This window comes from Dendropsophus ebraccatus, chromosome 4 (genome assembly GCF_027789765.1).
Source record: "Dendropsophus ebraccatus isolate aDenEbr1 chromosome 4, aDenEbr1.pat, whole genome shotgun sequence".
Taxonomy (NCBI): Eukaryota; Metazoa; Chordata; class Amphibia; order Anura; family Hylidae; genus Dendropsophus; species Dendropsophus ebraccatus.
In genome coordinates this window covers 36224433-36292249 of record NC_091457.1, presented here as the reverse complement: position 1 = coordinate 36292249, position 67817 = coordinate 36224433, and the positions used below count along the sequence as shown (strand labels likewise).

The 67817-nt window shown below is 43.4% G+C and overlaps 2 protein-coding genes across 2 annotated transcripts; both read left to right on the top strand.

Annotated features, from left to right (window-relative positions):
* Positions 1-9418: 9418 nt before the first annotated feature.
* Positions 9419-50930, top strand: POLA2 (DNA polymerase alpha 2, accessory subunit). The gene is made up of 19 exons (XM_069965552.1): positions 9419-9660; positions 9748-9890; positions 12457-12578; positions 17379-17464; positions 21398-21455; positions 22696-22805; positions 24514-24710; positions 25412-25500; positions 26727-26882; positions 26991-27053; positions 29458-29500; positions 45000-45124; positions 45220-45258; positions 46020-46093; positions 46336-46444; positions 47570-47676; positions 47821-47883; positions 49136-49262; positions 49585-50930. The coding sequence occupies exons 2-19, from the start codon at positions 9809-9811 to the stop codon at positions 49735-49737; spliced, it is 1803 nt and encodes a 600-aa protein (XP_069821653.1). The 5' UTR covers positions 9419-9660; positions 9748-9808; the 3' UTR covers positions 49738-50930.
* Positions 50931-51450: 520 nt separating this feature from the next.
* CDC42EP2 (CDC42 effector protein 2) lies at positions 51451-57364 on the top strand. Its single transcript, XM_069965551.1, has 3 exons — positions 51451-51621; positions 56153-56223; positions 56345-57364. Exon 3 carries the CDS (start codon positions 56418-56420, stop codon positions 56955-56957), a length of 540 nt encoding a protein of 179 aa, XP_069821652.1. The 5' UTR covers positions 51451-51621; positions 56153-56223; positions 56345-56417; the 3' UTR covers positions 56958-57364.
* The last annotated feature ends 10453 nt before the right edge of the window (positions 57365-67817 follow it).

Sequence of the window (67817 nt, the reverse complement as noted above, 5' to 3'; positions counted from 1 at the left end):
TTTAAAGTTGTATTTGTGGCATTCCGAGAGTCTTTTTTTCCCCTCCTTGTGGTTCAGGTCAACAAGTTTTTGTGGGACAGGTCAACTTTTTTAATAGAACCTTTTCGGGTACATATAAATTACTTGATGGGGTGCGGAAGAAAAAAAAAAAAGCCCTTTCGATGCTGTCTGTGTCCATTCACCAAGTGGTTAAAGTGAAGTCTTCAATTTTGTTATGATTGCATTTACCCCATATTTGTGAGATATTTAAAAAAACAAACAAAAAATATTTTTTTTTTCACAAAAAAATTTCTAAGCATTTTTTTTAACTTTATGTGCCTTGATTTTTCTTCAGCCCATTTGATGACTACATAATGCAATCATTTCATTACTCTTTAAATTTGTATATTTAAGTGGAATGTGAGTAATGCAAACTAGTGTATTCCAGATAACTCTTTGGAACCTATTAAATGGGATGATTATCGTCCGAATACATTGTTATATCGTTCGAATTTAAACAATAATCGTTCTGTGTAATTGCAGGCAACGAAAAATTGTTCGTATGTTGTTGATTTAGATCTGAACCTAAAATTATCATTAATCGTTCGCTATAATTCTACATTCGTTCGCTCCAGTTCCGCATTTGTTCACTAATCGTTCAGTGTAATTGCACATTGTCCATTGTTTTCCTGGGATCAGAAGAAGTAATCGATCATAGTAACGATAGCAATAGTGATCGTAGTAACAATCGTAACTAACGACTATCGTTCTGTGTAATATGGTGAACAATTTTAGGTTAAAGGGGAACTCCGGAAAAACTTGTTTTCTATTAAAAGTTAAATATATGTGTCTATACAATGTATTACCGTATTTGTGTGGTTCTGCCACACTGGTAGCTGATAGAAATCCAGGAAGTGAAAAAAATGGCCCGTGTGCCAATCCACATTGTCTCCTACTCCTTCTGCTATCCCCTCTTAGGGGCGTGATGTCACAGGAGGCGTGGCTGGATCCCCCAATCCCCTGAGTGATTCCCGATCTCTGACCGGCCAGAAGCAGATGTTGCACTGATTTCTCTAATTGTGCAGAAGTTTGCAGTGAAGTTAGGGCTGTGTTCACACATGTTGGAGTGTCATTGCAGTACTGCAGCGTATTCAAAAAAAATGATGCAGTAACACAAGTAAATTATGTTAAACGGCAGAGAGGATCAGAGCCTTATTGTGGGGCTCAACTTCAAAGATAACAGATGCTTGATAATAATATGTGCGTGGAAATGAAAAGAAAAAAAAATTCAAAAAGTTCTTTACTTTTTTCCAATATCAGCGTTACAGGTAGAGAATACAGCGTGCTGTGTGGTGTTACAGGTAGAGGATACCGCGTGCTGTGTGGTGTTACAGGTAGAGAATACAGTGTGCTGTGTGGTGTTACAGGTAGAGAATACAGCGTGCTGTGTGGTGTTACAGGTAGAGAATACAGCGTGCTGTGTGGTGTTACAGGTAGAGAATACAGCGTGCTGTGTGGTGGTACAGGTAGAGAATACAGCGTGCTGTGTGGTGTTACAGGTAGAGAATACAGCGTGCTGTGTGGTGTTACAGGTAGAGAATACAGCGTGCTGTGTTGTGTTACAGATAGAGAATACAGCACGCTGTGTGGTGTTCCAGGTAGAGAATACAGCGTGCTGTGGGGTGTTACAGGTAGAGAATACAGCGTGCTGTGTGGTGTTGCAAGTAAAGAATACAGTGTGCTGTGGGGTGTTACAGGCAGAGAATACAGTGTGCTGTGTGGTGTTACAGGTAGAGAATACACTGTGTTGTGTGGTGTTACAGGTAGAGAATACAGCGTGCTTTGTGGTGTTACAGGTAGAGAATACAGAGTGCTGTGTGGTGTTACAGGTAGAGAATACAGCGTGCTGTGTGTTGTTACAGGTAGAGAATACAGCGTGCTGTGTGGTGTTACAGGTAGAGAATACAGCGTGCTGTGTGGTGTTACAGGTAGAGAATACAGCGTGCTGTGTGGTGTTACAGGTAGAGAATACAGTGTCCTGTGTGGTGTTACAGGTAGAGAATACAGCGTGCTGTGTGATGTTACAGGTAGAGAATACAGCATGCTGTGTGGTGTTACAGGTAGAGAATACAGCGTGCTGTGTGGTGTTACAGGTAGAGAATACAGCGTGCTGTGTGGTGTTACAGGTAGAGAATACAGCGTGCTGTGTGGTGTTACAGGTAGAGAATACAGCGTGCTGTGTGGGGTTACAGGTAGAGAATACAGCGTGCTGTGTGGTGTTACAGGTAGAGAATACAGCGTGCTGTGTGGTGTTACAGATAGAGAATACAGCACGCTGTGTGGTGTTCCAGGTAGAGAATACAGCGTGCTGTGGGGTGTTACAGGTAGTGAATACAGTGTGCTGTGTGGTGTTACAGGTAGAGAATACACCGTGCTGTGTGGTGTTACAGGTAGAGAATACAGCGTGCTGTGTGGTGTTACGGGTAGACAATACAGCGTGCTGTGTGGTGTTACAGGTAGAGAATACAGCGTGCTGTGGTGTTACAGGTAGAGAATACAGCGTGCTGTGAGGTGTTACGGATAGAGAATACAGCGTGCTGTGTGGTGTTACAGGTAGAGAATACAGCGTGCTGTGTGGTGTTACAGGTAGAGAATACAGCGTGCTGTGTGGTGTTACAGGTAGAGAATACAGCACGCTGTGTGGTGTTCCAGGTAGAGAATACAGCGTGCTGTGGGGTGTTACAGGTAGAGAATACAGCGTGCTGTGTGGTGTTGCAAGTAAAGAATACAGTGTGCTGTGTGGTGTTACAGGCAGAGAATACAGTGTGCTGTGTGGTGTTACAGGTAGAGAATACACTGTGTTGTGTGGTGTTACAGGTAGAGAATACAGCGTGCTTTGTGGTGTTACAGGTAGAGAATACAGTGTCCTGTGTGGTGTTACAGGTAGAGAGTACAGCATGCTGTGTGGTGTTACAGGTAGAGAATACAGTGTCCTGTGTGGTGTTACAGGTAGAGAATACAGCGTGCTGTGTGGTGTTACAGGTAGAGAGTACAGCATGCTGTGTGGTGTTACAGGTAGAGAATACAGTGTCCTGTGTGGTGTTACAGGTAGAGAATACAGGGTGCTGTGTGATGTTACAGGTAGAGAATACAGTGTGCTGTGTGGTGTTACAGGTAGAGAGTACAGCATGCTGTGTGGTGTTACAGGTAGAGAATACAGCGTGCTGTGTGGTGTTACAGGTAGAGAATACAGCGTGCTGTGTGGTGTTACAGGTAGAGAATACAGCGTGCTGTGTGGTGTTACGGGTAGACAATACAGCGTGCTGTGTGGTGTTACAGGTAGAGAATACAGCGTGCTGTGTGGTGTTACATGTAGAGAATACAGTGTGCTGTGGTGTTACAGGTAGAGAATACAGCGTGCTGTGTGGTGTTACAGGTAGAGAATACAGCGTGCTGTGTGCTGTTACAGGTAGATAGTACAGTGTGCTGTGTGGTGTTACAGGTAGAGAATACAGTGGGCTGTGGGGTGTTAATGGTAGAGAATACAGTGTGCTGTGTGGTGTTACAGGTAGAGAATACAGTGTGCTGTGTGGTGTTACAGGTAGACAATACAGTGTGCTGTGTGGTGTTACAGGTAGAGAATGCAGCGTGCTGTGTGGATGGGACCACAATGAAATCATAAATTACTGCAAATAATTTAGTAACACAATGAAACTGCAATGTGTGAACACAGCCTAGATGTTCTGCAACAGCTTTGGGTGGGGAATAGGCAGGGTGGAGGACTGTGATGAACAGCTGAGGGAAAGCAGTGCATTCTGGAACCTGTAGTACTGTGTATAACTGATAAACCAGGAAGTGCAGAAACACAAAACAGAACAAAACCCCCCCAAAACAAATGGATTTTTGGTAGTTTCAAAAATGGAATAGATAGGTAAGGCTATATGCTTCTGCAGAAGTTTAATTTTTTTAACCTGTACCAGGAGTTCCCCTTTAATGATAAACAATCTCGTTTGCAATAGTTTATTGTTAGTCGTAAATCGTTAAAAATCGCTATGTGTAATAGGACCCTTTATTAGTGTTAAGCGGACCTGTGAAACTATTCGGGTTCGGCAACATTCTCCAAACTCAAACACTTAAAGAGAAACTCCAGGTAGAGGTAAAAAAATGAACCTTCTGCAGAAGCAAATAGCATTACTTACCTACTATCCCAGTTTTGAAACTACCAAAACCCCCCTTTTTTTTTAGAGGGTTTTGTTCTGTATTGTGTGGCTGTACTTCCTGGTTTATCAGTTGTACACAGTACTACAGGTTCCAGAATGCAATGCTTTCCCTCAGCTGTTCATCACAGTCCCCCACCCTGCCCAAATCTGTTGCAGAATATCTAGTCTGTGTTCACACATTGCAGCTTCTTTTTGTTACTGAATTATTTGCAGTACTTTATCATTTCATTGTGTTTCCACCCATAAAGCACACTGTTACTACCTAGAACGCCAATATTGGAAACGTAAAGTACAGAACTTTTTGAATTTAAAGGAGAAGTCCGGCCAAAATTAATTTTTGATATGTTGTTACTTATGAAAAGTTATACAAATTTCTAATGTACATTAATTATGGGAAAAGCACATATAGAGCTATTTCCCTTAATTTAGTAGATCAGGAAGTGTTAGAAATATCTCTGAAGAAGTGACGTCACGACCCAGGGTGTAATTCCTATGGAGTGTCCAGCAGGGGGCGCTCTCTATATAGAAGTCTATGGGACTTTATTGTTTCTATGGGTTTCTATGTAATGTAATGTAGTGTACAGTGCTTTATTGAATGAATACATCTATGGAATACTTTGGGGAGCAAGTGTCCTTGCTCCCCAAAGTATTGCATAAATGTATTCATTCAATACATTCAATACACAGTAAGCCCGCCGATCCGCCGCATTTCCGCCGAATTTCCGCCGCATTCCCGCCGATCCGCCGCATTCCCGCCGATCCGGACCATATACATTGAACTACAGCTCCCATCATCTGCTTCTAGTATGAACAGGTGATGGGAGCTGTAGTTGGGTAAGGGATATCACATGCCGCCGGGCGCAGGGGGGAGCCGCTCAGTACACAGGAGCGCTCCCCCCTCCTCCTCCTCCTTCCGTGATAACTTCCGCCTATACCAATGCTGAGTCCCTGCCTGGCCGCCGCTCTCCGCTCTCCCCCCCATACATACCGGCTCCCGATGCATCCTGGTGTCCGCGCTGATGCCGGGAGCCGGTATATGTGAGCGGAGAGCGGCGGCCAGGCAGGGACTGAGCATTGGTATAGGCGGAAGTTATCACGGAAGGAGGAGGAGGAGGGGGGAGCGCTCCTGTGTACTGAGCGGCTCCCCCCTGCGCCCGGCGGCATGTCATATCCATTACCCAGATACAGCTCCCATCACCTGTTCATACTATAAGCAGATGATGGGAGCTGTAGTTCAATGTATATGGTCCGGATCGGCGGGAATGCGGCGGATCAGCGTGTGGCGGATCGGCGGGAATGCGGCGGAAATTCGGCGGAAATGCGGCTGATCGGCGGGCTTACTGTGTATTGAATGTATTGAATGAATACATTTATGCAATACTTTGGGGAGCAAGGACACTTGCTCCCCAAAGTATTCCATAGATGTATTCATTCAATAAAGCACTGTACACTACACTACATTACATTACATAGAAACCCATAGAAACAATAAAGTCCCATAGACTTCTATATAGAGAGCGCCCCCTGCTGGACACTCCATAGGAATTACACCCTGGGTCGTGACGTCACTTCTTCAGAGATATTTCTAACACTTCCTGATCTAATAAATTAAGGGAAATAGCAGTATATGTGCATTTCCCATAATTAATGTACATTAGAAATTTGTATAACTTTTCATAAGTAACAACATATCAAAAATTAATTTTGGCCGGACTTCTCCTTTAATTTAAAAAAAAAATTATTTTCATCTCGACGCACATATTATGATAGAGCACCTTTTATCTTTGAAGTTGAGCCCCACAATAAGGACTTTATCCGATATTATCTTACATGGGATATACTGTTTATGCCTCGCTTTTTGTCCAGGTGGGATTGGCAGTTCCGGCTCTAAGGGTGGTATTACACGAAGCGATTTTTTTCAATTAACGATTAACGATAAACGATCTCCAACGATCGCAATAGCGGTTGCCTAATAATCGTTCGTTTTACTACACGGAAAGATTATCGGTTATATTGGAGCAACAAAATTCAAGAACACTCCCCTTTCAATTTGCGAATGAACAGGGAAAGGCTAACGACATCTTATTCAAACGAACGATGTGCGAACGATGTGTAAAAGACAAACGATAAAAATAGATCCAAAACCTATTAAACGACCAACGACCAATCGTTCGTCGTTTAATCGTTGTCTACTATTACACTTAAAGATAATCGTTCAAATACGACCGATTGAACGATTATTCGAACGATAATCGCTTCGTGTAATACCACCCTAAGGGTCCATTTACACGGAAAGATTATCTGACAGATTATCTGCCAAAGATTTGAAGTCAAAGCCAGGAATGGATTTGAAAAGGAGAAGAAATCTCAGGCTTTCCTTTATGACCTGATCTCTGTTTATAGTCTGTTTCTGGCTTTGGCTTCAAATCTTTGGCAGATAATCTGTCAGATAATCTTTCTGTGTAACTGGACCCTAATGCTACGTTTACACCGAACGATTATCGGGTGAATTTTCGCGATAACGATCGAATTCGAACGACAATCGTACGTGTAAACGCGGAGATACATTGTTCATTTTGATCTTTTAACATGTTCTTAAATCGTCGTTCGCAAAAAATTCGCCGATCGTTCCGTGTAAACAGTCGTTTACTGATTTTACCTATGTGTGAGATAGGCTTAAGCGATCACAAAACGAATTTTTCTGTACGATATATCGTTCCATCTAAACGCTGATCGTTATAAAAAAAAAATCGTTACTTTGAAACCGTTAATCGTATGATCGGGCCAATAATCACCTCGTGTAAACGTAGCATAAGGCTATGTTCACACTACGGACCCCAAGACTATGTTCACACTACAGAATGATCTTTGCAGAGACCGGCCGTTCCGTGACCCGGCCAGGTCACAGAATAGCCGGTCTCTTATGCAGTGTGCACATAGCCTAATACTCTCTGCCGTTTAGCATCATTTAATTGTGTTACTGCATCATTTTTGTGAAGACGCTGCAGTACTGCAATAACACTCAAACATGTGTAAACATAGCCCTAATTTCACTGCAGACTTTTGCACGGTGAAGTTGCTGGACCTGCTTCTGAGCGGTCAGAAATGGTGAATCAATCAGGGGATTAGGGGAGCCAGCCAAGCCTCCTGTGACATCATAACCTGCCCTCTGTCTGCGTCATCAGCCTGTGCTCAGCAAACACACACAAGGTGATACAGAATCATGGAATATTTGTCTCCTAAGGTGGGAGAGCAGAAAAAGATATGATAATATCAGATATGATAATACATTATATATTTTATAAAAACTTTTAATGTAGTTTTAAGAGAAAACAAGTTTTTCTTATGGGGAGTTCCCCTTTAAGTTGGATGCCACCCTATCCATGTTTTCCTGGCAGCTCTAGGGTGGGCATCCAACTTCTCCAGCCACTGGTAACTAAATGCCGAGCGTTCGAGTTCGGAGAACATTGCCAATCTTTAACAGTTTGACAAGTTTGCGCAACACTTCTCTTCATGTCCTTTTTTCCTGGCAGAACTGATGTAATTAAGGGCCCTATTACACCAACAGATTTATTTGACAGATTTACACAGCCAAAGCCGGAATGGATTTGAAAAGAGGCAAAATCTCATCTTGGTCGGGACGACCGCCATGTCTATGGAGCAGCTAGAGGGAGACCCGCTTCCTCCGACCCCCCCTTCACTCCCCCCCCCCCGAAGCTGCACGGCTTCGGGGGGGGTTACCATAGCAACCCAGACGCTGCTTCCTGCGTCTGGGCTGCTATGGAAGACTGCACTGAGGCAGGCACCTGATCTATGAATGAGCTGTCAGCTCATTCATTCTCTATAATACATTACAGCACTGATCATGTGCTGTAATGTATTATAGAGGGACCTGTAAAGGGAAAGTGAAACACACACATACACACACATAAGTACACAAATAAATAAAAATAAATTAAATAAATATATATAAATAAAATATACACATTTCCCATCCCCTTTATAAATGATCCCCTATAAATGATATACATATATTTATCGCTGTGTCTGTAATGACCCCATCTATTAACCCGTTACATTAATTATGCCGTCCGATTAACGCCGCAAAAAAATTATAAAAAACTAATCTAAATTACAATTTTTTGCTAATCCCACCCCCTAAAAATAAAGGTAAACGCTATCAAAACATCACATGTACCCAAAAGGTGTACCACTAAAAACGTCAGCTTATGCCGCAAATAAAAAGTCCTCACATAACTCCGTTGACAAAAAAATAAAATCACTCCTCAGTATGCAAGACACAAACAGTATTTATAGTATAAATGCCATAAACTATGACAAAAACTATATAAAATGGATATCGCTGTAATCTTACTGACCTGACGAATAATGATAACATGTCACATGTAACATATAGCAAATGGCGTACAAAAAAAAATGGTGAAAAACTGCTGCTAAATTGTGTTTTTTTATTTAAACCACCAAAAAAAAAAAACCAAAAAATTCACCAGGTCTCTGTCATGTCTGCGGCCCGTGGTTGAGTCAGGTGACGCACTGCGGCCACATATGGGGGATTTCTAGAAACATTGGAATAAAGGGAATAAACAGTGGTGGTATTTCTCAGTTAGTCAGCTGTATAAAAGAAAAAAATTAATTAAAATAGAATATCTGCCAAAATAATGAAAAAATTTTAATTTCCCCTCCAACTTGCTTAAATTTCTGCTAAACACCTAAAGGCTTATATCAACCAATGTATACAAGTATATAATGGTGTATCAAGCAAAGCATCACAGAGTTATAACTACATAGACAGGTCAGATTTGAAAAATAGGTCCCGGGCATTAAGGCCAAAACAGGCTGAAGAGGCAAGGGGTTAGTAGATAATTGAACATGCAAAAGTTGCATGTTGACACAAAATGCCCCAGAAGCATGCATTTTTTCTATTTACTGTGGGAGTTGAGTAGTCACCCAGTCATATGTATATTCGTCAGGGTATGAGGTGAAGTATTATACAAAATCTATGTCTGGTTGTATGATAATAGAAACTTCCTTTAACTGTTGCTCCTACACCAACAAACAAAACTGAACGGGCTCAAAAGCGCCTGAAGCAGTGCGCATGCGTAATGACTGCAGCGCCCTGCCTTAGGCGCCGCACACTTCCGTCACGTGCTCTGACTATACGTAACTCCTCCCCCTTCCCAGTGTATGCTGCCATTTAGAAACTACGTCAGGAGGAAGTTCAGAAACCACGCCCTGTAGTGTCTTAGCAACGCGTCGCTGATTGGCTACCTGTCAGGACAACGAGTCTAGCTACCGTTCGCGCCATAGATTACAATGTGTGAGCGCGGGAAATTCCATTCGTCGGAACCCAGCGAAGCTCCTACCGTATTGTCAGGTGTATAGACGCAGTTACCGGTTGTCCGCGCGTCCGTCTGCCCCGGGCTTGTACTCCGAGGCTCAGGTATAGTGACTGTCGGTGTACGAGGAGTGGGGACCGGCAGACATATATCCTCTGAGAGAAGCTTCATCTTCCTGCTGTCTATTTCAGGCTTGTCCACATTGCGCACCGGCATCCCTCCCTCTTGGGCCCTATCAGTCCCGGCATCATCATGTCCGTGTCAGTGGAGAAAATCCTGGAAGAACTCGAGGTCTTCGGTGTCAACTTCGATGATGAAGACGTCCCAGATAAACGTAAGGACAATGTGTGGGGATCCTGTCATGTCTTTCTATACATATCCTGATTACTGTGGCGCACAGTACAGAGTTCCATTGGAGTTAATGGTACCCACTGCTGTATGTCACTGTATATGTCAGCATAGTCACATAAACATAATGTGAGCACAGCCCTAGCCAGACATCCCATTGTGTTCTGCGCAGGTGCCATGGTGCCACATGACTTTGTCTTAAGGCCCCGTTCCCACTGAGCAAAGCTAGCGGAATTCCGCGACGGAATTGTCCGCCGCGGAATGCCGTTAGCCTCCCGCTCATAATGGGACTCTATGGGAGGCGCGCGCTGCTGCTCTATACGCGCTGAAGAATGAACATGTTCATTCTTCAGCGCGGACAGGGCAGGAGCGCGCGCCTCCCATAGAGTCCCATTATGAGCGGGAGGCTAACGGCATTCCGCGGCGGACAATTCCGTCGCGGAATTCCGCTAGCTTTGCTCAGTGGGAACGGGGCCTTAGGGTATAAACCCACACACTGTATACGCAGCGTATTTACTGCTGCGATATGCAGCAAATACGCAGCAGATTAGATCTAAATAACTGAACACAGCATCAAGTCTTTACCAACAAATCTGCTGCGTATTTGTTGCGTATCTGCTGTGTATACGGTGTGTGGTGATTCTGTCATTGGCGACGACCTGTCTAGTAATGCTAAAAAGTGATATATAGTGAAAGTGAGCTGACCTTTATGCAGTCTGCAGTTGCAGTGTATGGGGGCACGGATCAGACGGTGGCTATCTGTTAGTTCATAGGGTGGCAAAAAAATGGTGATGGTTCCAGCACTTCACAAAAAGGGAAAAAATTAAATGCAGATACTTTATTTAATCTTGGGATAAGAACTCAGTTGCTGTCTGTCCAATGCGTCTCACGCGCATGCACGCTTAATCATGGTACATGATTAAGGGCCTGAAAGCGTTGGTCAGACGCGGCAGCTGAGTTTGTATTCCAAGATTAAATAAAGTATCTGCATTTAATTTTTTTTCTTTTTGTGGAGTGCTGGAACCATCACCATGCTTCCTCCCCCAGGGAGATCTGCTGATCCCTAAGGGCTGGGGGTAGCCGCAGCCAATCTTTTCTTTGCAGGGGTTATTTAGTATTATATGTGGGTAATATAAGGTAAAAACAAGAGCTACTTTATACTGAGCGGCTTTCCTGGTTCATAGGGGAGGTCTGGAGCGGCTCCTTAGTAGCCCACTGTCGTGACAGGTTCTGGGGTCATATTAGAAGGTCAGGGCCGTCCTGTAATCGAGCACTGATTTCATAGATTGGCGCACGTTCACTGATGGCATCAGATAGCTTGAGCACCTAGCTGTGAGGGACGCTGGATTACACAGGGACATGTGCAGCTTATGCGGGAGAGGTTTATTTAGTTTTTTGCTCATTCTTTGGCTTATCTTTAGCCCTATTACACTGGCCGATATCAGTCTATAATCACCCCATGTGATAGGACCCCATGTCCTCATTCACACTATGGATGTTAGCTGACAGCTATCTTCCCCTATCCCTCCAAAACACATGTATGATCTGCTCTACTAATCATCCCTGTGCTCCTAAATGCTGAGAGGGGAAGTGAAGCTGCAGTCAGACTTGTCAGTATTTGTCTTTCCATATACTATTGCAGAGTACTCTCATTTTGCCCATTTCCTATATCATCCTATAATAACAGTTCTATCATGGCGTGCGTGGAGGCCTTCTTTTTGTTTCTAGCGACAACACAATGGCACCCTGCGATTAGGAAACAGAGGGGGTGTCCTCCTGTGTAATGCCTATATTTCGGGGGCCTCCAATGACCGTGGTATTGGTGGTTTAACAGCTTTCTACATTAGGCTTTCCCTGCTATGGCAGCGTATATTATTCACTTCAATAGGACAAGGTGCAATCCCAGGTGCAGCTTTTATTTTCCATTGTTAAAGATGGCTTCCATATGCTGGACAAGGCCTAAAAGTAGAGGCTGCTTACAAGAATGTTATCGCCAGCTACTATGCAAATGTAGAACCTGTCCATGGCGAATAATAGCCGGCCAACTTATCTAGTATTACTTCCCTCAGCAGATAGACAATGGTCCAGTATGGATTAATTATAGAGATGAGCGAACCGGGTTCGGTTCGAGTCGATCCGAACCCCAATGTTCCGCATTTGATTAGCGAGCGGTGGCTGCTGAACTTGGATAAAGCTCTAAGGTTGTCTAGAAAACATGGATACAGACAATGACTATATCCATGTTTTCCACATAGCCTTAGGGCTTTATCCAAGTTCAGCAGCCACCGCTAATCAAATGCCGAAAGTTCGTGTTCGGATGGACTCGCGCATGCTCCAGGTTCGCTCATCTCTAATTAAGTACCTTCCACAACACAGGAACCTGTGGCCCTCCAGCTATTGCAAAACTACAATTCCCATCATGCCTGGAAAGCTAAAGCCTTGGCTGCCCAGGCATAAACAGCTGGATTACAAGAGAATGAAACTATGTACTATGTAAAAAGCCAACATCTAGCTGTAACAGTAAGAAATTCTGACTCTTATTTCCTGTACAGTGGTGGAACTTTGTTCTCTTCATCGGCTCACTGAAGAAAAGCTGGTCAATGAATGGATGGCTTTCAGTACCACCAGGACTTTACAGCTCACTGTTGCCAATCTCTGTACTTTGGAGCATGAAGTAAGTTAAGATTTGCACTGGCCAAATGTTTTTTCCTTATACTTCACATTTAAAGGAGAAGTCCGGCAAATTTTTTTTTTAGTAAAGTATTGTTTTGCCCCCCCAAAAGTTATACAAATCCCCAATATACACATATCACAGGAAATGCACATAAAGTGCTTTTTTTTCTTTGCACTACTGCATCAAGGCTTCATTTCCTAGATAAAATGGTGATGTCACGACCCGACTCCCAGAGCTGTGCGGGCTGTGGCTGCTGGAGAGTATGATGGCAGAGGGATGCTCAGTGTCCCCCTTCCATCCTCTCCAGCAGCCACAGCCCGCACAGATCTGGGAGTCGGGTCGTGACATCACCATTTTATCCAGGAAGTGAAGCCTTGATGCAGTAGTAAGTGCAGGGAAAAAAGCACTTTATAAGCATTTCCCATAATAAGTGTATATTGGTGATTTGTATAACTTTTGGGGGGCAATACAACACTTTTATAAAAAAAAATTCGCTGGACTTCTGCTTTAACTTTACAGTATAGTACTGGCATGCCTATATTCATAAGGCTATGTGCACACAGTGCATTTTGAGGCTCACTAATATGCTTGTCTTATATGTATAATATGTGTTTTTTTGCCCATAACATCCAATCACGGTTCAGAAAATTGTTGCCAAAACAGACTGTTTTTGGCATAAACAGTTTTTTTCTTTCTTTACATAATTTTATAGCTGGTATAGTTAGGACTGTAAAAACTACATGTGAATGCTAAATAATTTTCCCAATTCAGTGGTAGGTAAAACAGAAGTGGGCCATGTTCACACATATACATTTTTTTTAACGTCAGTAAAACTAGTCAGCTTGGCAGATTTTGTAATGTGTGTATATATATATATATATATATATATATATATATATATATATATATATATATATATATATATATATTATATGTTTTATAATGTATTTTATTGTCAATAAGAAAGAGAAATGAGAGAAGGGTGCAGTAATACGTATGCAGTAATACGTATAAAACAAAGGGAGTGAGGATAAGGTGAACAAGTGTCCGCTCACCTGGATGAGTTGTGCAGACGATAGACACATCTCTATCAATCTCTTCAATAACCCTGCTGCTAGCTCCGGGTCATTCACCGCCAAACTGAGGAATAAAGCAATAAGGAAACACAGAGACCCAGCAGAGGCCATCTGGGACAGGGATACCCTTCAAGTGAGCCAGGTGCAGCTGTAGACATCAGGTGTAGCAATGCATAGGAGTGAGCGCTTGCCACCAATCACCAGCACACTATGCCATCTTGGACCAAAAATAAACTATTTAGTCAAACAATGCATTTCGGCCCTGTATCAGGTCAGGGCCTTCCTCAGGCACCTGGAGAGAGGCCCTTCAGTTGAGACTGGTGGGGTGAGAATAATCCCCAATGGTGTAAGTAGCATGGAAGTGATGACAGGTTCCTTTTCATCTTGTCCTACACCTTAGATGGCTGTTTGGTTGACATTAGAGGTGAGTGACTCTCAATAACACTTGCGTCGTCTGAACCAGAGCGTACAGCGTTTGATTACTGTTGGATGCAGCCGTAGGGAGTTCTGGAAAACATGGATACAGCCTATGGCCTAAGGCTGTATCCATTATTTCCAGGCATCCCTAGGGCTGCATCCAACTACTGGTAATGAAATACATCATACTTAGATTCGGACGGACCCAAACGTTCTCGAGATTCGATTTATCTTTTCGAGTCCCCATATGCCTGCACAGTCCTGACTTCTTATGAATGTGTATCTGTTCTGAATGGGCAGAGAGAGAGAACCCACTGCCAGACACCTCTGACAGTGACTTATCTTTCCTGAGAACAGAAGCTTCTGGTTTATTAATGTACTCCGTCCTTCCCTGTAGGTTTGGAAGGTTTCCATGCACATTAGATATGTTCGATATGATGATAGATATGATCGTATATACGGGGGATGCGGTTGTCAGCGGTGCCGGCAGGGGGTACGTCAGGCCAGTGTATGACCTGCTTTACCCTGTCGCTCTCTGTACAGCCATGTCAGTACTATTAGAACTGCAGGTCCCAGCAGACCTGATGGTCATACACACTGGACTGACATGTGTATCACCATCGGGTGTGCTGGGACTTGCAGTTCTAATAGTACTGACATAGCTGTACAGAGAGCGACAGGGTAAAGCAGGACCCAATAGCAAAGTTTGGGGAGGCGTGCCAAGGCAGGGAGGGAGTGCCCGGGAGCCCAAGGAACGCGTCCGGGGATGAAAGATGGTCTTGACTTCCAGTAGCCAGCGGGACCAGGAAAAGTGGGGTAAGATGCTAGAATTGGCTACGAAAGTATATTATAAAGTTATATAACTTTTCATGTGGGGAGGAAATGAGGGGAAATGTTTTTCACTGCACCACCCCTTTAATTTCTCTCAGGTGAACCTTTGGCATACATGGGCACATATTAATATGGCATTTCTAGTGTTTATTCAGCCCTTTTACCTCCTTCACACATCAGTGCCTTCACTCCCACCCCCTCTCCTTGTCATGTGTTGGTCTCTTATGTAAATTGTATAAAAGTTTTGTTTATGTTTCATTGTAACAGTAACCATTTTGGAATGTTTGAGCTTTAAAATTAACCAATATGTTCTTCACCTTTTAGGTTAAGAACACATCATGACTCTATGACTCACATCATAATTAGTTACTGTCTTAGAGATGTGGCCTCAGAATGTATGTCTGACAGACATATATGTCTAGTGACTTATTATAACACAGCCATCAATATGATGCAATAGCAGAATTTTACTGGATGGGTTCTTTTTCGCCAAAAGCACATTTGTATTGACTGGGCTCCCGGAACAGCTGGGCAGACCTCGCAGATGGGTCTCCTATGGTGCCAAGGTTCTGTGCTCCGTAGGCTTAATGTCGGGTAAAATGCTTTTTAAAGGGGAACTCCAGGTAGAGGTTAAAAAAATGAAACTTCTGCAGAAGCATAAAGCATTATATACCGATCTATCCCAGTTTTGAAACTACCAAAAATCCATTTGTTTTGGGGGGTTTTGTTCTGTTTTGTGTTTCTGCACTTCCTGGTTGAGCAGTTCTACACAGTACTACAGGTTCCAGAATGCAATGCTTTCCCTCAGCTGTTCATCACAGTCCTCCACCCTGCACATTCCCGCCCAAATCTATAGCAGAACATCTAGGCTGTGTTCACACATTGCAGTTTCATTGTGTTACTGAATTATTTGCAGTACTTTATCATTTCGTTGTTGTCCCACCCACACAGCACACTGTATTCTCTACCTGTAACACCACACAGCAAGCTGTATTCACTACCTGTAACACCACACAGCACACTGTATTCTCTACCTGTAACACCACACAGCACGCTGTATTCTCTACCTGTAACACCACACAGCACGCTGTATTCTCTACCTGTAACACCACACAGCACGCTGTATTCTCTACCTGTAACACCACACAGCACGCTGTATTCTCTACCTGTAACACCACACAGCACGCTGTATTCTCTACCTGTAACACCACACAGCACGCTGTATTCTCTACCTGTAACACCACACAGCACGCTGTATTCTCTACCTGTAACACCACACAGCACGCTGTATTCTCTACCTGTAACACCACACAGCACGCTGTATTCACTACCTGTAACACCACACAGCACGCTGTATTCTCTACCTGTAACACCACACAGCACGCTGTATTCACTACCTGTAACACCACACAGCACGCTGTATTCTCTACCTGTAACACCAAACAGCACGCTGTATTCTCTACCTGTAACACCACACAGCACGCTGTATTCACTACCTGTAACACCACACAGCATGCTGTATTCTCTACCTGTAACGCTGATATTGGAATAAAGAACTTTTAGAATTTTTTTTCTTTTCATTTCCACACGCATATTATGATCAAGCGTCTGTTATCTTTGAAGTTGAGCTCCACAATAAGGCACTGATCCTCTCTGCCGTTTACTTGTGTTACTGCATCATTTTTGTGAATACGCTGCAGTACTGCAATGACACTCCAACATGTGTGAACACAGCCCTAATTTCACTGCACAATTAGAGAAATCAATGCAACACCTGCTTCTGGCTGGCCAGAGACGGTGGATCACTCAGGGGATTGGGGGATCCAGCTTAGCCTCCTGTGACATCATGCCCTGCACCCTGTCTGCATCATCAGCAAACACACACAATGTGAGACAGAGGCATGGGATATTTGTCTCCTAAGGTGGGAGAGCAGTGGGAGCAGGAGACAATGTGGACTGGCACAGAGGCCATTTTTTTTCACTTCCTGGATGTCTATCAGCTACCAGTGTGGCAGAACTGTACACATACGGTAATACATTGTATAGACACATCTATATAACTTTTAATGTACTTTTAATAGAAAACAAGTTTTCCTTATGTGGAGTTCCTCTTTAATCCCGCGTGCAAGGCAGTGGAAGAGCCATGAACTAGTCAGCTGGACTGTGACTAGTCATGGCTCTCTGTCCTGTCAGCATGCTTTGCGGGCTCCAACGGGCCTCCTTACCTGCAGAGCATCATGGCTTTCTGACAGGACAGAGCCATGACTAGTTCATGACTCTTCCCCCTGCCTCGCGTGCACTTTACCTGACATGAAACCTACAGAACCCTGAACCCATGACACCATAGGAGACCCATCTGCGAGGTCTGTGCAGCCGGTCTGGGAGCCCAATCAGCACAAATCGGCACTAGTCTAACCTGCGGATAGCTCCTATTGTGCATTTACAATAGTTATTGTATCTGTTTGTTTCCTTTTAGGTTCTCAATAGAAAAACTTCAAAGCGTCCAAATGTGAAAAAGGAAAAACATTGCGGCAGCTGGGACATTAACAGCATTCAGGAGCTGTATCCTTGTTACACTATGTGGATTACGTTAATATTTGTACCCCCAGAATTGTAACATGCTGAGGAATATGTTGGTGCTATATAAACACTATTATAACTTATTTAACCTCTTAAGGACATATGACGTACCGGTACGTCATATGTCCGCACTAGCACTTCAAAGCGGGGCCGCGCGGCGGCCCCGCTTTGAAGTGCCGCGAGTAGCCCGGGACCGCTGCTATTAGCGGGCACGGTCTGATCGCCGTGCCCGCTAATTAGCTAATCGGAGGCAGCTGTCAAAGTTGACAGCTGCCTCCGATTACCGGAGGCAACGTTTCCCTGGTGTCTAGTGGGGGAGATCGCTCCTCCGGGACCTTGTCCCGGAGGAGCGATCTCCGTTACTGATGCCGGCCGGGGACGCGTCCAAGATGGCGCCGTCCTCGGCTCGGCACTCGTTCGTTTTCGGCTGCAGCAGCCGAAAGCAAACGAGTGCCGATCTCATGGATCTCTGCAGCATATCTATGCTGCAGAGATCTCTATGAGAGATCACAGTGTATATACTAGAAGTCCCCTAGGGGGGCTTCTAGTATATGTGTAAAAAAATAAAAAAAAGTGTTGTTAATAGTAAAAAGCCCCCTCCCCTAATAAAAGTCTGAATCACCCCCCTTTTCCCAGGTTTTAAATAAAAGTAAACAAATAAATAAATAAATAAACATGTTTGCTATCGCCGCGTGCGTAATCGCCCGAACTATTAATCACATTCCTGATCTCGTACGGTAAACGGCGTCAGCGCAAAAAAATCCCAAAGTGCAAAATTGCGCATTTTTGGTCGCATCAAATCCAGAAAAAATGTAATATAAAGCGATCAAAAAGTCGTATATGCGCAATCAAGGTACCGATAGAAAGATCACATCATGGCGCAAAAAATGACACCTCGCACAGCCCCATAGACCAAAGGATAAAAGCGCTATAAGCCTGGGAATGGAGCGATTTTAAGGCACGTATATTGGTTAACAACGGTTTGAATTTTTTACAGGCCATCAGATACAATATAAGTTATACATGTTATATATCGTTTTAATCGTAACGACTTGAGGAACATGCATAACAAGTCAGTTTTACCCCAGGGTGAATGGCGCAAAAACACATTTCCCCCAAATAAAAGAAATGCGTTTTTTTTTTTTCAATTTCACCACACTTTGAATTTTTTTCTGGTTTCGCAGTGTACTTTATGCAAAAATTCAGCCTGTAATTGCAAAGTACAATTAGTGAAGCAAAAAATAAGGGGTCATGTGGGTTTCTAGGTGGAAAAATGCAAGTGCTATGACCTTTTAAACACAAGGAGGAAAAACCGAAAACGTAAAAACGAAAATGGGCCATGTCCTTAACCCTTTGAGGACCAGGCCCAAAATGACCCAGTGGACCGCGCAAATTTTGATCTTAGTGTTTCCGTTTTTCCCTCCTCCCCTTCTAAGAGCTCCAGCACTTTCAGTTTTTTATCTACAGGCCATGTAAGTGCTTATTTGTTACAGGAATAGTTGTACTGTGTAATGGCGTCATTCATTTTACCATAACATGTATGATGGAATCCCAAATATATTATTTATGAAGATATAAATTGGTGAAATCGCAAAAAAGAATGCAATATGGTAACGTTTGGGGGGTTCCTGTGTCTACGTAATGCACTATATGGTAAAAGCGACATGATAACATTACTCTATAGGTCAGTCCGAACACAACCATATGCAGGTTTACGCAGATTCTCTAATGTTATATATTTTTTTTAAATGAAATCCTTTTTTTTGGCAATTAATTATAAATAAAATGGGACTATTGTGACGCTTATAACGGTTTTATTTTTTCACCTACGGGGCTGTATGGGGTGTCATTTTTTCCTCCATGATCTCTAGTTTTTATTAATACCATATTTGTGAAGATCGGACGTTTTGATCACTTTTTATTAATTTTTTTATATATATAATGTAACATAAAATCGGTAATCCGCGCACTTTTTTCCCTCTTTTCGTGTACGCCGTTTACCGGTCGCAATGACGCTTGTTATATTTTAATAGATTGGACAATTACGCACGCTACGGTATATTATATGTTTATCTATTTATTTATTTTTATATGTTTTATTTATATAATGGGAAAGGGGGGGTGATTTAGACTTTTATTGGGGGAGGGGCTTTGGGGTAGTGTGTTAGTGTTTTTAACTTTTTCTTTTTTACACATTTGAAGTCCCTTTGGGGGACTTTTACATACAGTACTTGGATTTCTACACTGATGAATGCTATGCCATAGGCATAGCATTGATCAGTGTTATCGGCGATCTGCTCATTGAGCCTGCCTGTGCAGGTAGAGTAGCAGATCGCCGATCGGACCGCACGGAGGCAGGTGAGAGACCTCCAGCGGCCCGTTTTACCGATCGGGACCCCCGCAGTCACACTGCGGGGTCCCGATCGGTAAGTGACAGGGGACTCCCCTTGTCACTTACACTTAAACGCCGCGGTCGCGCCGCGATCGCGGCGTTTAAGGAGTTAATGACACGCGGCAGCGCGATCGCTGCAGCGTGTCACTACCGGTGAGGTCCCGGCTGCTGATTGCAGCCGGCCCCCACCTGCTATGAAGCGCGCTCCGCTCCGGAGCACGCTTCATAGCGTGAGAAACACCCAGGGCGTACAGTTACGCCCTAGGTCGTCTGGGGACAGACTTCCATGGCGTAACTATACGCCCTGGGTCGCCTAAGGGTTAAAGCGTAACTATCATGTTTTTTTTTTTATTGCAGAAATCGGTAGTATAAGCGATTTTAAGAAACTCTGTAATAGGTTTCATCAGCCAAAAAAGCCTCCTTCTGTACTCAAGAAGCAATCTCCCAGCCTCCCCCCCTGACTTCTTATCTGTGCATTATCAGGCAAACACGTCTTCATTACAGAGAAGCCAGTGAAGACGGGCTCTGCTCTCTCCATTGTAAGCCTATGAAGGGGGGAGGGGCTGAGGGAGATGAGGGAGCAGGAAGAGGTGACATGAAGGTCAGCTGTTTGTAGACTCTCTGGGCACCTAAACCGCAGGATTCTGGGGTCAGAAAGGTCAGTGCTTAGTCACTCCTAACAGCCCCTCCCCTCTCCATAGCCACATAATGGAGACAGAAATCCTGCTTCATTTGATGTGAGGGGGGAGGCTGGGAGATTGCTTTTTCAGTACAGAAGAAAACTCTTTTACTACATAAAACCTATTACAGAGTTTCTTAAAATTGCTTGTACTGTTGATATTTAATGTTTTCAGAAAAATGGTTCTGAAATGACAGTTACGCTTTAAAGCGACTCTGTACCCACAATTTGACCCCCCCCCCCCCCCAAACCACTTGTACCTTCGGATAGCTGCTTTCAAAACAAGATCTGTTCTGGGGTCTGTTCGGCAGGTGATGCAGTTATTGTCCTAAAAACAACTTTTAAACTTGCAGCCCTGTGCCTAACTGCCGTGGCCTAGAGTATCTCTGCCCTAACCTTGGACCACCCTTCCGTCCCTCCTCCCTGCCCTCTTCATCATTAGGAATGCCAATGGCAGGATTTTTCCTATTCCTCCCCTGCACAGGGGCTTTAACGATCCAGCCCATGTGCCATGTTCTCACAGCTGATGAATAGGAAAATACCTGCCTGGAGCATTCCTAATAATGAAGAGGGCAAGGAGGAGGGACAGAGAGGTTGTGCCAGCCTAATGCATACACAATCTAGGCCACACCAGTTTGACACAGGGCTGCAAGTTCAAAAGTTGTTATTCAGGACAATAACTGCATCACCTGCCAAACGGACCCCAGGACAGATCTTGGATTAAAAGCAGCTATTTGAAAGTACAAGCAGTTTGGGAGGGACAGATTGTGGGTACAGAGTCGCTTTGACATTGCAGCATGCTTTATACCATAAGTAGCTGTTTTGTGGCCTTAACCTATTCAAGAATTGAGGTTGAGACTGCAGAAGAAAACCTACTAGATTCATATTCTACTCCTGCAAAAGTGAGTATTAGCAGCAGCTAGTGTGTTTGGCTTCACTTTATTTTTGGAAAAATAATTATCTAAAAAATTAAATGAAAGTAGATAACATGAGACTTATAATGATGGCAGCAACGTGCTACCCTATGAAGAGTAGCACTATAGACCTTGAATGACCAGTAACGTGTTAAGGCAAGCTGACAAGGGGCATGGAGCCCCGCGACTGATCTGTATAACGGCATATGTCTCTGATGATTGGAGAATGGCCAGTGTTGTACCCATCTACGAGAAGGGATGTAGAGAAGAGACTTTACGTACAGGCAAGATAGCTTGACATTTGTAATAGTAAAAATGATGGAACTGACCACCTAAAAACCAAAAACTTAATGCACACAAACCTGCATGCCTTTACTGAGGGCAGATGACAGGCAGGGGGTGTGGAAAACTAACAAAGATAGTAAACTTGCCTATCCTCATGCCCCGTAGCATCTCTCTTGGGTCTCGTTGACATACGCCGTTGTCCTGTATCTCTCCTAGTTGCAGTGTCACATACCTGAGTGATTGCTGCTCAACCAATCAGTAACTGGGGCGGGACCGCCGTACCATTGCAGCTGGAAGAGCCCGGCACGTGATGTACCCAGTTTCCAGCAGTGGATGACAGCCGGCGGCTGTCAACAGGATCCATGAGCGGTGTAACAGAGGCACGAGGAGGGCTGAGTTTACTTGTTTGTTATTTCTTGCACCCCTTCTCCCGCCAGCCTGCCTTTTTATTTTTGTGGGACTTCCTCTTTAATCCCTGTACAGTTCAGTGGATTTGTTGTTGGCTGAAGATATCAGTGGGTTGTTGCTAATGGTGTATATTCTGAGCAGAGACTGGGTACAAGTGGTGACCACAAGGCTCTGTTCTAAATCCTGTTCATTGTAATATGTTTATAAGCAACCTAGGAGAAGGTTTGGTTGGCTGACAATAGAAAGTGCAGTTCAGTGTTCACACGTAAAATAAGCCACTTTGTTAGAAGGAATCATCTTTCAGGTGTGTGGGTCTATAGATACATTAACCGTGTGAGGGAGGAATATCTTTTACCGTATTGACTCAGTAAATAGGTATTTGAAGAGCAGTTTAGTCACATCTGGGATCCTCTCCCTTTTGAGTTATTTGAATATTGCTTAGTGTTTTTACCATGTATGTTTGCTAACTGTTGTACAGATCTCTCTGATCAAACTGCACCCAGATTCCTTATATTGCCTCCGATATTTTCTCCAGGGATCTCAGAAACGCAACTTATCAACACCTGAGAATCCTCAATCAAAACGTGTTCCTACCATGACCCGGAGTCCCCATCTCCTCTTTTCACCGGCCACTTTCTCATCCAGGTATATATATTTTTTTCTATCTAGTTTTAATAGTAAAGTAATCTGGCCCCAAATTCTTTAGATATGTCCAAAACTGATAAATCCAAACCAGGTCAGGGGTCCCCAGAGGAATAATACAAGGATGGCAAAATTATTTCAGCATGCGCAAAGATGGCTGGCATTGGGTTAGGGAAAAAACAACAGAACTTGGTCAGAGTAAGGGCGACTATCGTACGAAAAATCATTATATTGTTCAAATTTAAACAATAATTGTCCTGTGTAGTTGCAGGGAAAGATCAAAAAATCGTTTGAATGTCGTTTATCATTTATTGATCATTGTGTCGTTGATCATTGATTTAGATCTGACCTAAAATTGTTGTTAATTGTTCGCTGTAATTCCACATTTATTCACTAATTGTTCAGTGTAATTGCACATTGTTCTTTCTTTTGCTGGGATCAGAAGGAGTAAACTATCGTAGTAACGATTGTAACTAATGACTATGGTTCTGTGTAATACAGTGAACAATTTCATGTTAATGATAAACAATGGCCCTATTACGCAGAACGATTATCGTGCGAAAAATCTTTGAATTTAAACGATAATCGTTCTGTGTAATTGCAGGCAACAATAAAAAAATTGTTTGTATGTCGTTGATCGTTGATTTAGATCTGAACCTAAAATTGTTAATCGTTCGCTGTAATTCCACATTCGTTTGCTCAAGTTCCGCATTTGTTCACTAATCGTTCAGTGTAATTGCACATTGTTCATTGTTTTGCTATGATCATAAGGCATAAACGATCATAGTAACGATTGTAGTAATGATTGCAACGAACGACTATCGCTCTGTGTAATATGGTGAATGATTTCAGGTTAACGATAAACAATCTCGTTTGCGATCGTTTATCTTCAGTCGTTAATCGTTAAAGGGGTTGTCCGGCGATAAAAAATTATTCACAGAATAACACACATTACAAAGTTATACAACTTTGTAATGTATGTTATGTCTGTGAATGGCCCCCTTCCCCGTGTTTCCCCCCACCCACGCTAGACCCGGAAGTGTGGTGCATTATACTCACCGCATCTCGTGTCGTCCACGGTCTCCGATCGTCAGCAGTGACGTCTTCTTCGGGAGGCCAGCGGATCTTCCCGAGTGCCGGCAACCCTCTGCAGCGTCATCCGAAGCTCAGCCGCGATTGGCTGAGCATAACTGTGCTCAGCCAATCGCGGCTGAGCGGCTGATGACGCGGCCACGTCATCAGCTGCTCAGCCGCGATTGGCTGAGCACAGTTATGCTCAGCCAATTGCGGCTGAGCTTCGGATGACGCTGCAGAGGGCGGCCGGCACTCGGGAAGATCCGCTGGCCTCCCGAAGAAGACGTCACTGCTGAGGATCGGAGACCGTGGTCGGCACGTGACAGGTAATGTATAGCGCACCACACTTCCGGGTACACGGGTGGGGGTGGTGGGACACGGGGAAGGGGGCCATTCACAGACATAACATACATTACAAAGTTGTATAACTTTGTAATGTGTGTTATTCTGTGAATAATTTTTTATCGCCGGACAACCCCTTTAACAATCGCTTTGTGTAATAGGACCTTAAGACTGTTTGCATACTCCAGTTGAATTGAGTTTATCACCTACATCAGGTAGTAATAAAAGCGGGGCATAATATATTTAGTGCAGCCTGGTATTTTGGACACATTTCTGATTTCTTTTTTTGCATTAGTCCCACCACATCACAGAAGTATAGCTCTCGCTCAAACCGTGGTGAAGTGGTGACCTCTTTTGGAGAAATACAGGGAACGTCATGGAGTGGTGGAAATGGCAAGTATACTAAAGTAGAACTCATAACTCTACAAGAGGAGGAGTCCCTCACTAAATCATACAAGTACATGTTTCAGAAGTTGACAGATATCCGAGATGGTAAGTGTTAAATACGTGAAACCAAGTTGTTCACACAAAACATTAGCTGTATAAGTTTCCCTCAGCTAAGGAGGCTGTATATTACTGTTCCAATAGCTCTGGAGACTGATAGAGGATTGTGGACGCTGATCAGTCACAGCTCCCTAAGGAACCCGTATGATGTTTTAGTGTGGGAGGACATCAGCATTGGCATGAATGTCTCGCAGTGGAAAAAAAAGGTTTATCCCCATTAAATTTTTTGGAGGTTATAAACCTGGTGACACAGACCTTGACTCAGGGGCTGGACCCTCAGATTGTGCTTGTGAAGTTCAGTCACTCAGTGCGGACACTCCAAGACCCCAGCTAATAAATGGGATTTTTTTAGGTGGCCCTTGTTAGTTCCTTCCTTGAACCTGTTGTCAGATTCCCTTTAGTGTACAGCACAGACAGGTCTTGTTTGGAGACGTAGTTGGGTAAGATTAGATTTAGGGCTTGTGCAGATATGGAGGCATACAACGTCATCTACTGTTAGATTTCATTTGAAACAACTGGCCTGTTGTATCAGACACAGTATTACATAGATGAAACCCTCTATAAAATGTCAGTATGTTTTGGTACCTGGAGAACGCAGGGGTCTATGTTTCTCTGTTTTACCCATGTCTCTGCTGTTTCCTCCTTTTTTCCCCCCTCACTTGTTTATCCACTTGTCTGCCCCCATGTAGCTGTGGGCAGTAGAATTGAAGAGCTTGGTGAGGCGCTGAAGAATCATTTCCATATTGAAGAATTTACATCTGTGTCTTTTCCTGCTCAAGTAAGTTTGTGTGTCTCCATTATATACCCAATTTTTATTTTTAAAACATGTATCATGGGAAGAGTGCTGCATACAGTGTTTTTTTTTTTTTGTTCTCTCTTTTCCTTCAAGATGGCAACCAATCACAGCTCAGTCTTCATGATGATGGCTGCAATTGTAGAAACATAAAAAATTGTCAGTAGAAAAAGACCACCTGGCCCATCTAGTCTGCCCTTATATTTCCTTTTTTATCTTAGGATAGCTATATGTTTATCCCAGGCAGGTTTAAATTCAGTTACTGAAGATTTACCAACCACATCTGCTGACTGCATGGAAGTAACAATAGATTCCCTGATGGATAAATTTGTCTCAAGTTACCCCATTGTACTTTCCCTAAGGGCTGTATTACATGGTCCAACATTACACTGTAAGTGAGTGCCGTTCTGCTAGAACGGCACTCGCTTACAGAGCCCATACACTGCTTGAGAATAATAGATAGATTGATAGATATACCTATACCCATGCTTTGGTGTAAAAATAATAAAGATTATACTTACCTGTGTAGGCTCCCCCAGTGTCCTTCAGACATGTTCCTGTGTTCTCGCTCACCGCAGCCACCTTGGGACTTCTGATTACATCTCCTGGAGTGACACACTGCTCAGCCAATCACTGGCCGAGACAGGAGAAGACTGCGGCCTGCGATTTGGAGCCTGTCTTATTAGAGACAAGTTCGGCTGTGCCAGAGGTGGCTGCGGTGGGTGGGGAACAAAGGTACAAGGCAGCAGGACTTTGGGGGAGGGTGGACAAGTAAGTATATTCTGTACACATAGTGATCCACGGTTGGTGGCTGATTTTTAAAAGTCAACGATGAGCCGATAATTTCTTTGGCTGATTGTTACATGGAGCAATAATCTGCTGAATTGGCCTGATCTGGCAGATTATTGCTCAGTGTAATATGGATATTGAGGCTGCAAAACTCCGGTGCAACTGCTAAACCGGGAACAGAGCCGACTTCTTACAGTTCTGTTCTAACTGTAGTGCAGGCACCAAACAGCTGATCAGCTGGAGGGCTGAGTGTCAGCACCCCATTCATTCACTATTGATAGCCTATCTTTTGAATAGGCTATTGTTTGTTTTATCCTAGAAAAACCCCATTAATTGTTTGAAAGACATACTACATTTCCTAATTTATTTCCATATATAATGTATGATGAGCCAGTAGTCAGACTTTACTTTCCTGCCTTCAGGAGACTGTGACTGTGCTTGGACAGATTGGATGTGACAGCAATGGAAAACTGAATTCCAAATCTATTGTTCTGGAGGGAGATCGGGAGAATTCCTCAGGAATGCAGGTTCCAGTTGACCTGTCAGAGTTAAAGGAATACTCACTGTTTCCTGGACAGGTATTAATAGAAAAACAACCCTTATAATTCTTTAATAAACAGGGGAAGACTCTAATAGTTATCACTGCATCCTGCTGGACTCTCAGTCCTTTGTTTTGTTTTCTTTAGGTTGTAGTAATGGAAGGGACCAACAGCACGGGAAGAAAATTTGTTGCCTCAAAACTATATGAGGTATGTATAAGTAATGATTATTGTTAATAATAACACTATTATTTTTTTATTCCCTGAAAACAAAAAAAAAAGCAATAAATTTTATATTTGCGTAGTATTGCTGAAAAAGACACATTATTTATATCCCCCCGTTTGTATCCTACGGTGATCTTAATATGTGATTTGGGGTGGTTTTATACATTTTGGGGGAGATTTATCAGGCAGTCTAAGAGCTCAGAAGTGGCATAGGTTTTCTTAACATTTTTCAACCAGCGGTGCACCAGCTCCTGCTCTGTGTTGCAGCTCATACATCCCCCCCCCTCCCGTTACGCCCCCTTCCTGTACCTCTGTTTGCAAAACAGGCATTTGTGCATATATTTATGTGCAAATAGGTGATTTATTTTCATGGGACTTCTTTAAAAACCCTTTTAATGTGTTCATTTCCAATATGTATCTGCCTGGTCTTTTTATTCCTGGGAAAATAAGCCAGAGTTGTCAGCAGCAGCTTACTCCCTCTCTCCATTCAGACGGTTGCCCGAGTTGATAGTTCTGCAGTGTTGATTCAGGAGAGACAATGCATGTCATGAGGCAGAAGCTACTTTTTTTTCCCATCCCTACTCTAAATCTGGCATCGTAATAAATTCCTAGATCATATTTGTGAAACTTGCTGCCCTCCAGCTGTTGCAAGACTACAATTCCCATCATGCCTGGACAACCAAAGCTAAAGCTTTTACTATCTAGGCATAATGGAAATTGGAGCTTTGCTACTGCGGGAAGGCTGTTAGCTGCCCTAGGTCAATGCCCCGATCTCCGCAGTCTAGTGACTCTAACCTGTGATGATGATACACTCTGAGGCTGGGTTCACACTACGTATATTTCAGTCAGTATTGTGGTCCTCATTTTGCAACCAAAACCAGGAGTGGATTGAAAACACAGAAAGGCTATCTTCACACAATGTTGAAATTGAGTGGATGGCTGCCCTTTAATGGCAAATATTTTCTGTTATTTAAAAACAACGGCTGTTAAATTGAAATAATGGCAGCCATCCACCGCCGTTGTATGGCGGCCATCCACTCAATTTCAACATTGTTTGAACAGATCCTTTCTGTGTTTTCAATCAACTCCTGGTTATGGTTGCAATAGGAGGACCACAATACTGACTGACAGCCGCGTGGCTGTGTCATTACAGCGCAGCATATATTCATACAGTTCCCCCACTCCTAGCACCATATGAGAGATGCTGTGTGTGTGTGTGTGTGTGTGTGTGTGTGTGTGTGTGTGTGTGTGTGTCTCCATTACAGACCTTCCATGTCCGTGTTCCGTGTGAATGCAGCCTTAGGCTATGTTCACACAATAGATTTTTTTATGACAAGAACGGACGTTGTTTGCAAATAAAACAATGGCTCTTCTTGTCCTAAAACAATGGGCAGCAATAAAATGCAAGCAACGTCCATTCACACAGTGTATTGACTAACGGCTGCTGTTCGCTATAGCCGCACAAATAATTTACATGTCAACGGCCGCAAATAATTGACAGTTCACACTTTGTGTGGCTCTCATGTCGGCCGTAGTGTGCCTGGAAATCAATAGTTAATTGATTTCCAGGCACATCCATATGGCGGCCGGATTGTAATGATTTTAAAATTATGTTTATCCGGCCGTTGTCTGACACTGCCAACTTATATTCATATTCTGACACACACTAGGTAGGTGGTCTTACTTGCTGTCTCTATTGCTCAATGACATTATCTTAAAGAATTACTGTAATTATGTTATGGGTGGAGCACATAAGAAGGCGCTTCATTCCCCGGCTCTGTGCTTAGTCAACTTTAATGAAAAATTTTTTAATGAAATGGATTGAGCTCCAAACCATTATGTGAAGCATGCCATGGTGCATTTAACCTGGCTATATCTAGAGATTGGTGGGGGTCTTTGAACTGAGACACCGACCAAACAAGATTTTTTGTGTGAAATGTTAACGTGGAGGTTTTTTATATGTGTGTGTGTATGTGTGTATATATATATATATATATATATATATATATATATATATATATATATCTATATCTCTATATATATATCTCACAGTTTAACAGCAATTCTTTTCCATGTGAATTGGCTCAGTGCTGCATATTGCTTTTATTATAAATGAATTGGAGTAATTTAGAATAGTTTAGTCGGTTTACTGTACTTTATTGGATTATTTTGTGAGCTCTGTTTTCCATTTATTCATTACGTTCAAGCAATGTTATTCTGTCACACCCAGTTCTCTGTTTTGGTTGAATCTATGATGACAATGGACTCTAGTTGAAAAAAGACTTACTATTATGTTAGCATTTGCAGAAAGTTGATTAAAGTAAAATAAGGTAATTTTCCATGTGTTATATGCTGCATTTGGTTATGTTGAATATTTTTGTTTTTTTAGGGAGTCTCCCTTCCGTTCTACCAGCCAAGCGTTGATCCTGAAGGTAAGGACTGTACTGTGATCATTTGAGAAGTAAAGTTACCTAGGCAAGAGCATGTGTCCACGAAACCGCTCATTTCAGACCTAGATGTTTGCTGGTTAACAAAATAAGGGCAAACACATCGGAAGGATTTAAGACCTTTTCGTCTAAAAAAAAAAAAAATAATAAAATAAAATTTCTCTCACTTTCTGTGACTGTCCATGGCATGGTAATGTTCATTTATGCCCCCAGTATGACCAGTGGGACTTCCAAACCACTTTAATACATAGCCTGCGCAATTACGTTTGCAGAATGTATTTTTCTAACTATAAGGGTAAAGGACATATAGACAACAGGAAATAGAAAAAAAAGTATACAAATGAAAACTTTTCTGGTGAAGGGTTTAATTTGACTTATTTGGCAGTCCAGTTCACGTGACACAGAGCCTGGAGAGAACGTCCAGAGTGTGGGCTACTTCTAGCTAGTTGTTGCAGTCTGAACACTTAGATCTCGACCGACCAACTTTTTTGCCATCCTGACATGTCAAAAGTTTGTTTTCTAATGACGGGTACACTTTTTAAAGAAGCAGCTCACAAAATTTTTTTTATTCAGAAGGCTAGGTGCAGGCGCGTATGCTCACTGCAGGTGATCAATGTCCTGCGGTGCGGCTCCGTTCCAGTCCGGTGTTCAATCACAGGAGATAGAAGAGGGGTCACAGCAGCGGCCAACATGAGTGCGCGCCAGATTTGAATGGTGCTGGGGGACACTGATTACCTGTGGTGAGTATAAGCGCCAATAATAATTTTTGTGAACTGTTTCTTTAAAGTCCTTGCTCACCCAGCACTTAAGGGGTCTATGTTTAAAGGGTGACCAGTCAGGCATCTGCAGTTCTTCTGGTTATCATTATTTGGGTACTCCCATCTTTCCACAAATGTATTCTTCATCACAGTTATTGGCCAGTTATGAGCAAATGCAGGTTCGGTAGCGGGGGGTACAATTATAGTGATACCTAAAAATAAAGGTTAAAATCTGTATTTTGTCCCTTTTAACTGTTGTATGTCTATGGATCTGTCTCAGGGCTCTTTGTTTAATGCCCTATTGATGACATGTCATGTGGGCAATACTTGTGACTTAAAAGGGTATTCCCCCCAAGAGCTAAAAAAATGAAATGCTCCCAAACCTAGCTGGTCTTACTCACCAAGTCCCTCTGAGTATTTTGAGCCGTCTCCCATCTTTCTAGCTGTTGCCGTTCCTGAGTTACAACTTTTTCTAAAACATGGTCTATATCCAAGATAGGAAACTACATTTCCCATCATGCAATGCTTCTGAATGATGATGGTGAAGTAGCAGAGCTGAGACAATGAAGGAGATGATGACAGTGTAGCAGAGCTGAGATGGCTGTGTTGGTGTAGCAAAGCTGAGTTGGAAGTGACGGTGCAGCAGAGCTGAGTTGGCGGGGACGGCGGTGCAGCAGAGCTGAGTTGGCGGGGACGGCGGTGCAGCAGAGCTGAGTTGGCGGGGACGGCGGTGCAGCAGAGCTGAGTTGGCGGGGACGGCGGTGCAGCAGAGCTGAGTTGGCGGGGACGGCGGTGCAGCAGAGCTGAGTTGGCGGGGACGGCGGTGCAGCAGAGCTAAGTTGGCGGGGACGGCGGTGCAGCAGAGCTGAGTTGGCGGGGACGGCGGTGCAGCAGAGCTGAGTTGGCGGGGACGGCGGTGCAGCAGAGCTGAGTTGGCGGGGACGCCGTTGCGGGCGATTGCGGGGGCGGAGCTTGCCGCGCGGGGGGGGGGGGGGTGCCGCGGGTGAGTGCGGAGGCTATGCTGCGGGTGAGTGAGGGATGCCACGGGTGATGGGGGGGGGGGGGCTGTATGCTGCAGGTGAGTGCTGCCGGGAGGCTCTGGACACAGGGGGTGAGCTCTGGGCTGGGGGTGACCCGGTGGCTGCTGTTAGAGAGGGATGCAGTCACAGCTGCGCTGATCACTGTCTACCTCTGTAACAGAAGCCACCGCATCAGTGTTCTCAGTCACTTCACTGTGCTGGGACTGAGGACACGTGATGCCGACACGGAGGGTGGGGGCCAGGAGCAGGGAGCGTCGGTGTGGACTGAGGTATGATGATTCTATGCAATCTATGGAGGTGAATGCAGCTGGATAACAGCAAAACTGTGCAGAATCCGTAATAACTTTATATTGGAAAGATGGAAAGCTACGGGTGGGCAGCGTATTAATGCAAAAATAATTTTGGGGGGAATACCCCTTTAAGTGTAAACCACACACATAGATTGCTAGTCTTCTGGCAGCCAGGGCTATGGAGGGTCACTACAGCAGAGTGTGGAATGCACTAAAGATGCTGTGTTTGAAGGTTTGTAGTGCCAATTGTAAATTAAACATGGATTACTAATATTCACAATATAAAATGGGTTTATTATTGTATCTATTGCACCAGAATATTCCACAGCGCTTGACCATGATCGCTCACCTCTCACAGTCTAATTTCCCTAGTTCATGTACATGCTAGGGTGATTCATAGAAAGCCTTCTAACCGCTGATGGTGACGGATGGAAATAGATTATGAATAATCGTGGGACTGTGTGAAGATTGCTGGCACTCATACTGAGTCATGATGTAGAATTGCTGCAGTCAGCGGTACTGGGCATAAAATGTGATGGTATTTGACACATCCTGTAGCTGCTGTTAAAGAAGAAAGGGGTGACAGCATCCTCCATTTCCTGTACAAGTAAATACATTCTGTTCCCTGTGGTGACTTCAGGTCAGAGAGAGCATACTGTAGTGCTGTTCTTTAAAGGGATTTTCCGGGAAATTAATATTGATTCTTGGCATCACGGTGCTGTGTGAGAACAGCAGCCTCCTTATTACCAGGCACAAAACTTTTTTTGTTGCATTTTTTTTTTCCAACTTTTTTTTATCAAGATTACAATTTCAGACCTTTCCACAGAACAAGTGATTAGTGGTCTGACCTCTGTCACCCTGACTGATCATGAACATGGGGTGCTGATTGACCCTTTGTAAACGGAGCAGCTGCATACTGAATTCTTCCATGCACAATGGGACTGCTCAAGATAGCTAGGAGCTGTATTCAACAAGCTTTCTGGGTGCTGGGAAAAGCTGGATCCAGTCCTGGGAAACTTCTCCCAGTTCCCCAGGACTGGATCCAGCTTTTCCCAGCACCTGTGGAGGAGCGGCAGAAAGTTATAAGGCAGCAGGCTGATGAGCAGATTGCAGATATAACAAACTGCTTCCCTTCATTATTGTTGTAAATTTACTCATCTCTAGTTATAATTGGTAGAGTATTTTTTCCCATTGACATTTATGTACAGAAAAGAAATTGAAAAGAAAAGGCAATTCTTTTTCTTTGGGGGCATTTTGTGTTTACACAGTTTGTCCTATGGTAAAACTGACATGGTATCTATGTTCCTCAAGTTGATACGATTACAACGATATGTAACTTGTGTAACTTTAATTTTATTTGATGGCTTTTAAAAAATTAAAACCTTCTTAAAAATCTAAATGCTCCTTAAAATTGCTCTATGACCATGCTTATAATGCTTTTATCCTTTGGTCTATGGGGCTGGTTGAGGTGGCATTTTTTGCCCCATAATCTGTACTTTTTATCGGTACTTTGTGTATATGTGACTTTTTGATCGCTTTTTATTACGATTTTATTGCTGGATTTGATGCGACCAAAAGTACGCAATTTTGCACTTTGACGGATTTTTGCGCTTACACCATTTACCGTGCAAGATCAGGAATGTAATAATTTAATAGATCGGGCGATTATGCATGCGGCGATACCAAATGTGTTTGTTTTTTTTTGTTTTTTTTAATATAAAATGGGAAAAGGGGGGTGATTTTAATTTTTATTAGGGGAGGGGATTTTTTATTAATGAGAAAACGTAATTTTTTTTTTACACTGTATATACGCAGCATTGATCTCCCATTGAGACCAGATCAGCAGAATACCGAGCCGGAATCAGCGTCATTTCGACCCTGAGGCCCGGCCAGGTAGGTTAAACTGATCGCCCTTTCGCGGTCACATTACAGGGGGGGGGGTGATCCGCCCACTAGACCACCACGGAGGGGGCAAAGAACAATTTAGATGCAGTTGTCAGCCATGACAGCTGCATCTAAACGGCTCATTAGCGGGCGTGGCAATCGGATCGCACCCGCTAATACCCGCAGTCCCGGGCTATTAATAGCGCGGCCCTGCTCTGAACTCCCCTCTCGACCAAGGACGTACAGTTATTTGTCGAATTGGGATTGAGTACCGAAATAAAAAATATGGTATTGGTATCGAACTCTAAATTTTGGTAGTATAAAATGCATAAAGATAAGGGGTAACATAGTGGGCATTATGCTTGAGAATTGGGTCAGTTCTTCCATTTAAACCAGGGGTGTCAAACTCAGGCCCTCCAGCTGTTTTAAAACTACAATTCCCATCATGCCTGGACAGCCAAAGCTAAAGCTTTGGCTGTCCAGGCATGATGGGAATTGTAGTTTTGTAACAGCTGGAGGGCCGCAGTTTGACACGTCTGATTTAAACCATAAAGCTTTAATCTTGGAGTGGCGTTAAGTATGAGAACCTGTAGAATATTTAATATTGGAGGCAAAATTTACAGTGACTAGTATTTTGGATTTAGGGTAGCTTCACACGTACCGGATCCGCAGCAGATTTTTCGCTACAAGCTTGCAGCGAAATCCGCTGCAGATCCTGTACTGTAAAGCTGAATGAGTTCCATACACACAGCGCATCTGCTGCGTGTATGGGACCCAGCCCCTTTAACGCCGACTGCCTTCAGCCCCGAGCATACATTACCTGCTCGAAGCCGCGGCTGTGTATGATGCTCCCGGCTCCTCTCGCTCCTCATCAGCCAATCACTGCTTTAACTATAACTTTCTGACACCAGTTGATTTGAAAGAACTCTGAGAGGGAGGTCTGGAGCTCAGGAATGATCTTGTGTTTAACTACTAAAAGTTTCCAAACATCAATAGAGACGTTTGTCAGGCTAAGGCTAGGTTCACACTGCGTTTTTGCAATCCATTTTTTGTGTGCATCCGTTTTTCCATTGACTTCCATTGTAAAAAAAAAAAAAAAAAAACCTGATCAAAACGGATCCGTTTTTTTTTTTTTTTTTTTTTTACGGACACAAACGTAGCTGACACTACTTTTGTGTCCGTTAAAAAAAAACTGATCCGTTTTTTTTTTTTTTTTACTATGGTAGTCAATGGAAAATTGGATCGAAATGGATGCACACAAATGCATCCGTTTTCTTTCATCCGTTATTTACAAAAAAACGGACAAAAAAGACGGATTGCAAAAACGCAGTGTGAACCTAGCCTTAATGAAACTCGCCAGAGCACCCTGACACGCAATTCACTTGTTCCATTTGCATCCAGTTTTTTACCACTATACTAAATGACAACGGTCTAGTTTTTTCCATAATGGCTGCTTGGTAGTAGTGGGTATGTGTATTTAAACAAAAGACTGTGGATCTTATTAAAGATGGTATAGGAATGGACATGTTTCTAAACATACACTGTACAATATCTGAGGGATAATTCAGGGCTGTGGAGGTTTTGCTCCTTAATATATATTATGAGCAACATTCTAATAGGACACTGGCCCTATTACATAAGGGGGGTCAGGGAATATATCAGTAATAGGACACTGGCCCTATTACATAAGGGGGGTCAGGGAATATATCAGTAATAGGACACTGGCCCTATTACATAAGGGGGGTCAGGGAATATATCAGTAATAGGACACTGGCCCTATTACATAAGGGGGGGTCAGGGAATATATCAGTAATAGGACACTGGCCCTATTACATAAGGGGGGTCAGGGAATATATCAGTAATAGGACACTGGCCCTATTACATAAGGGGGGTCATGGAAAAGTTGTCGGTCACTATTTGGCAGTTTGTTTCTGAGCTGGAAGAGTCCATTGTGTGGGGGGAGATCTGTGCTGTTCTCTTCCTGGATGCTGGATGACTGTATATGAGCAGCAGTTTAATATGGAGATATCCTGTGTAATATAAAGGAGGAGAAGACATAAGTAGTGTAGCAGGAACCTCTGTCCTCCAGTGTGGTGTTTTCTCTCTGGTAGAAGATTTTTATTACATTTTTCTGGATTTGATGCGACCAAAAATGCGCAATTTTGCACTTTGGCATTTTTTTCCGCTTACGCCGTTTACCGTACGAGATCAGGAATGCTGCTGCTGCTTTTTACAGGCCATCAGATACAAGAAAAGTTATATATCGTTTTAATCGTAACGACTTGAGGAACATGCAAACACAAGGAGGAAAAAACGAAAACGCAAAAACGAAAAGTGGCCCCGTCCTTAAAGGGTTAAAGAGGTAGTTCAGTGAATTTCTTTTTTTTTTTTTTTCTGAAATACCCCTTTAGGCTGGGTTCACACTATGTATATTTGAGGCTGTATTTGTGAGGCTGTATAGCAACCAAAACAAGGAGTGGATTGAAAACACAGAAAGGCTATGTTCACATAATGTTGTAATTGAGTGGATGGCCGTCATTTAATGGCAAATATTTGCTGTTATTTTAAAACAACGTCTGTTATATTGAAATAATTGCAGTTATTTACCGTTATATGACGGCCATCCACTCAATTTCAACATTGTGTGAACAGATCCTTTCTGTGTTTTCAATCCACTCCTGGTTTTGGTTGCTATGAGGACCTGACTTGAGGACCAAATACTGCCTGAAATATACGTAGTGTGAACCCAGCCTTAAGGTGTTTCCAATGTATTGACCATAGGAAGATAGTTTAAAGCAAACAGCCGTGAGGCAGTGTGTCCATTTTTTTTTATTATAGCCTTAAACATCTGGATAAGTTATTTTGTAACCACTTATGGTCTAGCCCCTTGCCGCAAAATGACGTTCCAGGAACGTCCTGTAAAGCAGGTAGTTTATGCAACATGTCGTTCCTGGAACGTCATGTTGTCCCTGCCTCCCCCCGCTGTCCCTAGCGGCGATCGGGCAGCAGGATTGGGCTGTTAACCCCATAGGCGCCACGGTCCGTGGGACCGCAGTGTCTATGGGGCATCCGGAGGGAGATTGGCTCCAGGGGGGAGGGGTAAACATGGCAACCCAGACGCCGCCCAGTGCACCTGGGCTGCTATGGTTAGAATGCTGAGGTCCCTGCACTGAGGCAGGGGTCTGATCGTTTGCATGAGCTGTCAGTGTACTGACAGCTCATTCACTGTATAATACATTGCAGCACAGATCATGTGCTGTAATGTATTATATATGTACCTGAAAAAGTAACTGTTAAAAACACCACACAAATACATAAATAAATAAAAAAGTTAAATAAATAAAATAAATATACACATTCCCCATCCCCTCTGTATAAATGATCCCCTCTAAATAAAATACATATATTTGGTATTGCCGCGTCCATAATGACCCCGTCTATTAACCTGTTACATTAATTATCTCGCCCGATTAACACCATAAAAAAATAACCAAAATTACATTCTTTTGTTAATCACTCCCCCCTGAAAAAAATACCAAAAAATATCAAAACATCACATGTACCCAAAAGGCGTACCACTAAAAGTGTCAGCTTATGCTGCAAAAAAAAAGCCCTCACATAACTCCATTGGCAAAAAAATAAAAATATTACTGCTCTTACAATATGCAAAACCAATGTTCCCCCCCTAAGCTTCAGCCACAGCTGAGCGGAATGGCAAGAGAGCTGAGCAATGATCAGGCAAAGTTGGCCAAATCAAAAACTTGACAAAGGAACATCGGTACCCCATCCTCACACACACACACTAACTATCCCAGCAGGCCGCCATCTCGCGCCCCAAACACACACAGTAACCTTAGACACCCCGGGAGTTACAATCATCACCCCCATGCAGCAGTCTGAGGTAGGGGAGCATGGCGGGGAGAAGCTTGGCGCCGCTACGGTCGGCTGTGGTGCACTAGGGTGACGTCACTGGAGTGCAGGAGAGAGGCAGGGCAGGAGTGTGCGTCCAATGAAGAGCGGGGGGACGTCACTAGTGGCGTCCGGGCTTACGTCAGACACTAAGTGGTGCCAACAAGGTTAGGCTGATCCCGCGACCCTCAGCCCGCCAGCGCCTAAGTAACAGCAGCCTGGGGCCTCTGATAGTCATCTATCAGAGGCACTGACGGGATCAAAAAAACTTTCGGGGCTAGGCTGAATTAATTCGGGGCTTGAGCCCCGAATGTTCATGCCTAGCGACGCCACTGGATCTCAGGCTGAGCGGGCGGCTGGAGGCAGTGAGCGGGGCCTTCCTGTCAGCTAAGCGACTGTGCGCCGCGCAGCTTAAAGGAAACGTTGTGCAAGACACAAACAGTATTTATAGTATAAATGCCATAAACTTTTAACAAAAGCTATATAAAATGGATATCATTGTAATGTACCGACATGACGAATAAAGATAACATGTCATATGTAACATAAAGTAAACGGCGGACAAAAGAAAATGATAAAAAACTGATGCTAAATTGTGTTTTTTTATTCGTACCTCATAAAAAATTTAATAAAAAATGATTAGGGTGTCACATGTCCTCCAGAATGGTACAGATGAAAACATCAACTTGCCTTGCTAAAATATTTTGGCACCGCAAGGCCTCATGGTATAATGGCTAAAAAAAACCTGAGAGGAAAAAAAGGCCCCAAAATTTACCAATTCTCTGTCATGTCTGAGGCCTGTGGATGATTCGGGTGACGCACTGCAGCCACATATGGAGGATTTCTAGAAACATTGAAATAAGGAGAATAAATATTGAGGTGTATTACTCAGTTAGCATTTGCTGTGTTAGAGGAAAAAATGGATTAAAATGTACTATCTGTCCCAAAAAATTTTAATTTTAAATTTCCCCTCCAACTAAAGGTTAGTACACTTATAAAAAGCTACTTTGAATACTTTGAGGGGTACAGTTTTTACAGTGGAGGGATTTATGGGGTTAACTAACATACAGGCCCCACAAATCCACTTCAGAACTGGACTGGTCCCTAATAAAATCAGAAATCAAAATTTTGAAGCCTCCTAACATCCTAAAAATTAAAAAGAACAGTCACCAAATGATGTCATTATAAAGTAGACATGTTGTAGATGTTGCAGTAATAATTAGTTTGTGACATGACGTATACCAAGTGTATCAACCAACGTATACCACAAATATAAAGGGGAATATGTCAGGAAAAAAACAATCTCAGAATAACCGTGATAGTTAAAAGCATTGCAGAGTTAAAAACCACATAAAGAGAGACAGGCCAGATTTGGAGAATAGGCCCTGGGCATTTAGGCCAAAACCTGCTGAAGAGGCAAGGGGTTAAAGTGACCTCATATGTCCTCCAGTATACATTACAGTGGGTGTGAGATTTTATACTGGAGTCGGTTTAGGATCAACTTAGGTGCGACATCCTTAGGCGAAACCACCAAAGAAATGACAGAAAATGAATGAGGAGCTAACAATAGATGCCAAAACTGATCAAAGCTCTGCAGGTGCGAGGCCTGTAAGGTGCGAGAACAAAGCAGGTGAAATAGAGAGGAAGTGGCACTCAGCATTCACTGAAGATGATCAGTCTGTTACAGGCAACTTGTGTGTTCTATCGGGAGGATTCCCTACTAGAAGCTGCAATCTGGGGCTGTTATATCCATGTGCCAGGTGGAGGGAGGATTTAGTTTTCAATATTTTCAAAGTGATGTCATTATATGTGATCTAATCGTATGGGGTTACATGAGCCGTGGTTGTAACTTCTGTAATGTTCTAGCATTACATTGTGACACTGGTCGCACGACACAAAGATCGCACGTGTGACGCAGAGAGACTGCAAGGTGACACTCACAAAAAAAAGTCCACCTTTGATGCTAATGATCTCAATGCAAGTGGCATGTCATCACAACTGGAATATAAGTATTAGGTCTCAAGACTTTAAAGGATTATCCAGGCACAGAAAAACATGGCCAATTTCTTCCAGAACAATACTACTCTTGTCCTCCTTTTGGGTGTAGGTTTTGCAGTTCGTTTTGCAGGGAATAGAGCTAGATTGCAATACCACAGAGGGGTGGAGCTGTTTTTGCAAGAAAGTAAATTTTCTAATCCTGGATAACTTCTTTAAGTGCTCTATGTGTCGCCATGTAGCCCTAACCTTAGATGTCCTCAGCACTTTATGAAAAACTGCTAGGGTTCTATAAAAAGCTATTGCTACCGTTATTTTTTTTTTAATTTATGTGGGGTCAGTGGTTGCTTTTCATAAATGCAACATGGTGTAGGTTGGCCTTTTTTCATCCTATTAGCATGGGAAGATGTCTTGGGTTTTTCGTGTGTGAATTTAGCAATGTGTATTCCTCACTTTCTTCAAAAGATTAATCACATCATTTATAGTAGGGATAACTATAGACAGACCACAGCCAAAGAAATACATGAAATGCAGGTATACTCTTTCTTTGGAGAAACCCCAGCAGTATGGACGTGCACATTTGATGAACCCTGCTACCCAAATAAAAATAAGACAGCGGAAACTGAGAATTGTGTTTGCTTTGTTGTAAGCAAAAGTGTATTTTTTTAAGTAAACTGACAGGAAACAGTGGTTTTCAGTAAACAGACATTTTGCATATGTAACACATTGTAACACATTTGCGTTTCTAGAAGCCACAATCCTGTAATCCAGCCAGGGTAATGTGATTAACACTGAAGGCAGAGGGAGAAGAGATAATGTACAAGGGGAAAGCGGCTGATTATGTGAATCTGAACTAGTCCTCAGAATAGGGATGTGATAAGAGATGCTGCATTCACCAGTGTGATCTGTAGGGAGCAGTATATAGGAAGAATGGCCACAGAGATTAGGGGGCATATCTATCATTCTTTTTGCTGCATTAGTTTGCTTAAAACATTTTTTATAGCAGCATTTATCAAGCTGTTTATGCTGGCTGCTCAATTTTTGAATTTTGTCGCTCGGAGGGGGCCATGATTTATGTTGGCTACTTTTTTTTGCCACAATTACCATGTCAATTTATTTTATTTTTTTTTGCACAGCAGCACTCCACTTAGCCTTGGTGTAGTTTGTTTATCCAACCTATGTTAGCCAAAAAAGTGTGCAAAAAAAATTGTGCAAGATTTATCAGGGCGCATGCAACTAATGAACTTTGCGGATTGACCTGTGCACAAATTATACATATTCCCCTAGTTGTTTGTGGCTGATCAAGTAAATTTTCGCACTAATAAACTAATGTGTTTGCAGACATTTGACCACAAGCATTCCAGTGTTCTGTCTTCCTGTTCTGTGGGGAAGGTGGAGACAGCCAGGGTCCCACCTGGAAAACAGGGGTACAGCCTAGGTCATTGTGTAAACTGTATACATTACCTCTCCACGAAGAAGACCAGGAACATGGAGAGAAGAGGAACGGGAGCATGGAGAGGTAATGTGTAACAGTTAAGGGCAAGGGCTGCATGGACATCACTTATGATGTCCGTGCAGTGATTGCTAAACAAGTATCGAGTCGTGTAATAGGTTCAGTAAACAAGCATCCATAATCGTTTTGTGTAAGGGTGTGTTTACACAGAGATTTATCTGACAGATTTTGGAAGCCAAAGCCAGGAATGGATTTGAAAAGAGGATAGATCCCAGTCTTTCCTTTATGACCTGATCCCTGTTTATAGTCTGTTCTTGGCTTTGGCTTTAAAGATCTTTCAGATAAATCTGTCTGTGTAAACGCACCATAATAGCTCATGTTGAAAGGAAACAATCAGCCAAAATGCATATTGATTGATTCAAGTGATCGTTGTTTTTCAGCATGTCCTGCTGCCTCCCACACGATGTCTGTGAGTGTAATAGCACAGACATCGAGCGGGGAACGAGGAGGAAGTGAGCGATGGCCGCTTGCTTCCTCCTTTCACATCGGGTCGTGTAATTAAATAACAACTGAAGGACCTAGTTATTAGTAATGATCTAGTGATCTTCTTATAAAGAAATACCCTTTAGTACACACAAGAAGTAAACCAATGTAGAGGTGTCTGTGTTGGCTGCATGATAACATACCCCAGGGCAAATGTATCATATTAATAGTCGGAGACCAAACTGATATGACAAACACAGATAAATGTTGTAAGAGGCAGCTGCAGAAAAGCTGAGCTCCAGGCAACAACCAGTTTCCCGATAGCTGTAATGGTCTGACCCTCTGGTCGCTGCTTGTGCCTGCAAGTCAAACACCTGGTGTGGTAGAGCCTCACTGGGGATCCCTTCATGAACTGGCTTGTGAAGGCTGCAAGTATACTTGTAGTTCTGGTAATGGGTTTAACTTGATGGATTTCATGTGTTACCTCCAAGCATGATAGTTAAGTTGTTGGTAAATTTTTGGCATTCTGACTTTTTAAGAGCGTTTTGGTTTAAGAGCTCACAGTTTTTCAAAATTGTGACTTGGTTTAAGAGCATTGCTTTGGTTTAAGAGCTCCCTGTACTGGGCGGGATGACGAGTAGGGGAGGGGTATGTTCTGCATAGCGGGGTCTACAGCCCTGTACACCTGACCCAGGAAGTCTCCCTCACCTTCCAAATCATAGCAGATCCACTTCAGGCTGGGGCTTACATAAGGGGACAGGACTGTGGAGGTAATCTCTCCATAGCTGTAACCCCTCTCTCTCCGGACAGAGAGCGCTGCTATACTGTGCCCACATATGTCCTGCTCATTCCTTCATGCTCCCTGCAGTCTGTCCGCCCTTGTGTTTCCCATCCTCTCCATTACTGTACAGTAACTTATAATATCACATATTCTGCTGTTTATGAATGTTTCATTTGTTTTACATGTTGTTCAGAATAATAAATCATTATTTTGGGGGTGTGGAACCAATTGTCTGCATTTCTATGATTTCTCATGGGAAAATTTGCTTTGGTTTAAGAGTGGATTTGGCACTGCCTATGGGATTGTCCTGTGATTCGCTCATTTTGGAATCGCATTCACACATTTGCTACTACCCACCTGATCAATTATATCCCTATAGGCCCAATATGGGCAATTTTTGGATAAATAGACATCGGTGACTTTCCTTGCAGAGAACTTTTATACATGCTCTCGGCAGCAGGTGTGAAAACGATACTGCACACCTGGAATCACCCGTCTGCACCCCCATTCAAATTATTCTTAGAGAAACTTTCCTTTATTATGAAAATGGATTGGGTGGAAGCCTCGTGGAGGGAGGAGACTCACGTGGAACGTTTTTTTTTGACTGTTGGGAGAGTTCTATTGCTATATTACCTTTAGGGCCTATTCACACGTCAGTATATTTTCCGATCCGCAATTTTGAGTCCGTTAGCAATCCGCAAATTTCTATCCGTATTTCATCTGTAAATACGGACCCCATAGAGTTGTATTGGGTGTGTCAATTGAGGAATTTCTGTCCGTACTAGGGCCTGTCCTTTTTTGGATTGCAGTCCAGTACACAACACTGATGTGTGTATGGGTCCATTTAAATACATTGGTCCTGAACAGGACGTGTGAATAGGGCCTTACCGATACAACGTTCCATCAAGGAATGTTTCTTCCTAACCACATGATATCAAAAAAGGATGCTGGCTGAGAGCTTGTGAGAGCTTCAGTTGTTCTGTCTGTTATGTTTATGTACAGTATGAGTTTTCACTGTAAATCTTGAATATTCTTCACTTGCACTTTGACAGGTATTTCTTCCATGTCTTAGACAATAACCAGTTTGACAACTTTTTTTTTACCTATGCCTGTCCACACCAATTGTGACCACTGTTCAGTCGCTGTTACTTGTTTTGTTTGTTTTGATAAAACTAATAAAAACATTTTAAATATGAGTGGATTTGGATTACAAGCACAGCCCCGGAAGGAATTATGCTCATGATCCAAGGCAACACTGTGTGTGTGTGTGTGTATAATTATACGCACACACAGTGGTACCGGGTCACATGATCCTTGCATCGTTTGTGCCGCCATATAAATCTATTGCTATTGGCTGCAAATCCTCTGCTTACACAGGGAGATGTGTGGCTGATATTGATAAATTTTGAAGACTCGCAAAAGATGTGATCAACCAATGAGCTGACTTTTTTTTTTCCATTCTTTAGCTGAACCTGATATTTTTTCTAGCAACACTCCTTGACGATAAATGTGGTGTCTGTTTTTTTTTTTTTCCCCTTTTACTTTTACTGATAATTATTAGATTATAATAATTTACTTTGGTATCAAAATTGGAACGATCGTCTACAGTCTGGTGAAAGAAGTGGGAACACAAAGTGTTAGATTACATTAGTTTAAGTGACACTTGAATAATGTTTGTAACTATATTACTCAGACAATAAATCCCATTGTTCATGATGACAGACATTACTATTGTCCCATCTATAACGTCCATTAATTAAAGCCGGCACCAGACTAAACCTGATTGGCCTCATTGTTAATACCATGGCAGCTAGAACCCCTAACACAATAAAAGCTTAGATCTAATTGTTATCCTCAACAAGCAAGGTCTTTTGGTTTTAACACGTGAGGTCTATTATTTTTGGTTATGCTGAGCCAATATTGCTTAGGGCTGCGTGTACACCAGGCCATTAGTGGTAAAAAGCCGACAATCACTATACGTAAAATAATTGTATTTAATGGTCGTGCAAAGATAATGTATGACTAATCCACACAAAACAGGATTTTTAGAATGACCCCTAATTCATGTGACTGACATACCACTGAACAGACACTTCCACCGGACGATTATCGTTCAGATTATCGTTAAATCGTTCAAATCTAAACTATAATCGTTCGGTTGAAATGTAGTTAACGACCTAACGAGAAATCGTTGATCGCTTTATAAGACCTGGACCTATTTTTATTGTTGCTCGTTCGCAAAACGTTCGCTTAGAATAAGACATCGTTCGGTCGTTCGCAGTAGATACGAATGCAATAGCGAAGAAATAGCGAAGGAAAATTTATTGCAAATAAGATCATAAGTAACGATTATCGTTCCATGGAAATGAGTGAACGTTTTCAGGTCTTTCGCAATAGCGGTCGTTTGAGAGCGTTTATCGTTAACGATTATGCAAACGATAATCGTCCGGTGGAATAGGGCCCTTATCCTATGGAGAGATGTTTGTGGGAACACACATGATTTTTTTTTTTTTTTTTTACTATATTTGTATATATATAAATATATTTATATATAGTTTTCTATAATGATGCTAATTCCTGACTTTGTTAGGTGAGAAGGCATTGGAAAATGATATTTCCTGAAATGCTAATGCATTGGGAGCTAAAACTTTCACTGTTGCACTATAGCGTTCCTCAGCATTCTGTGCTGTGACACTTCAGTGCTGCATATCCTGTCTATTCATGACACATCAGTCGCACACCTGATCTTGTGGTTTGCGTTGCCCATCAGGCTAGCTAACAAGTATGAGGTTTTATAAAATTGTCCCCATGTAACCAGTGGAGATATCTTAGATATTGAGCCCCCTGTGACAGTGATCTTCTATAGACCCATCCTTTATTATTCCATGCAGACTGTTCTCAGCAGATGATAATTGCAGCCTGCGGACCATTCACCACATCGGACACCATCACTTTTGATGCCCTAAAGGATCTGGTGGATGTTATTAATAGAGACCGTCCAGATGTCTGCATTCTGGTGAGATCAAAGTAATGGCTACTTAGCCGACAATTAAATTAAATAGAAGTCTGCATGTTGGTGAAATCTTATATGCTGTCCATATGTCGTTTCAGCTGGGCCCCTTTCTGGATTCCAAACATGAGCAGGTGGAGGTAAAGTCATCACTGTTATATACACCTTAAGGGTAGCTTCACACGGGCGGGCTCGCAGCGAGATTCTCGCTGCGAGCCCGGCAGGTCCTGTCAGTTTCCATAAACTACATACTTGCTGCGGACCGCAGCGAGTATGTAATTGTACCGCGCTTAACTCCTTCTACTCCCGCCCGGCTCCCCCGCTGTAAGCAGCATACATTACCTCTCCTTGCTGCACGGGTCCGGCGTCCTGCTCTCCCGCCCGGCCAATCAGTGGCTGCGGCTGGGCAACACACTAATTGGCCGGACGGGAGAGCAGGACGCCGGACCCGAGCAGCAAGGACAGGTAATGTATGCTGCTTACAGCGGGGGAGCCGGGCGGGAGTAGAAGGAGTTAAGCGCGGTACAATTACATACTCGCTGCGGTCCGCAGCAAGTATGTAGTTTATGGGAACTGCCAGGACCTGCCGGGCTCGCAGCGAGAATCTCGCTGCGAGCCCGCCCGTGTGAAGCTACCCTAAATCTTCTAGCATGAGTATATGTGAATCCCCAAATGCGAAATCTTACTGTTATGTCATAGAAGAAAAGCTTGGATCTGCCTTGGAGCCTGCTTAAAAACTTCCCAGATAAACAGGCGTCACCTTAGAGGACCTGTAATAAAGATGTTGTCAATGCTAATATCTGAAACAACCGACACGTGGAGACTTGTAGGCTTAGAAATAGTGGTAATGTGAGAGCCGTTTCATGTGCCATGAATAATTTCCCCTGTTTTATTTTCTCAGAACTTGCAGCTGACGGTGACCTTTGAGGAGGTGTTTAAATCCTGCCTGAAAATGATCATCGAAGGGACACGACCGTAAGTAATGCCAAGAGCTGCCTACTGTGTAATTTAGGGCGTCCATCAAGGCACCCACCTATGCTAAAACCACTTCCCAGCAAGCAGATGTCCGTCACTGTATTTTTGTCTTTAGAAGCTATTTATAATGATTAAATTGCAGGTTCCTTTTGTCACCATAGAGGACAAAGAGCATTCTCATAACCACACTGTCTCATCTGTACCCATCTTTTCTGTTATTTATGCTTCATATCTTCCTCCAGATCTGGATCCCATTTGGTATTTGTCCCCTCTGTCAGAGATGTTCACCATGATCCGGTCTACCCTCAGCCTCCCTTCAGCTGTTATGAGACTGCCAAGGAGGATAAGCAGGTAATTCTTATCCTGTATTAAAAAACATAGCATTGGCTCCGGTATATACAGTGCTCAGTTTGTTGCATAGTGGTGGGGCTGGTTTACCACAGCTCTTATTTACTTTAATGTGCTAACCCGGCACCACCACCATCTCAATAAACAGAGACGACTGCTTCTGGCTATTCATTGTGCATATGCTAAAGCTGTGACACGGAGCAGCTGATCTGTGGGCGGGCCAGGTAACAGCACCCCACTAAGCAGAAACTGATGCTCTATTGCATAAGTGTCAAACCTGGGCCCTTCATCTGTTACAAAACTACAATTCCCATCATGCCTGGACAGTGAAAGCTGTCCAGGCATGATGGGAATTGTAGTTTTGCAACAGCTGGAGGGCCTGTCTTTGACAACTATGGTCTATTGGGTTTCTCACCTTTTATTCTAAAAGTGAAGTCCATGGCAGTATACTGATCAATAAGGATCCAGCTTTTGAAACCCCAGATGTAGCTTCTAGTACATTGCATAGGGAAAATTATAGCGTCATACAGTATAATGACTTTTCAAATTAATTGTAGTCTATTGAACACACAGAGGGGCCAGGTCACCTGTGCAGAAGCCGCTCCCTATGGTGGACCTCCCTTTATGATGTTACTTATCTACTAATGGGGTTGATGAGAGAACCCTTTTAAATGGGCACTGTCATTAAAAAAAACAAAAAACTTTTGACATGTGGTACCCTGACCATCCTCACTAGAACATGCCAGTTCAGAGAGTGATCTATAATGTATGTCTGTGAGACCGTCTTAGTTATCTCAGAAGATATTCTTTTACTTGATGCTGTCGTGGTCTGTGTAGCAGTCTCATACGGAAATGTGTGATTTATAGATGAGAGTCGAGAAGCCAAAAGAATATAAGTGTCCATAATGTAGACTAAAAAGGATGTTGTATCTGTGTCATATGTGACATAAAGCAGTAACCTCAGATGGTGAGGAGTGAAACAGCAGGGCTTCCTCTGGCAGGGGGTGCTTGTTGTGTTCAGCTTTAGCTCTTTAATAAAATAAACTTTTGTATTTCTAATGTATAAGGATATTTCCTTCCTTTAATGTTTTATTGTTTTTCTTTCTTTCTTTCTTTTTGTTCCACCAGAGAGTGCACTTTGTGGCCGATCCTTGTACATTATCTGTCAATGGTGTGGCAGTGGGATTTACATCCACAGACTTGCTCTTTCACATGGGTGCAGAGGAGATCAGCAGGTACTGGTTCAGCACGTCTTCCTCTTGTGTCTATTTGGGAAGAACCCTTTAATTATAGATTAGGATGATTCTGATTTTTAATAAATATGTGCACTATATTTGATTGGACATTGTTTGTTTGTTTTTTTTTTTATATTACTACAGTGGTACTGCAGGAGCTCCAGACAGATTTAGCCGGATCCTCAAGCATATCCTGACTCAACGGAGGTGAGGGAATACCTCTTCATGTTAAGGGTGTAAATTTGGGAAATACAATTTTAGGCTGGGTTCACACTACGTATATTTCAGTCAGTATTGTGGTCCTCATATTGCAACCAAAACCAGGAGTGGATTAAAAACACAGACAGGATCTGTTCACACAGTGTTGAAATTGAGTGGATGGCCGCCATTTAATGGCAAATATATGCTATTATTTTAAAACAACGGCTGTTATATTGAAATAATAGCAGTTATTTACTGTTATATGGCGGCCATCCATTCAGTTTCAACATTGTGTGAACAGATCCTTTCTGTGTTTTTAATCCACTCCTGGTTTTGGTTGCAATACTGACTGAAATATACGTAGTGTGAACGCAGCCTAAAGTGGTAGTCTGAAGATTCTTTTTTTTTTTTTTCGTCGTAACTGTGCACAGGGCACATTAAAATAGAAAAAAAATGTTGGCCCAAGTTCTTTAGCCAGTTAGTGGCCATCAGTTTCATCAGTTGGCTGAGGGGGAAGCTCCTTGTGACAATACTAAAGGTTCCCATACACATTATACTATTGTCAGCCATACCTGCCACTTGCAATGGGTTCGGCTGTTGGTATAAGGTGTATGTGGCTCTCCTGACCGTCCATCTCCTGATGTCTGTAAAGATAAAGGTTGGGTGAGATGGGAAAATCTCCCCCCATTCTTTGATAAGCCACTGTCAGATTTGTTCAGCTCCAGCTTAACCCTGCGCTCCCCATAGAGAACACAGGAATGCTTGGCTGTGCAGAACACTCCTGTGTATGGGGAGGATGGGAGAGATACCTGTCAGTTATCAAAGGTGTATGGTCCCTCAATACAGGAAGGTGTATGGCCCCTCCTTGGTGGCAGGGGACCTCCATCCTGAGCACAGTTAGTAGGAATTTCTGGAATACCTCTTTAACTATTTTATTTACCTGTGTAAAAAAAAAGCTATTTTATAGGATTAAATGTGAACAGCGGATATTAAAACAGACAAAGCTGCACAACCTTTGTTGCCCCCATTCTCACCTTTTCACATCATATCACTTTCCTTACAACTGTGTTTTTTCATTTACATAAGCCTTCAATCCATGTGTATTGTGACCCTTTGTGTCAAGTAATCAAAGAGATAGAAAGAAGCAGACAATAGATATTGGACCCCTACCCACCCTACAACCACAACATCATTGACCCAAGTTTTGTTTTGTCAGGATCCCATGTATTTTTTACTGCTAACAGTGTTTGTTTTTCAGCTACTACCCTTTGTATCCACCACACGAGGAGATAAACATTGACTATGAAGCACACTATAACTATGCAATAATGCCCGTCACACCTGATGTCTTTATTATACCATCAGAACTTCGTTTTTTCATTAAGGTTAGTTTTGGTGTTCAATGTTGGCCTGACTGTCCCTTCAATGTATATGCACGTAGGGGGTCCCCCCTGCAGCATTGGAAGTTTTATTAGTCAAAACCATAAGTGGATCTAGCAGAGAGGAGAAATGGAAGTCCCCCTTATGAGCTTATGCAAAGAAAGGGGAGCTGCTTTATTTTTTAATATATCCAAATCTGCTTTTCTTCTGTGCTCTGCACCACTGAGGGTCCTCGATCAGTTAGAGTGTGATTGTATATCCTATGTATGTAGAGAGTCTCAGTTTTATTATAGACTTTCATCTGACGTTTATCTCAATCTCCCATAGGACGTCTCAGGCTGCATCTGCATTAATCCAGGCCGTCTAACAAAGGGGACGGTAGGAGGAACATATGCCCGCTTTTTAGTCAAGAAGGAGGAGAACAGTGGGACAGCAGAAAGGAAATCTCCTTGCATCTCTGCTCAAGTGGTTAAAATATAACATAAGAATCATGTCTCCTAAAATACAGACTTTGCATTGCTCTAAGTGGACTGACCTGGACAAATAAAACTGGGGAGAAAATATGTGCAGGTCGAAAAGAGAAGTGGCGGACTGTGTGAGGTTCCCAGTCTGCCACTCATCCCCCTTCACCAGGTGACCACAGGATCTCTACAGGAAGATGAGACAACCTACATGTCGTATTTCCTATTGTATCATATGAAGGTTATCCCACAGCTAAACTGTTAGGCAGGACTTTCCCATGGTGGCTGCTTTCTGTGTAGAGTGGGGGAGACTCATCAAAACAAGTGTATGTGAAGGGAGCCAGGGCCGCAGAGGCCGACCAGAAAATAAAAGCTGAAAATCTTGTTGCTTTAGTGCTTTCCCTTTGCATTAGTTTGGATAGTTTCCTATAATGTCACATATTACAAGTTTTCCTTGTTTATCATAGTGACCAGAAGTCGTCTTTTGTTCTGTAAATGGCCTCAGGTTATCCCTGCACAATAGCCTCAAGGCTCCTATAGATACCGAATATTAGTGGAGATGGGCTGCTGGACTCTAGGGGGGTGACAGACCACAGAATCTGACAGGACAAGCCTGTGTGTAATATGGGAGGCAGGATGGACGGACAGGTGAACGTTTGTGGGGGCTGTTTTATAGTTCTGTACAATGAAGAGGTTCCAGGGGGTTATAGGTCACATACATGGCCCTGGAGGGAGAACAAGGCCTATTCCAGGCCATGATGATGGGAGCTTTATGTGTTCTGGTCATCAGACCCATTGCTGTAACAGGTGCAGGAAAAATGTGTTACTATTTAGTTTGTGGGTCCCCAGCCTCTGTTCCCCCTTCAGGGCCATTCAGTGTCTGTCCTGCCCCCCTTGGTTACAATGTGAAGGGGTATCTCAGTGATAATGCTTCTTTGCCCTTTCATAGTCTGTGGGACTTCTGGTAACCAGATACAGTCCATACGCTGACATGGCGGATGATCCCTATGTTAGTGATCCGTAAGAGTCCCAGCAGGCGGGGACCCCCTAATGATCAGGCATCCATCACCTATTACTACAGTTCCCCTTTATCTCCCAGTCATATGAGGGTCCAGGACTACACATGAATGATCTCCTCATGCAGCCGTTGGGGGAGATTTATCAAAGTGAAATTGGCTCAGTTGCCCCTAGCAACCAATCAGATTCCACCTTTCATTCCTCACAGACTGAAAAATGAAAGGTGGAATCTGATTGGTTGCTAGGGGCAACTGAGCAAGTGGCACCTTGCAACATGTTTGGTAAATCTCCCCCATTGTCCCTGAGTTTACACTGATGGTGTTGTGTGGCCTCTTAGTTCTGCTGGTGTGGGTCAGTAAGTTGTGGTTTTTTTCCCCAGAACACCCCTTTAAAAGTAACTGTATGGCAGCTGTTCTACTTGTCACTTGTACAATGGTTAGAATATAGAGAAGTCACTTCTGAATGACCTGTTGGCTCTTCCATATACATATATACACACGTCACCAGGTGTCAATCACTCGGTCATGCACCGTTTACAGTGGGGCAGGGATTTTATGTTTGTTGTTGTTATAAATAAAGTTTAATATAAAAGAAAAAAAAAGTGTGTGATTGGTTCTCTTACTACCCGCCGTCCCTTCCCACGCCGCCCCTTTGGCGGAGGCTGCTCGGTGATTGGCTGGTTCCTCGGGTGGGCGTTCCTTTCCTCTGGATGTAACCCTGCCCGCTCAGTGTGGCCGGAGCAGCAGGCAGTAGACGTTGTTCGTGTCTTGTATCACTCCTCTCATGCGGGTTACTTGGCGACTGAGAACCGGAAGCTGCGGCCACTCCCAACCACGTCCGCATCTGCCTGGGACCCAACCTGGAGACTGCAGCGGCGGCGGCACAGGTCAGTGTGTACGGTGAGGGTGGTAGTCCTCCCCTCTCCCGGGGTGGGTGTGTGTCAGCACTGGAGCGGGCGCTCACACCCTGTCAGTGCGCCGGGCGGGCGGGAGGTGTGGCGCTCACTTATCCTTGGTGCCAGGCAGATGTTAGCGCGGGCACACGTGCTCCAGGTGTATGATGGGAGTTGTAGTTCTGTGCATTAGAGCAGCATTGTCCATAGCTGCAGGCTCCGTGTCTGTACCTGGCATAGCTGTGTGCTGCCCTCCTGTCACTGGTCCTGCTGCTGCTGATCCCCCCCCCACTAATCACTAGAACTAATGGTGCCTTTCCACAGGCAGATTTATCTGACAGATTATTGAAGCCAAAGCCAGGAGGAGAAATCTTTCCTTTATGACCTGATCTCTGTTTATAATCCACTCCTGGCTTTGGCTCCAAACATTGTCAGATAATCTCTGTAAAGGGACACAAGCACTTGAAGTCAGAGTTCTGTCCCTTGTTTCTGGCGGTCGCTGGGGTCTCTGCACCCATCATTGTAATACGGATAAGTTACACTGTAATGGATCTATGTGTAGTCTACTGTTGCCGTATATTGTATACATAGCGTGGTGTGCTGTACCAGTAAGTTCTGTGGAGACTGTGTGGGCTATGGCCATCAGCGTCTCCTTAGAATGGAGATTCTTGTTCCCCTCCATGGGTAAGTGTAGTCACACTGAGTAAAATTGGCTGAAATTCCAAGTGGAACCCCTGCCGCGGACTTTGCTTGGAATCCCTCCTGCCTCACTGTCTCTGTGTATTTTTTGCGCGTCTCCACTCCAAGAATTGACGTGATAGTGTGAACGTACCCTAATAGTGGAAAGTCCTGGTGAACACCTCGCATACCCCGGATCCACCAATGGGAGAAGCTACTTAGGGCCCCATAGCTATTGTCATCTGGGGTGACTGACATCCATGGGACTGTGATCTTGTCATTTCCCAAATCGATGCGTTAAACTGGCTCACTTATAGTAATATATAATATATGGTCATGGGGAAAAGCTGTCATATATAGGAAATGATAGCGGTTATAAGAATCTCCGTTGTCCTCAGTCCTGGAGAACATGACTGGTGCTTGCTGTTGGGCACTAACTCATACAAACATCTCCATCCACCCTGCGCTGACATATCTGACACCCGGAGAAGAAGGAAAGATGGATGAGCACTTACCTGTCATTCTTGGAATCTGTTTTGTAGGTTCTTGTCGGCCATTTTTAGTGTGGGGGTGTGACTCTGAAATGCTACTTAACAGGATAATCCTTGTTCCATCATTCTTATCATACCAGGCCTCATAAACAGGCTTGCTTTTCACTAGTATGCAAACAATGAATAGCTTTAAGATCGCCCATTGAATTCCCCGACCCCACATACAAAGCCATCTTCATGCTGCCTTCATAGCCGGGATATCAGCCATAGCTAAAGTAAAGCTGTGGACTGGGGGCTGGAGTCTTCTCCACCATGAATGGTTACGTTTACCTGTCCTTACGTTGAAGTGTCCTTTTTTCAGGGTGACAACTGCCACCATACACCTACTGTATGTCTATGAAGCTTTAACAAACGGAAGTTAGTGGCCGCAGTGGTATAGTATCGTCAGCTTCTGCCCCAGCCTCGCTGTTTGCCTCCAAGCTATAATACCTCCTGTATGGTATATAGATAGGAGTCTGTCCATAACAGGCAGATCCCAATGTGTGTGAGTAAATCTAGAGAGGACTGAGGAAAGATTGGACGGGTCAGTGGTAAAATGCAGGATGTTTCTGTGGGGGTCTGGTGTTAGGACCCCTACTCCATTGCTAGAAGCCTGCTGCCTCTGCTTCTTCCTGCTTTGTGTCCATAGACTTTCCGTAGAAATCTGCCTGTGTTGCTCAGACTAAAGGCCCTATTCCACGGAACGATTATCGTTCATAAACTCGCTCCAACAACCGCTCGTTAACGATAATCGCTTTGTGGAATTGGTGTAAACGAGCGAACGTCAAAGGCCAAATCGTTATACTGTCGTTCAAAACTGTTTTTCAGCATGTCGAAAAAAAGTCGTTGGTCTTTGAAAGATAATTCGCTAATCTGTTCGTAAAATTAGAAATCTTTTAGTCGTTCGTAAACAGGTTAAAAAAAAGTAGGTGTGTCGTATGGTCATGATCACCCCGGCGAACGTTTTAAACGGCCATGTAACGACCACAAAATAATCGTTAAACTACATATATCGTTCACATTATGTGTTATCGTTCGCTAAAAAAAATCATTTAGTGATCGTTAACGAGTGGTCGTTGGAGCGAGTTTATGAACGATAATCGTTCCGTGGAATAGGGGTATAAGCTGGCAGAGTATGTGCTCGGTGTGCACCTCTGCCAGCTATATCTACAGATCGGTGGTGGTCTCGGCAAGTAAAGCTAGCTGTGCATGACCCACCCCACTGGAGTAAGACATGTGGCTTGGGTTGAATGTTCATGTTTGTGGGAAGAGTTCATTGTTTGCAGAATGATTTTCTGTGTCATAAGTCAGTTTTCTCCCCCGTCTCCAGGCTCTCTGGGACCCTCGCCGTGTAGTATCGGCTATCCTGTGGAGTCGGCCCATGTGCTCAGTGTTTGTGCAGCTCCTTACATAAGTGGTGTTCTTCGTGGTAAAATGTTCTTGCAGAAACCGTTGCCAAGATGGATATCCAGCTCATTGGAATAAAACGTGCTCGGGCAGCAGCTCTAGAAGGAGCCGTTCCCAGAATCCCATGTATTTGGCCGGCTGTCAGTGGCCCCCACCAACTCCCTCCCTGAATCAGCAGAACGCTTGTAAAACAGGAAAACATTGCTGTGTTGCAACGCTGTAATACGGGTTGTATGCCTCCATTGTGTGTGTCCTGGGTAGTTGCGGAGGTGAAGCCACGGGGTATTATGCAATACATCTACAGTGAAGTTTGGCTAATGTTTAGGCTTATGAATGTTATTGTATCGTAAAATTACAGTGTAACTCAAGGCAACCACTTAAAAGTCAGTGTTATGCCCACAGCTATGACCTCCCATGTCACTCCTGTAGCTTGTAATGTGCCATCACAGAGATCAGGTACTGCTCTCCTTGTCCGTGCGAAGGATAGAGCCTGGGTGTCACTCTTAAAGGGAACCTGTCATCACTTTCATGCTGCCTGGACCACAAGTCATCAGGGCTAGTTCCCGGTTAATGATGAGCAAAACTCGAGCACACTCTGGTTCGCTAAAACTTGGGCATGCGGCAATTGGTTGATGGTGGCTAGGGAAGTTGGATCCAGCCCTAGGGAGTCCCAGAAGATACTGGATGCAGCCCGTGGCTTCTCCCCACGCCAATGGTTTTTGCTGAAAGACCTATCAATTAAAGACAGTGGGGCATTGACTTGTGGTTCAGGCAGCATGAAAGTGAGGACAAGGTGCTGAGTTAGGCTTGGTTCACACTATGTATATGTGAGGCTGTATTTGGTCCTCATGTCAGGTCCTCATAGCAACCAAAACCAGGAGTGGATTGAAAACACAGAAAGGATCTGTCCACACAATGTTGTAATTGAGTGGATGGCCACCATTTAATGGTAAATAACTTCCATTATTTCAATAAAACAGCCGTTGTTTTAGAATAACAGCAAATATTTGCCATTAAATAACGGCCATCCACTCAATTTCAACATTGTGTGAACAGATCCTTTCTGTGTTTTTAATCCACTCCTTGTTTTGGTTGCTACACAGCCTCAAATATACGTAGTGTGAACTCAGCCCTAAACTGCAATATGTAAAGGGAAATACTCCTTCACACTATGTATAGATTCATTAAGCAACGACCGTACTTGCAGGCTCGCAATTTAATCACAATTATTGCTATGGAATCCCGGCCGGAGTGTATACTCTCTGTATACAGTCTGGCTGGGATCTCTTGCGGCCGCACTGATGTTCGCTAAATGTAAGAGCACCCTAAATAGACTGTCACTCTGTCAGACATGTAAAAAATTTTAATTAGTCGGGACCTGGATGTTATCACCCTGACTGATCAGTAGGTCGAGGTGGGAGATCTAGTGATCAGTCAGTGTTAAAGTTTGAAAGTTCACGCTAGTGTACTGACACAGCTGCGTGTCTGTGTCAGTACACTAGCTCGATCTTTAAACATTATCGGCGCTCCCAACATCATAATTGATCACAATGCGGGGTGCTCCGAGGTCCACTCCGCAGGACGCCGTCCGTGCACAGACTGGTTCCTGCATTAGCCCTAAGTCTATAAGGATGGTCCTGTGTGGAGTGGGAAGAGAAGCCTTATGTTTCTTTCTACTTGTTCTAGCGATCGGTCATGGTCTGAGCACCTATACTTTTTTTTTTTTTTTTTTTTTTTTTATAAAGCCTTTTCCTTTATGGTTAACTCAAATGACTACACTAAACCTATGGAACATAAGGCTTTACACATCCATGTTTCCCATTGCCCGCCTATTATCTTGTGCCTGCTGTGAGGAGGTAGATTTTCTGTATTATGCGTCTGTATTCTAATCTCTTTTATTATTCTTTCAGGTGTGGTAGCCTGGTAAAGACTTTGCTTGGTGAACATCTCCTGCTAATGTCAGAACAAACATTTGCCTAAAGTACGTACTGTTCATTACCAACTTCATTGTATTAGAGAAACTTGTGTGCTTTGTGTTAGGTAATACCTAATTCCAGCCTTTCTAACCAGATTATCCATACTGTTTGTTCTTCCTCGATCAGAGACTAGATGTTTCGTATGAAGCGGATTCCTATCAATTTGATTCTTAGCGTGGAAGACTGAGAGGCAGCAAATATGTCGGCCAAAGCTCCCATCTACCTGAAGAGAGGATCCCGTAAAGGAAAGCTCAGAGATGTCTTGTCTCCGGACATGATAAGCCCTCCGCTCGGAGACTTCAGACACACCATACATATTGGCAGTGGAGAGGGAGATATTTTTGGAGACATTTCTTTTCTGCAGGGCAAATTCCACCTTCTCCCTCGACTGCATACTAGCTCTACGTCCTCATCCCCCGATGCCACCCCGCCCCTGTCACATTCAGAGCTGCCATCGCCTGTCTTAAAGAATGCCATCTCCCTCCCTACAATAGGTGAACCACAGGCTCTCTCCCTGCTTCAGTCACCTCCACCAAAGCCCCCTCGGCTTCACCTGGATGACAAGAGTAAAAGCCCTGTGAAGGATATGGCCAAACCCTTGCAAGTGATAGATAATGGCTTTTCTGCAGAGGTAAAGGAAGAAAGATTCCTTGCTCACGCTGGATCTCTTCTTTCCCTACATGTAGACTTGGGACCTTCAATCTTGGATGATGTTTTACAAATAATGAAAAACGACTAGATGTCTCAGCCCTGTCGGGACTAAAGGACCAAAGCTCTCAAATTGTTCTTATTATGTATTTTAAACACTACAAAGATTTTAGGAGTTTATTATTTGGACAGCGACCGTTACTGATTCCATGCTGCCTTATGATTCCTTCATATAGTCTATATATACGCCTTGTTACATTAAGATACATTGGGGTCTGTACTGGAACAGAACAATCTGGATTGTGTTTGTGCATAAGCTATGCAATGATGCGCCACCTCCAAGAAGCCAAAGCATCTCCAGTTGTAAAGTGCTTTTCGTGAAGACTTCTAGTGCCTTCTTGCCAGGAAATGATAAATGACACTTTATTTTTATTTTATTTTTTTCTTATTTTAAAATTTATAAGATTCTTAAGATGCAATACAGAAAATTATTTTCAACCTCTGTGTGGTTTATTTGTTTATAAGGCAAATACTCTATTGATTATATTACTTAATGTTAAATCACTGGCAAAGTAGACAAAGAAGCTCCTAAAACATAATTTCCAGCTAAATGTTCTTCTTGGGTTGTCTTGTAATGTCAGGTTGTGCCCTTGTATATTAGGTAAGCTCTTCTGTGCCCCTGTATAGTAGAAAGGCCCAGCTCTGCTATAGACCTAAATAGAAAATTAAACATTTTAGCCACAGTTTCATCCAGTACCTCCCCTCAGCAATCATAGCTGGCTTGAAAAACCTTCTCTAATCATGCCTCTCTGGGAGTGGAGGGGCCTACAGCGTCACGGAGGAGCCATCCTGTAACTGGGCCGGGCATGCAGAGCACATGGGCGTCCAATCCTTGCTTGGTGTTTCATGTACTGTGCATGTCTGATCCAGCAATGACATCTGTGCTTAGGGGAGCTTGCAGAGAGGCATGATTAGAGAGGATTTTTCGTGCCAGCCATGACTACATTGTCACTGAGTACCACTCACATGCCTACATAGGGTAATTTACATACAGCTCTGCAAATATTCAAGGTTGTTTTTCGGGGGCTGTGAGGGAAGCAGATAGCGATCAGTTATAGGTTCAGAAACAGTGTGGGGGGTCGTTATAACAATGTTTATAAACAGCTGCATAGCTGTCTTTCTAGTCATTGGTTCCCTTTAAGCAGGTCTATGCATCTCCATGGTAACAGACAACAAACAAACCTAGTGTAGTCAGATCTTGAAGTCTTATTCCCTTAATGTGTCATCTTCCAAACTAAATAAATATAGTTGCTTTGTGGGAGGTTTATTAGGTGTTTTAATAGGTATTATAATTAATAATTGATTAGAGGGGTTCCAACCACTGGGGCCCCCACTGATGTGAAGACCAAGAATCAAATGAACTCTGAACAGATGAAGCAGCAGCACTTATGCTTCCAGATATTGCTGAGCATTTGTGATACCTCCTACATAATACAGTTATTCTTTATCCTGTGGGTAGGTGATTACTATTGTTGAGAATATCCCTTAAAGTTTTTACATTAATATAAAATGGTGACAGAAGATTGTTCCATTTACTTTGTTTAAAGTCAGCAATTTTGACAGAATCTGCTGACAGTCATATGACTATACAGCTATCCTGGCTGCATGCCATGATGGAGGCTCCAACACATTTATACAGAGACAGGGTCCCTCTGGTCAGACTTTAGCTCAGAAGGGTAACAGAAATATTGGCTATAGTAGTACTTGACTTCAACTAAATCTTATTTTTATTAAGTTTCTTGATGTTCTCAACTTAGCAAGTAAGAAATAGACTACGGAATAAGATGAAAGAATACTGTAAAAGGCCCCTTGTTACATGTGAAATGTAATACTACTCCAATAAGCAACTGGAGTGCCTGAAGCCAGAGGGGAATTGGGCGGGGGAAGAGAGAGAGAGAGTTGTGTTCTTTATGAGAATAAATCACTTGCTGTCGGTCGGATGTGAAAGTTTGACCAGCCTCAGCTTGTCCAAGAGAAGAGCGATAGTCTAGTTTTCTCAACAATTCTTTTGACATAAATTTAGTGAGTTTGCACATCTGGTTATAGCTACAGCTTGCTTACGCTATGGGAGATGGTGAAATGTAACACATTTATTTCTGTGATATTATTGTTTGACCACTTATTAAATGGTCACTTTAGAACGCTAAGACCCTGACCTGGTCAATTGTGTAATAGAAGACAACGATCAGCCGACATGCGCAATGTCGGCTGCTCGTTTTTTTTCCAACAGGCTGAAACACAAACAATCAGCCATGATCTTCTATGAGCTGCCCAGGCAGCTCTGGTGCAATGCACCCCGCTCTTACCTGCTCGCTGTTGATGTGTGTAATAGCGCCAGCGGGGAACGAGGAGCAAGCGAGGGTTGACCTGACTAGTCGGCGTTCGCTTGTGCCTCTAAATCGCCCTGTGTAATAGGGGATTTAGGCAGGCTTCACATTGCATTTTATGACTACATTTAATGTGTACATTATAATAGTGATGGAATACCTTGAAACGTATAAGTTAAACAGCCATTGATTTACAATGTGTAACATTTAGTTTTTTGTTTTTTTTGTCCACGATTCAGTATGTTTAATTTTTCTGTATACAGAAGTGTAGTCAACTACAGCAATAAGGGGAGATGGTTGGAATGCATATATATATATATATATATATATATATATATATATATATATATTTATAGCAAGTCAGTGATAACCAGATTTGACTGTGCTGTAAGCTGTAGCGGCTTCCAATAGTTTGCACTATAAGCAATGTGATTTAGGGTGCCTTCACACAGAGAGATTTATCTGACAGATTTCTGATGCCAAAGCCAGGAATGGATTTGAAAAGATGCAGAATCTCAAAATCTTTCCTTTATGGCCTGTTCCCTGTTTATAGTCTTTTACAGGCTTTGGCTTTAAAAATCTGTCCGATAAATCTCTGTGTAAAGGCGCCATTATTGACTGTTGCTGTTATTTCCTGGTTTGCTATAAATTATAGTAAGCGTATGGTGCACAATACTGGTAGGTGTGAACGCAGCCTGAGGCTTGATGCATGTATTTCTTCCATAATACAGTGCCAGGGAACATTGATGTGACGCCTAGGGTTGCCTCCTCTTTCATAACTAAATATTCAACAGGTGACACGTGTGAAACAGGGCTAGTGTTTTTGGCTTTACATAGAATTACTTACGCAAATGAATGAATGACTCTAAGTGGAGTTGTAAATGGAGATGTGTGTGAAAGACTTTTACACATAAGGGATTTATTCCATGAGCCGAGATTATTCCCTCTGTCTTCATGTATTTCTGTAGTTTCTACCCATCATGCAGAAATGGAGCCTGTGGTGTCTTCAATATATGTCACCAGTAACGCCAACCATCTATGGTGTATGGGGGTCCTCCAACCTCCACTTAATTGGGGTTTTGAACTTCTAAGATACCTGACCCTTTTGCGCTTGTTTTTGGAAGAAAGTAGCTGTGTTTTTCTAATCCTGAATAACCCTGTTAAAACTGGACCTTGGAGCAATGGAGGAAGGTGTGGAGTGCTTGCCTCAAAAGTCTGGAGCTGTGGAGCTTATACAGAATTAGGTTTAAGTGGGTGTTTCAGAGACTTTTTTTTCCCTTTATGTAACTGCTTAGGGCACAGTTAAAGCGTAAATGTCAAAAGTACAAGCAATTTTAACAAACTCTGTAAATAGGTTTTATTAAGCAAAAGAGTTTTCTTCTGTACTCAAAAAGCTGTTTTGCAGCCCCACCCCCACACTCTACTTCAGAAGAAGCAGGATTTCTGTGTCCGTTATGGTCTGTGGAGAGGGGAGTGAGCACAGAGAGGAGAAAAGGCAGCCCTGCAAAACATTATCCTTCAAACTTCTCACTAAGTTCCCAAACTAGCACTGAGCTTTCCGACCCTATGAATTTAGCGCTTATGTGCCCAGACAGTCTCCAAACTGCATGGGCTGTTTGTCTGCTCTTCCTGCTCACTCATCCTCCTCTGACCCCCCCCCCATTAAGTTATAATGGACTTGGCAAACTGATTTTCACATTGCTTCTCTAATGAAGACTGCTTTGCCTAATATTGAACAATGTAAATAAAGTAAGAGTAACTGTATGGATTTCAGAATGGTCCCCACAAGTCGAATGTACAAACAGGAAAACTCTAGAGAAATGACTGTTGTGGTGGACCTAAATGATGGTGCAAACAAGATTTTTTATTACTATTATTAAGTGCACAAAAAGTGATATAGACAATTAAATTCAAATCTATACAGTAAAAGAGCAAGAATAATGGTAGGCTAGGGTACTTTCAGGGAGGTAGTCCTATTAAGCCCTGCCTAAAGTATATGGGGGACCGCTGGATCAGGCGTCCCTGACGGCATCTGACCCTACACTATAACAGTCACGAAGTCCAGATACAGACTGTCTAGAGTTAAGTGGTCCGATTCTAGCTTTTTTGCTGCCTGAGGCGAGAACTGACAAAGCGCCGCCCCCCCCCCCCCCCCCTCCGGGGCGGTATGGCCAAAAAATAAAATCTCAAATTTTTTTTTTTTATTTAGAAAATCTCGATTTTCTATTTTTATGTTAAATAAGCAGAAAAAATACACCAAGACACAGATGAAGCAGAACTAGCAGCTGTACTTGAATGAGCTGAAAAATTGCATTTTAGCATTATATCCCTGTTCCCCCAAATTCCCCCTACAAGATTATCATGCCCCCTGCCCTCCTCACATTTCCTGTAATATCACCATGTGCATAGTGCCCCTCACATCCCCTGTAATATCACCATGCCCATAGTGCCCCTCACATCCCCTGTAATATCACCATGTGCATAGTGCCCCTCACATTCCCTGTAATATTACCATGTGCATAGTGCCCCTCACATTCCCCCTACAAGATTATCATGCCCCCCTGCCCTCCTCACATCCCCTATAATATTACTATGTGCATAGTGCCCCTCACATTCCCTGTAATATCACCATGCCCATAGTGCCCCTCACATTCCCTGTAATATCACCATGCCCCCTGCCCTCCTCACATTCCCTGTAATATCACCATGCCCATAGTGCCCCTCACATCCCCTGTAATATCACCATGCCCATAGTGCCCCTCACATCCCCTGTAATATCACCATGCCCATAGTGCCCCTCACATCCCCTGTAATATCACCATGCCCATAAAGCCCCTCACATTCCCTGTAATATTACCATGTGCATAGTGCCCCTCACATTCCCTGTAATATCACCATGCCCATAGTGCCCCTCACATTCCCCCTACAAGATTATCATGCCCCCTGCCCTCCTCACATCCCCTGTAATATTACCATGTGCATAGTGCCCCTCACATTCCCTGTAATATCACCATGCCCATAGTGCCCCTCACATTCCCTGTAATATCACCATGCCCATAGTGCCCCTCACATCCCCTGTAATATCACCATGCCCATAGTGCCCCTCACATCCTCTGTAATATCACCATGCCCATAAAGCCCCTCACATTCCCTGTAATATTACCATGTGCATAGTGCCCCTCACATTCCCCCTACAAGATTATCATGCCCCCTGCCCTCCTCACATCCCCTGTAATATTACCATGTGCATAGTGCCCCTCACATCCCCTGTAATATCACCATGCCCATAGTGCCCTTCACATCCCCTGTAATATCACCATGCCCATAGTGCCCCTCACATTCCCTGTAATATCACCATGTGCCCATAGTGCCCCTCACATCCCCTGTAATATCACGATGTGCTCATAGTGCCCCTCACATTCCCTGTAATATCACCATGCCCATAAGCCCCTCACATTCCCTGTAATATCACCATGTGCCCATAGTGCCCCTCACATCCCCTGTAATATCATGATGTGCTCATAGTGCCCCTCACATTCCCTGTAATATCACCATGCCCATAAAGCCCCTCACATTCCCTGTAATATCACCATGTGCATAGTGCCCCTCACATTCCCCCTACAAGATTATCATGCCCCCTGCCCTCCTCACATCCCCTGTAATATTACCATGTGCATAGTGCCCCTCACATCCCCTGTAATATCACCATGCCCATAGTGCCCCTCACATCCCCTGTAATATCACCATGTGCATAGTGCCCCTCACATTCCCCCTACAAGATTATCATGCCCCCTGCCCTCCTCACATCCCCTGTAATATTACCATGTGCATAGTGCCCCTCACATCCCCTGTAATATTACCATGTGCATAGTGCCCCTCACATTCCCTGTAATATCACCATGCCCATAAAGCCCCTCACATCCCCTGTAATATCACCATGCCCATAGTGCCCCTCACATCCCCTGTAATATCACCATGCCCATAAAGCCCCTCACATCCCCTGTAATATCACCATGTGCCCATAGTGCCCCTCACATTCCCTGTAATATCACCATGCCCATAAAGCCCCTCACATTCCCTGTAATATTACCATGTGCCCATAGTGCCCCTCACATTCCCTGTAATATCACCATGCCCATAAAGCCCCTCACATTCCCTGTAATATCACCATGCCCATAAAGCCCCTCACATTCCCTGTAATATCACCATGCCCATAGTGCCTCTCACATTCCCTGTAATATTATCATGCCCATAGTGCCCGTCACATTCCCCATACAAGAACTCCAGCACTCCCAGGTCCCCCCATTCAACATGGTTAATGCCTCAGCTGAGTATCCTATCCTGTGACCTGACAGCAGTCTAAACTGCAGGGACCTCAGAGCAATAGTCAGGGAGAGAAGATCCAGGCCAGGCACAGTGCAGCATCGCAGTGTGTATGGGACACCACCAAGGCCGGATTAAAGGGAGGGCACCAGGGGCACGTGCCCAGGGGCCTCCACCACTTAGGGGCCCCACCAGCTTGAACCCTAGCAGAATGGTGCTGCTTACCCAGGATATCAGGCCATGTAATAGGGCCCTAACACAGTGGGCAACAGCGCGCAGAAAGTGCTGTGTTTTCACATTGCGTTATTAACACAAACACAATGTGGGAATACACTCTGATACTTAGTCCACCCCCTCCCCTCTGCTCCTGTCTCTAGGGCTTTGAATCTTCCCCTGTACTGCAGCCCCTAGTAGCCACGTGCATGACAGAAGAGGATGCTGACCCATACGGCCAGGAGCGAGGAGGGGTCTGTGCTAAGTCACCTACAGTAAGCAGCCATCTGTATAGATTGCAGTATAGTTTATCTATTTTCTTTTTTTTTTTGGGGGGGGGGGGCGGGGATTGTCGCCCGGGGCCTCCACCAACCTTAATCCGGCCCTGGACACCACTATAGATAACCTCTGACTTCTGACCTCTGGAGCCAGAGAAGAGTTATAAAACGGGCTGCTCTGTTAGCTCTTTCAGTACTGCAGAATGTAGAGTATTACTGTGCATCACTTCCATTCTGCAATACAGAAAGAGTTAACAGCAGAGCAGAACATTACTTTGATGCCTCTTCTCCTGCTCTTGCACTGTGCTGAGGTCAGCTCGGAGGTCGGCAGTGCAGAGAAGACATAATATAGCGTCCCCGCTGCCGTTAACTTTTTCTTTTCTACAGTGTGTAAGTGATGCAGAGTATAATAACTCTGCATTATTGAAAGGGTTGACAGCAGGAGACACTATATGTCTTATGTGATGTGAATGCCTGTGGATACGAGGCTTCCAGTGCCTCCTCAGCGCTTCTCATGAGGCAACTGACAGGAAACATGGCTGGGCACTGAGCCGTAACTAGTTGTAATGATAAGGACACAGGACGCTGATGCCGCCCTCCTCAAGGACTGTGTTATCTGCCGCCTGAGGCAAACACTTCACCTTGCCTCATGGCAGATACGGGCCTGTATAGGTGTAATGAGAAATTACAATAATTCCGTCTGGTTTTTGTACGGCAAAGGTTACATATAACAGAACTTGGATAAGGTGAATACACTTTGTTCTACAGTGCGTTATGACAAAGATCCTTCAAAAATTTCCACTTCCAACGCGTTTCCCCTATGTGTTCTGCATAGGTTCATCAGGGAATGATGTGGTGATGCTGTATTTGTTGTCCTTATGAAGGGGATCTCAAGATGGAAGATAACGACATTCACAGGTCGTGTTGTGACCTGGTAGTAGTATTGTATGTTGCCCAAGGTATGGGGGTCTTCAAGTAGGCCCAAGGGATCGGTTTGTTAGTGGTTTATAGTGATGATTAGTAGTTATGCAGTTAGTAGTCAGATACACCTGGTCCTAATTCACACCATGTTAAAAGTGAACATGGTAAACATGATGAGTGCCAGGAATAGCGGATGTCATAGATAGCCTAATCCTTCATAGCCATGGTTAGCTCGGTGGGTCTCGAGATTAGGTCTGTGAAATTAGGTGTCACTTATAAAGATGCATACAGAGAGACCGGGGGTAGGTGTCTCCCAGTCGGGCAGACAGTAAGGAGATTGGCAGAGTTAGGTGTATTGCGGTAGTTCCTTCTCCTGGGGCGCGAGGTCCGCGTCTGATGATTGAACAGATAAGAAGGGAGGAGGCTGGAAAACAACTTTTTGAGTAAAGAAAGGGGCTTTTTTTGCCTAATAAAACTTATTACAGAGTTTCTTAAAATTGCTTGCGCTACTAATTTCTGCAAAAATATTTTAAGTGACAATTACACTTTAAAGGAGAAGTCCAGTGAAATCAAAATCTACACTGAAGGCAGGGAGGTACAGGAAGATAAGAAAGAATGTATACTTAAATGGGAACTCCTCATAAAGAAAACAGTTTTTTGATTAAAAGTTATATAGATGTGTCTATACAACGTCTTACCATGTCTGTAAAGTTCTACCACACTGGTAGCTGATTGAAACCCAGGAAGTGAAGAAAACTGGCCTCTGTGCCAATCCAGATTGTCTCCTGCTCCTTCTGCTATCCCCACTTAGGAGACAAAGATTCCATGCCTCTGTCTTACATTGTGTGTGTTTGATGGGCACAGGCTGGTGATGCAGACAGGGGGTAGGGCGTGATCTCACAGGAGGCTTGGCTGGATCCCCCAATCCCCTGAGTGATTCACCATCTCTGACCAGCCAGAAGCAGCTGCTGCAACTTTACTGATGAGGCACACACAGTATATCCCATGTAAGAAAATATTGGATAAAGTCCTTATTGTGGGGCTCAACCTCAAAGATAAAAGATGCTTGATCATAATATGTGAGTGGAGATAAAAAGAAAAAAAAAATGAATTCAAAAAGTTCTTTACTTTATGCCAATATCAGCATTACAGGTAGAGAATACAGTGTACTGTGTGGGTTGGGGGGGTTACAATGAAATGAAAAAGTACTGCAAATAATTCAGTAACACAATGAAATTGCAATGTGTGAACACAGCCTAGATGTTCTGCAACTGATTTGGGCGGGGAATGTGCAGGGTGGAGAACTGTGATGAACAGCTGAGGGAAAGCATTGCATTCTGGAACCAGTAGTACTGTGTACAACTGCTCAACCAGGAAGTACAGCCACATAATACAGAACAAAGACCCCCAAAGCAAATGGATTTTTGGTAGTTTCAGAACTGGGTTAGAAAGTTTAGCAATGCTATATGCTTCTGCAGAAGGTTCTTTTTTTTTTACCGCTACCTGGAGTTCCCCCTTTATAGAACCTATCATCATCCCTCCCCCTTCCCTGTATCCAACCCCTCCTTGTATACACCCCTTCCCTGTATCCATCCCCTCTTGGTTGAACATGATGGACATGTGACTTTTTTCAACTGTATTAACTATGTAACCGTCTCTGTGCCCCAGCTCTCCCTCCTGCAACGTCTCAACCTGGCTGATGGATTGCCTGCTCAGCCAGTGATTGACTGGTGTGGGACACCACTGAGAGCTGAGAGGGTAATCCATCAGCCAGCCCCTGCCTGCACTGTTTTTGATTTCACCAGACTTCTCCTTTAAATAGGGGGAAAAAAACTTATACACTACAAACACTATCTTCGCTTCCCCACTGTCACTATCCCTATGATGGCCTCTGCTGTACTGCACTTCCTAGTGTCTGCGTCACACAAGGACCTTTCCGCTCCTGATCAGAACGGTCCTTGCGCGACCCTGACACAAGTGCAATGTGGCAAAAACACAAGACGGCAATAAGTAAATTGATTTATTTTTTTCTATTTAACTGCACCCTGGGCACAGTTATCCAGTTCTCCCTGTTAATGACCAATCAGTATCTTCTAGTGATGAGCGAATAGTGAAATATTCGAATATTCGATATTCGTTCGAATATCTCACGATATTCGACTATTTGATCGAATATTCGATCCCATTAAAGTCTATGGGAACAAGTATTTGATTATTGAAAAACATCTATTCGACCACTAGGTCACCAAGTCCACAATGACACCTCAGGAAATGCTGCCAACACCTATGAAATGCAACTGGGAAGGCAGGGGAAGCATCTGACACCCCAAAATTGCTGGTAATAAAGTCACAAGTCGATGTTATACAGGTGAATTACCTGGTTATTAAAGGGTGTATGAATATTTTATAGGTAAAGCTGGACGTCTGTATTATGTAGCACGTAGCACTTGGTAAACAGTGCCTTATAGTAGCACAGCAGCCTGCTTGTACCACCCTGTGTATTTATTTATGTATGATGTAGCAGCACGTAGCACTGGATGAACATACGTACTACTTTTTTTTATTTTTTTTAGATCTAGCACTTTAGCACGTATCAGCAGCACAAAGCACTTGGTGAGCCGAGTGCCTTATAGTAGCACAGCAGCCTGCTTCGAATTTATGTATGATTGTAGCAGCATGTAGCACTGGATGAACACATGTACAATTTTTTTTAGATCTAGCAGTCTAGCACATATCAGCAGCACAAAGCACTTGGTGAGCAGACTGCTTGCACTACCCTTTATATTTATGTATGACGTAGCAGCACGTAGCACTGGATGAACACACATA

Coding starts and splice junctions, on each gene's coding strand:
- POLA2 (XM_069965552.1), top strand. CDS start 9,809: ATGTCCGTGTCAGTGGAGAAAATCCTGGAAGAACTCGAGGTCTTCGGT. Junction 12,579..17,378: donor TCTGTACTTTGGAGCATGAA/GTAAGTTAAGAT, acceptor GTTTCCTTTTAG/GTTCTCAATAGAAAAACTTC. Junction 47,677..47,820: donor GGTGCAGAGGAGATCAGCAG/GTACTGGTTCAG, acceptor ATATTACTACAG/TGGTACTGCAGGAGCTCCAG.
- CDC42EP2 (XM_069965551.1), top strand. CDS start 56,418: ATGTCGGCCAAAGCTCCCATCTACCTGAAGAGAGGATCCCGTAAAGGA.